This window comes from Engraulis encrasicolus, chromosome 11, assembly GCF_034702125.1.
Source record: "Engraulis encrasicolus isolate BLACKSEA-1 chromosome 11, IST_EnEncr_1.0, whole genome shotgun sequence".
Classification (NCBI taxonomy): Eukaryota; Metazoa; Chordata; class Actinopteri; order Clupeiformes; family Engraulidae; genus Engraulis; species Engraulis encrasicolus.
In genome coordinates this window covers 26,291,369-26,363,457 of record NC_085867.1, presented here as the reverse complement: position 1 = coordinate 26,363,457, position 72,089 = coordinate 26,291,369, and the positions used below count along the sequence as shown (strand labels likewise).

Sequence of the window (72,089 nt, the reverse complement as noted above, 5' to 3'; positions counted from 1 at the left end):
GTCCTTTATTTAACGACAGAAGACCAGCAGCGGCTCTGTACTGGTGTTTACCAGTATTTACCATGAACAGTTGAGGGGGGCAACTGAGGGCCAATTTGTGTAGCCAGGTCGTGCCCTGCTGGTGACGCAACAGCTTCAGCATTGCAACCAATCAGGTCAAGAGCAAAGTACTTTCTGAGCTCCCGCAGAATCGGGAACTCCTCCCACTTTGTTGGGAAGCAAACAATCATTAGCAAATTAAGGGAGGCCGTCTTGGTCAGACCAAGTCTCGAAGAGATTTGAAAGTCGATGATAATCAGGCTACAATTTGTGGGCTCCTTGGTAATTGCCTAGTTTGCCTATTGGTAAAACCAGCTCTGCATAAGACTCATAGCCTATGGATTTGATTTGCACCAAACTCCTGCAATGTATTTCCAATAGTATTATTGCTTCATACTACAGTATTACATTTGGAAATGAAAAAAAAAACAAAAAAACAACAACATTGCACTACTCTGTACTGCGCAGTGCAATATATTGAGTATACGCCGTGCAATATATTGAGTATACGCCGTACAATATTCCAGTAACTACTTCGGGGGGGAAAACGGCAGTTCTCCTGTCATACACTGCAATTTTCTTTTAAAAAGATAGCCGATAATTAGTGACAGATTCAGGTCCGGTAACTGACAGGTGCAACTGACTGAGCACCACCATCTTCCAACTTGTGTCTGAGCACCCAAAACTGATTCTGGAAACAATGTCATAGCTGCACACTACTCACATGTGTGATAGGCGGAATAAAACACTTTTTGAATCTTTATTCATTATTTCATATAACAATAAAGGTCACATAAAAATGCAGTATTACAAACAGTCATGTGTCTGTCTTGATACAATAGTGCTTACAGTGAAGTGCACATAGGCTGATAAGTAACATGGTAAGTGCTGCAGGTAAAACTGCTGTTCCTCTGACGAGATAAAATAACCCAAATAGTGAGGACACTGAAAACAGGGGCAGCCACCAGGGGCAGGCTACTTCGGTCAGCCAGCAATGGGATGTTTAGTGTGAATGTAATCTGAGTAGGATGCTGTGTGGCGCTACCTGGTGGCTCATGGAGACATTGTTTGTGTGTACATTGTGCAATTGAATACTGTATTTTATCCCCAGACAGGTGTGGGCAAATGGTGACTTTCTTCACAGTCATCTCTAAATTAATGTATTCTTTAGGCTATAAAGAACGCGTACGACTGCGCCTAGGCCTATATCGTTTATGCGTAAGGACTCCTTTTAAGTGCCTGAATCAGATTGCTTCCTCCAACTCTGTAGGCCTATCTCAGATTGCTGCAGAAATGCGAAAAATGCAGTTGTCAGGAAACACTTTCACCGCACAGGGTAGCCTACAGATCAGATGTGCCTTTTTCTTCCCTAGGCCTAGGCTATATGCAACTTCTCTACACGCTGAACAGGTTTGGCGCAAAACAGTGATAAGACAATGAAGGCAACATGGCAAAGAACGAGGAAACATACTTCATTATAACTCTTGGACATATTTTTGCATGTTTCTCGGGGCTTGTGCAATAGGCCTAGGAAACCAGTAGCCGACTTGAGGAGTGCGATAGAGGCAAATCTCTTCTGAGTCAACTCCACTGAGTTATAAAATGTGGATGCCATTCTACGTTATAGCGTAAGCGAAACCATCGCGGACAAGTCGACGATGAACGATATTGAAGATAACTGTCAGTAGACTACATCTTTCATCTACAATCATTCACCTGGGCATCTCACCAGAACGGTAAGCTGAAGCAGCCCACGGTGGTTTCCAAAGCATACCTATTTTGCATAACCGAGGCTATTTGAATGCATCCTCTGTGAATGCTTCTGTAAACAGTTAATGCATGCTGAGATAGGAAAGATACTCCAGTTTTTACGAATTGATTAACTTTTCTCTGATTTAAATTTTACAGTACTCTAAATTTGTAAGGCGCGCTGGACAAGGTCAATAGTGGCACGCACAAAATCAGCCAGGTGAGTGAAGGAATGCAGCCTGGAAAACCATTAGCCATGAGGATAAACACAAAAGTCGCACTCCAAAATAGAACTACTTACCTAATAGCAAGAGTTTGACTTCCCTCTGCGAGTCCCTTTTGGCACGATTGAGTTGTCTCTCTATAGCTTTGTGGATTCGGATGCGTTCCCTGTCATCGGCCGATAAGCAACACTCAAACTCATCCATCTGAACAAATTCCACCTGTTCAGTTATTAGTCGTAGCCTTTGAAGATGAACTTCCAACCTCCAAAATATTACATAAAATCTGAACACAAAAATGGTCTCCGAGATGGAACTCCTCGTCTACCAAAGTTAATTCAAATGGACGGCGAAACGCAATACTTATGAATAATCTTACGCGTAAAAATTCCCGAGACGAGGAGTTTCCAGAGCGTCTGCGCTCAAGTAAAATACTGCATTCTTCCGCTTCCTACGTGGAATGACACGGAGTAACAGGGCGGGTTGCATTTCAGGTGTTCCTAGTGAAACGTGAGCCCCGAGGTGGATTGTTCAGTAGAGATTTTGCACTGAATAAACTACCTGTGATTGCAAAGGCAGTGGTGATATTGAGTAGTGAATGTAAACCTGAGGTGGAAAGAGAAAAGAAAATGGTACTCAAGTTAAAGTATCTTTGCTAATTGCATTCTACTCAAGTAAAAGTAGGCCTACCCATCTAATACTCTATTCAAGGAACAGTAAAAAGTACTTCACCAAAATGTAATTGGAGCAGTTTTTCAGTAACTTTTAATTAGCTTTCCTCTCGAGAATTCCTCTTGTTTTATTATTGTGCATGCCATTTTGTCTCGATCAGCCTTTTTTTCTTTACGCCAGGATCTAGTGCAGCCTAATTGAGTAACGTGCTTGGGTCAAAATGTAGGCCTACCCAAGTACAAGTAAAAGTAACATTTTTTTAAAAACTACTTAAAAATGGCAGAGTACTCATAGAAGCTACTCAATTACATGTACATGTAGCCTAATTTAGTTACTTTCCCCTGGTAAACTGTTGCTTGACTTACTGAAAACTTTCATAGGCCTAATGTAAACAAGCGCACAAACGCACGCACACACGCACACGCACACACACACAAAGTGATACAAAGATACAAGCTTGGCTTTTATAAACTGGAATAATTTATTCCATAACATTTAATTAGAAAGCATTTTAGAAGACTGTTCTAATGACAATGCTTTGAGAAAAAAAAGAAAAGATCTAGGGAATACAAAGACATTTGAGAGTGAGAAGCAGCACATTGCGACTGGGAAGCCTTGTGCTGTGAATAAGAGATTTTTTTAGGGTGCCATTTCTTCTGTATACGAAATGGTAGCGCAAATCATTAGCATCCAAAATCCACTTTTTAACTCGTCGAAACCCCTGCCGGTTGTTCTGTGATATGGGGACAGTACTGACAGCATCATCACCATCATCATCATGGTTGTTGTTTTCGAAAGCACTGCTGCTGCTGCTCTGGTGCCAGGCATCAGTCGAAGATGCCCAAAGCCGCCCGCCCCAAATAAACACCCATTGGCCGACTAGAGTCCAGTGCTCCGCACAAGGGTGTGTGAGGGTGTATGTTTATGTGTGCGTGAGTGCCCGAGAGGTTAACTTGCAGTCCATTGTGTCCACACACCCGAGTGACCTCCACCCCAAGCGGGCAGGGAGAGCCACAATAAGTCCCGTACCGGCGACCTGGTCCCTGTGAGGGCGTGTCACCGTGGGTGGGCGGGCGTGGCTGGGCAGAGCTAAGCTGGCCATCAGCACGTCAGTCACAGGTGTTGTACACAATGTACACAGGAGTCCCAACACAAATAAAAAAAGGCTTCAGAATTAGCAAACACAGAGACTTCACATGCTAGCCGCTTCAGTAGTCCAGAGTTCAGGGGGTGACTGTGTGAGAGAGAGAGAGAGAGAGAGAGAGAGAGAGAGAGAGAGAGAGAGAGAGAGAGAGAGAGAGAGCGAGAGAGAGTGATGGGACTTCTGGCCAGCATTAGAGTACTGTACAGGACAGGAATGTTCTTTACATTCAGAAAAAAGGAGGGAAAACTCGTGTTCCAGAACTAAATTTTAAAAAGTTGCATTTCCACAGACACCATTCCATCTTCATCATCTATATATATATAATTGCAATTCAATAGTCTGGTCTGTAAACGTTTCAAAAGAAAACAACCAAACAAAGAACGTAAATTAAAAAAGGCCAATGTTTCACTCAGTAAGACAAAGCATTGTACACAGGTGCTTGTAGGGCCCTGGTGGGACCAGGAGGCGGGGAGAGGAGAGAAGCAGAGGCGAGCAGGTCGGCTGGGAATGCAAGAAGGAAATCTGAGCATCCCGCCTCACTGCATACCCGCACAATGTGCTGCTTTGATAAAAAAGAGCCCCACAAGGAAGTGTGAAGAGAAAGACTAGACTGTGCCAGTAAGCTTCCGCACTTCCAGTCAAGCTTCCCCGATGCAATATCGCAACATTTTTTCTTTGTTTTTCGAATACAGAAAGAAAAAGAGCATTTCTCTCTCAGTGAAATACTAGTACCATGGTTTTTGGACTGGACGGTCTTATTTTTCCGGTCTTCATTAAAAATTAGCTTCATTTCTTCAAGAATTAACCCCCCCGCACCCACCCACCCACCCTTGCACACCTTTCCAAAAGTCTCACCCCCTGCACAATTTCAACGGTACAGAAACTAGCAGACAGCTCAACAATACAAAACTTCAAAAAATGACACTCCTTGTTTCAGTCGTCTCCAGAAGCAAAATCTGAGCGCATGATTGGGGGGCTGAGTGGTCCCCGTAAGAGGCTCCTTAAAAAGAGTACGGTCCTCCTCAGCGCCTCTCTTATGGGAACTGCTCCAATATCCTCTCCAAAACTTATAGGGTGTATTCAGGTAAATTGGGTCACTTTTTTCCATTAACTTCTATGCAAAAAAGTGGCCCAATTTACCTGAATTCACCCCTGTACCACAAGCCCTTGTAGAGTCTCAACGTCCACTAATATTTCTCAAGATAGTCTTAATGCAAAACACCTTTATATTAACCATACCAGCAAAAAAACAAATAACAACCAACAAAAAAAACTGTTAAAAAGCCCTTTTGCAAGGAATAATTATTCTTTTTTTTTTTTCGAAAGGAAAACAAGAGGAACTTGCTCGAATGTGAGAAATGAACTGGAGAGCGTGACCCCAGGCTGAGGGCCTTGGAGGTCCAGAGACTTGGCAAATGTGGGTGTGGCAGCTCACATGTCGGCCGTCCTCCACGCCCATTTTGATTGGTCGAGAGGAAAGCGCTCATCAAACAGACCATCATAACGTCGTGAAATCAAAATAGAAGGGGGGGAGGAGAGTGTGAGAAGTGGGTGGCGACATAAAAAGCACAGTTCCTTCCACAATTACTTGATTGTACACAAGAGTGAAATTGTGACTTTAAAAACAAAGTGAGTAAATTTAAAAATCAAGAATTCACAAAACACTCCTCCCTCACTCCCTCCCTCTGAGGTGCAATATTGCACTGACAAAAAAAACAAACAAAACATGGCTACTCGACTTAACGGGCCAGAAATTGATTTGGCAAAAAAAAGGCGGAATGGTTGAAAGCATCACTTTAACACACAAGTGCAGCAGTGGAAACCACAGATCCTTATGAGGGAAGCCAGTATGTAACTAGCGCCTTTAATCGCCCCAGACGAGGGCAGAAGATGCGCTTGAGAAGTGGCCATACTGAGATCATAACACTTTGAACCTTATAGTGTGGCTAAGGGACACCAGACGTCTGACACTGCTGTAGAGACATGATTGTGACTTTGTATATGTTTAGGGAGTGGTATATGTTTTAATAAGTGTGTGTGTGTATTAGTGTGCACGTCTGTGAGGGTAGGGGAAGGGTGGTGGTGGTGGTTTTAGTGGTGCTATATGCATTTGGCAATATATTTATATATGACAAGCATATCTGAGAACAATAAAATAGCAACAACAAAAAATGTGGCACATAATTCGATTCAACTCCATAGCATAATACCACAACAACCATACAATATACACTCATTCTCATGTCAAAAAGTGTGTGTGAGAGAGAGAGAGAGAGAGAGAGAGAGAGAGAGAGAGAGAGAGAGAGAGAGAGAGAAAAAGAAAGAGAGAGAAGAGTGCCAAGCCAAGACCTGCCTACCGCATGTGTTAGCCTCCCCTTCAGGCGAGTGACTGAATGCTTAATTAGTTGCAGTAATTAAATATACAAACAGAAGTTTAAAAAAAAAAAAAAAAAAAAACAGACATCAGGTAGTCCATCTTGAAGGTTGGTAATAAATGAATATTTTGTGCCCAGAAACAAAAACGAGTCAGCCAGACAGTCGCAGTCTGTAGTATTAAAAGTGTTTGTGTACATTCTTCAAATTTCATCCTGGAGATGGGATGGGGGTAGTAGTTTGGATAAGGAAAGAAATAAAGTCGTTTTGGAACATAAAACAAGTTCCTCCAAAAAACAAAAGAAAAACAAAAAAAAACTTTGTGGTCAGGATAGGGGTGTGGTCATGGCAGACTACGTTTGTTAGAGCAACTCTCTCAAAAAGAAAAACACATTTGCGTTTCTTCTTCTGCACAGTAAACACTCACTGACAAGTGATTATTAAAATGGAATAATAACAATAATAATAATTATAATAATAATTCAACAATATTCAAGATGGACCCTGTGACCAAGCGCCAAGGTGCAAATAAATAAGTACACAGCAGTGGACAGTCTGGGTAAGTATTGATATCGTAGCCCGTGTTCAGGAGAAGGCGTCTTTAAAAAAACATCAGCCACCACGGCTGTGATGTAAGCGCAAGAGAAAAAAATGAAGGATGTTCGCACATCGCACACTCGCCTTTTCAACCAGGTCTGGGGTGGGGGTGGCGATGGCGATGGGGTGTGGATTTGGTCTAGAGCACGGGAGGGGAGAGAAGAGAGGAGGAATGAGGATGTGGTGAGGGTGCTCACTAAAACAAAAAAATCACAGCGACCGGCTTCAACCCATCTCCTGAGTGAGTAGATGAGTCTGTGTAGTAGAAGCGTGTTTGCGTTCTCTTAAGTGAATGAATCTATAGGCGGGTGGGGGGAGGGGGGTTTCGAGACGACAACCTTTCCGGTCATGGGACAGATGCTGGGGTCTAGACCAGGGTGTAGGTATCTAAAGAGGTGGATGGGACGAAGTGTCGTTGGGCTTTAGATGAGACTGGAGACTGAGGATGGATAGATGAAAGAGCCCTAGGGAAGCTGTAGGCATCTTGAAGTGTTGCTGGGCTCTAAACCAGGTTGTAGGCTAGGGGGGTGTCTTGAAGTGTCGCCAGGCCTAGACAAGATTGTAGGCGGAGGCGGAGGAGGAGGAGGAGGAGGAGGAGAAATAGGAACAGGTGAACTGGCCTAAGACAGGCTGTTGGCATGGTCGGTTGTAGGCCGAGCAGGGATACTGTAGGTGAATGGGCCCCCTGGGTGAGGCCGTAGGCATCTTGAAGTGTGGCCTAGACTGTAGACCAGGTTGTAGGCGGAGGAGACGGGAGTGGTGAATGGGCCCTAGACAGGCTGTAGGCGTGGAGGCCCTGGGAGAGGCCGTAGGCATCTTGAAGTGAGTGAGTGTGTGCTGTGCTGGGCTCTAGACCAGGTTGTAGGCATCTTGAAGTGAGTGAAGTGTGTGCTGGGGGGCTCTAGACCAGGTTATACTCCTTGAGGTTGAGCTGCAAGATGGTGTCCTTGACGGCGGCGAATACGAAGCGGATGTTCTCGGTGTCGGTGGCGCAGGTGAAGTGCGAGTAGATGATCTTGTCGCTGTCCGGGTTCAGGTCCACGAACATCTTCAGGATGAACTCCCGGCCCGCCTGGGCATCCCTCTGGGGACCTGACAAGCAATCATAACACGACCAGTCAGTTGGCAACCATATCAATCATGCCCTGTCAGTTTCGACCGTAACATGGCCAGTCAAGCTCATTTCAACACTGCACTGCACAATAATTAAAAATAATGGTATAAGCTTTTAGTCTAAGCCATTATCAATGAGAAGCACTGTATGATGACTAGTGTAGTACGTATTTATTACAGTACAATCAAAGTGCATAACATAAGACTACACTACACTAGATACTAGGGCTGTAACGATACACTCAATTCACGATTCGGTTTGTATCACGATTCATGACCTACGGTTCAATACACCCCTCGATTTTACATTTGCCAACATTATAATCTTTATGAATAAAAACTATGATAGTTCAAAGGTAGAATAGGTTACAAGAGGCTACAAATATTTTTTTTAAAGTTTCTATATAATAATGATGATGCTTGGAAGCACCATCACTTCATATCATGTGGTTGTTTTCTGGGCAGATGGGTATCAAAACGTTAAAAGGGCGCATCACGATACTGCCTCTTTGTATCACGATACAGTATCGTGACTCTGTGTATCACGATTTCTCGGTTCGATACAATATTGTTACAGCCCTACTAGATACACAATTACTTAATATAGTATTGGATAATCCTTCAATAAGTGAAAGGTTGTAACTGAATAATAAATTAATGTCCAATTGGAGCGCTACCTGGCCTTCATCAAAGCTTTTAGCCGATATGCACCTAAGTGCTTTAATCACGCTATGCCCATAATAAAGACATTTTAAGTTTACAGAAGATGAGTGTCTTGGCGTCGTACTATTTTTGAAATGATATTTATGTACATGTATATATTTGCAGACATCTCTCCTACCCACCATCGTATTCTGGGAAGTAGTCTACCAGATGGGAGTAGGTGATCTTCTCCTCCAGAAGATCCTTCTTGTTGAGGAAGAGGATGACTGACGAGTTCTGGAACCAGGGGTAGGTGATTATCGTGCGGAACAGCGCTTTACTCTCCTCCATGCGGTTCTGGCAGGAAGAGAAGAGCGTAAAAAACATAAGAAAAAAAAACAAATTTGGCAAGGTTATTCTTATTATTTACATTTATTAATAAACCGTGTGTCCATGTTTCAGCCTAACCGTGCAAACATACTGAACGCGACAAAAGCGACAACGGTGGCAGAAGTAACTGACTTTGTATAAAGGAGCTGGCGGCAAAACAGACAAAGCGATTTGTGCAACAAGAGGCGATTTGAGCAACAGTTTGTAGGTGAACCTTTTAGCGAATATTATGGCAATGAGCTACCAAGCGGTTCGGCGACTGCTACCGCAGCCAATTGGAATGTCACTGTGCTTTAAACGGTCATACTCTGTCACTTTTATCGCTCGTATCACTCTTGCTATGTAAACAGTCCAGTGACACTTTGTAGCTTTCGTCTCCTCTGGTGTCTTCATGCGGTAAGCCACCTCACTACCCAGCAGTGAAGGGGGGACAAACAGTCAGTTATCCCAGAGTTAGCGATAGACTGGGCCCCAAATGGAGTCCCAATTAAATTGTATATATTGGGTGGGGGGTGGAGGTCCTTTCACATGATGACCTTTCCTGAGACCTAGCAAAGTTGTCAGTAGCCCTGCCTCACAGTGCCACTAATGTAATGACCTTCTGTAACACCGTCCTGGCTGATATGTTAGAAAAAAAAATAATAATAATAAAAAAATACTGGAGTTCTTCGCAGGCATTCAAAGCAAGTAACTTCAGATTTGCCTCCATCTAGTGGTGGATCACAATTAAAATAAAAAAAACAGTATTCCCCATCCTCCAGCTCATTTCCTCCCAGGCTAGTCAACACATATGAACAAATGGTCCTTCAACCTCTTCCAGCATTCTTTCATGCCACTATTAGACATATTTTGGTTGAAGTTTAAAAACTCAAACAAAATCACATCAAAATCGACAAAATGTAATGGTTGTGCAGTTGCAGTTTTGTAACACAGGAGGGCGCTACGCTGAACCTGACAGGCCTGGTACAGTATTAGTGGCTTGTCAAGCAGCAGCACAGACAGATTAGCCGTTCATACAATTATGAAAGCAACTGTTGAAATAATGGCTAAACCCCTACTGCTCATACCGTATGCTCTTCTAAAATGTCCTGAGTGAGCAAACACTGCCACCTGCTGGACATATGCTGAACTGCAGCCTGTTGAGCCCACAGTGATGCATTACCTCAGCGATTCTCAAACGTTGGGCCCTGAAGGTATTCCAAGTGGGCCTTGAAATCGTTTTCTAAAAATCAAAATAAAATTTGTGCGTATGTTGCTATTGACTATTTGCTTGAGTTTTATGTTTTATTAAGTCAGAGGTGGGCCCGGAGCGTTTCTGAAAACTTCAAGTAATCCCCAAGTTGGAAGAGTTTTGGAATCTCCTGCATTACCTCATAACAACCACATCACTGCTTCACAGAAGCAACTCTTTCAAAACACAGACAGTGACCCGTTCTGCCCTCACCACACATAAGATTTACTTTTAAGACTTAATCTACATCTACATATTTTTTAAATAATTTTACATAAAATTAAAAGATGGCACGCACACACATCCGTGCAAACACACAACAAGAACATACACAAATGCAAGCGATGGTGTTCAATGGAATACTGAGCAGAAAAAAATAATTAAAACTTAATTACTGCTTTACAATAACATGTCGTGAGCAAATATTATTAAAAATATTATGGTGCAAGCACTAATACCTGTTGAGCCTTTAATTACAACAGTATAGCAGGAACGCCCATGGAAAACACAACACATGTCTGCAGCTACGGAAAGGTGTGTGTGTGTGTGTGTGTGTGTGTGTGTGTGTGTGTGTGTGTGTGTGTGTGTGTGTGTGTGTGTGTGTGTGTGTGTGTGTGTGTGTGTGTGTGTGTGTGTGTATGCGCAAGCGTAGCATAGCAGACATGGATGGAGAGAATAGGCAAACACAGGTATTATTAGGTAAAGGAGAGAATTCACACACCGTCAATCAGATTAAAACCCGGATGAAAATTTGAAAGAGAATGAGAGTGAGGGAGAGGTGGAGAGAAAAGCAGAGGGACAAACTGTACAGTAAATAAAGACAGACAGAAACCCTAAGCATCACTCCCCCTGCTGGTGGCTGGCAGGCGTTGCACTGAGGACATCCCTCCTTGAGTTCTTCCCATTATCCTAACTCCTATCCTCCCTTGACATCATTGACGACAGAAGTTTAATTTAAAGTGTCAAAAAAGCACATTCCAAGGTCATTTTCTCAATTGCAATCAGGATGTTGGAAGGGGACATAATATCCCTCAAAAGTTGGGAGTGCCTTGGCTGACAGCGGCTGACAAACTGAATGCGTTCCAATATGCGCCTTTGCTTCCTCCACTTGTGCTTGTGGCCTGACCCCGCCTCCTGGCCCCTCCTCCGTGGAGAAAACAATAAAGTTTCCCAGCTGTCAGCCTAGCCACAACAACTTTTGGGGGACTGTTTTTCATTCATCATCCCAATTGCAAATGAGAACAAGACTGAACAATTAAGCTTTTGCAAGATATTGAAATATAATGCTGATGTCAATGATGTCATCATGACATATTACTTCCTGGTACGAGGCCACAATCACAGGTGGACAAAGCAAGGTCACATATTGGAACGCAACCACTTTGCTGTTTTCTCCACGGAGGCACGACGTCCGCAAAGCATGACTCCACAAGTCACATATGACGGCACGCAAGTGGAGGACAGGAGTTTGGATATCGGAAGGCGCATCTAGTCACTTTAGACTCCCTCATTGACTCACCTCGTTGTCCGATTCCACCAGCACCTGGTCGTACTCGCTCAGCGCCACCAGGAACATGATGGACGTCACGTTCTCGAAGCAGTGGATCCACTTCCTCCTCTCTGACCTCTGACCCCCCACGTCCACCATCCTGCCGGGACAGACAGACCAATCAGAAGACGACCATGAGATCATCAGGAGGGGAGAGCACAAGGAAGGTACTATCAGGCCGGCAGAGAGCCTGATTATCATCAACATCAGCACTGTAGCCAGGCCGTGCCCTCCTAGTGACGCAACAGCTTCAGTGTTGCTACCAGCCAGGTCAAGAGTCAATGCAAGTACTTTCTGAGTTCCCGCAAATATGGGAACTCCTCCCACTTTGTTGGGAAGCAAACAATCATTAGCAAACCAAGGGAGGCCATTTGGGAAAAGCTGTTTGGGAAATGTTAATTGTTATGCTCTTGGTCAGACCAAGTCTCGAAGAGATTTGAAAGTCGATGATAATCAGGCTACCAGCAACGGCCTGGCTGGCCTGAACACAGTAAAGCAGCGAGCAGAGCCAAGGGGTAAAGGTTAATCTCCAGAGAGAGAGAGAGAGAGAGAGAGAGAGAGAGAGAGAGAGAGAGAGAGACGGACAGAGAGAGAGAGAGAGAGAGAGAGAGAGAGAGAGAGAGAGACAGAGACGGACAGAGAGAGAGAGAGAGAGAGAGAGAGAGAGAGAGAGAGAGAGAGACAGAGAGAGACGGACAGAGAGAGACGGACAGAGAGACAGAGAACAGAGAGAGAGAGAGAGACGGACAGAGAGAGAGAGAGAGAGAGAGGTGTTTATGACCCACGACATTCGCTACGACTGCAGAGAACTTAAGAGAGACTAACAGCAAGAGCAAGTGTCCTGGGACATAAAATGGCTTTTTTACAAGAGTGTGCACGAGGGCGCACATGTGAGGCTGTGAGAGTGTGTGTATACCACCGTCTGTCCCCACCTAAAAGCAAAACCTCACAAACGACATTAACCGCAAGACAGACATAAAGATAAAAGGAAGAAAGACTCAAGACTCTCCATGACTGAGAGGACGAGGGCCACATGTTACCATCCCTCCCCCTTCCTCACTCACCACACGTCTTTGGTGGGTCTCGTTCTGCAATTTCACGGCATGTCCCATTCTGCCCATTACCTCTATATATGTGAGGAATAAACGAAAGACGTGGGTGGTCTACTACTACAGCACCCTCATCCATGGCTAAAGTGCCCTTGAGCGAGGCATCTAACCCTACGTTGATCCAGGGGCAAGCTCTTTTCCCTAACCAGCCATAACACATTGAGCATAGTGTAGTGCGAGTGGAAGTTCATTTGGAAGACACTGGATTTGCTTGTGGAACTTGGCTTCCTCAGTTCTGGTCTTACATTAGGGAAACCAATTGCAAGACTCTGCCGATCACAACTAAAGTATATGATGACATAACCCAAGTATTGATCTGGATACATTTTTATAATAACGTGATGCCATAACCTGGATATAACACGATATAATGACCTGGACGACAATTGTTGTTACATTACAAAATAACATTTAAAGTAATGACTATTAATGTTAAGTAATGCAGCATTATTTTACGCAATGCAGCGTCATGTAAAGTAATGTTAACTTAAGAATTTCCAAAAATTGACATTTTTAGCTGCAAAATATACTGTTCTTTGGTCATACATACTACTAAATATTAGTTTATTACTCAGTAAATATTCATGAAAAGATCAAATTTGGCAATAGCAGCATCATTGCAATATACCTACTCTGGTCACCATCCTACAAAGGGCACCTTTAAGTAAAACAACGTAATGTAAAGCAACATTATGTGAAGTAGTGTAATGTTATGTAGAGTAATGCTGTGACATGCAGACTAATGCAGCTTGATGTAAAGTGATTAGGGCTGTAACAATATTGTATCGAACCGAGAACTCGTGATACACAGAGTCATGATACTGTATCGTGATGCAAGGACACTGTATCGGCATATGCCTTTTCAAAGTTTGTTAGCAGTCCAGGAAACAACCACATGATATGAAGTGATGATGCTTCCAAGCTTCAAATCATCATTATTATATTTAAACTTTTAAAAGTTATTAGTAACCTCTTGTAACCAGGCTTTTAGGCAGGATTTTTTTTAGGGTATCTAACTTTCTTTAACCTGTCATTGTGCGTGGCGCCGCACGGCTTTACCGCACGCCGTCGCAGGTGCCCCGCGGCGCCTCGACCCGCAGGCACAAGTAGGGCCCTATGAAATCCGTTTTAATTTTTCTCAAATTCCGTTTTATTTTTTCTTTTGAACTTTTTGAACCAAAAAATCTTATTTCTTAGTTATTTAGTTCAAACTGGTGGGTGGACAGAGCCAATCACTCATGGTTGAATGGTAGGTAGAGAAAAGAAGATTCAATTACCTAATAGTTTTTCTGCCCTCCAAAATATTTCAGGTAATACGGTAGCTGAAATTTACATGCGCATATATTCTATTATGTACACGTGACGCACCCAACAAGAAGGCGAATTCACTTCTGATGCATTCAATTTGGACTCGGGCTGCATCAGGTTTTCTCGAATAAGTTTGGCCATATTGCAAGTGCAGCTACATTAGAGACATTTTTGTTCACGTAATATGTAGGCATTAAATAGCGTCGCAAAGTCCCTACCTACCTTTTCACACAAGCACATGTTTTACAAGACGGCCGTTTTCTTCTGATGATGACTTGACCATTTTTCAAAGTTGCTGCTAAGTTTTGGTCACTATGCTTCGTGGCCAACAAAGTTAACAAGACATGATCAAAGCATTGCCTGTTAAGTTTTTATTTTACAGCGGTCACGTCTGTTGTAACAAACTCCAAACTCGTGCCTCGCATCGGATGATTCCATTGTTTATTAAAGTGTTTTAGGGCGATCTTGGGGTATTCTCCCCCGCAAAATTTGTACACTTCTAATGTTCTCAAACGCAATTTCCTACAATTTGAGGAGCAAATTTTGTTGCTTAAAATGACCACACCATAACATTCTCGAGCTTACATTAGTATGACGTTTCCACATGGTTTTTCTGCCCAACATAGCTTCAAAACTTTTAATGAAGAATCATTGCGACGTTAAGCGACTCGAGGGACAGACTCGCAGAAGCGCGAGGGGAGGGGGAAGGGGGGGACGAGCAGAATGCGCTGCGCTGCGCTGCGCAGCGCAGCGTAGGACAGACCTGGAGGATGGAGCCGGTTAGGTGTATTTTATATTTTATCTTCTAAAACTTCCAAAATGGCGGTGTAAATAAAAATCGTCCATCGTGGGAAAGCTCGGACTCGGCGAATTTTGAACATCAGCATGGTTAACGCAGACAAAGTGGAAAAAATAGGACGTCTTTAGGGAGTCCTACTAAAAAAGTAGGGCGTCCAATTTTTTGTTATTTTCAAAATAGGGCGTCGAAAAGACGCCCAGACGCCCCCCTAGCTAAAAGCCTGCTTGTAACCTATTCTACCTATAAACTACCATCACTTTTATTTATAATTTTATTTTATAACGATAGCAAATGTGAAATCGTGGGGTGTATCGAACCGTAGCAAATTGTGAGTTGAGTGTATCGTTACAGCCCTAAAAGTCCTAGTGAGCGCTGTGGGTGGTTACCTGAAGATGACGCTCTGCAGGTCGAAGGGGTACTCGATGATGCCCGTGGTGGGCACCCTCACCCTCAGCACGTCCTGCTGAGTGGGCACGTAGCCCGTCTCGGAGATGCGGTCCAGTGCATTAAGGTAGCTGAGGAGAGAGAGAGAGAGAGAGAGAGGGAGACAGAGAGAGAGAGAGGAGAGAGAGAGAGAGAGAGAGAGGGAGACAGAGAGAGAGAGAGATAGATTTTTTTTATTTGAATTTTAAAGCGCTTTATTTTGAATCAAAAAGTATGAACACTAACAGAAACCACCTACCCTAAACAAAATCAAAGACAATCATTCAGTTAAAAGGTGGGAAAAAAAAATATCATCTTGATCTGTCACAGAGCAGAAGCAATCAAAACTACACCATTTGTCTTTAAAATAGTCCATTGCCCCAGTAAGTTTAAGAGAGAGAGAGAGAGAGAGAGAGAGAGAGAGAGAGAGAGAGAGAGAGAGAAGAGGAAGACTCAGAGCATGCACTACATCCAATCACTTTAAGAGATTGTGTGAGGAGTCCACAGTATGTCGATATTTTTTGTTATACACATCTCACATGTTCCACTGGAAAGTACAGAACATTAATAACTGCAGATAGAATTAAAAATCATTTGGGTTTTGTTTTGCGAATAGAGGGAGATGATTTTAAAGTGTACGACTTGTCCCTCTACTCATCCCCATCACCACATGACTTAACAAAAACAGAGGTAGAAGTGAAGCTGGACTTTTACAATAGACTGAAACACCAGGCCCGACGACCTCCACAAACAAACTAACTAATGCTCATCCCCCTTCCAAAGATTAAATCTTGATCTTGACTTCTGCTCAGACTGGCCAGTGGTTCATACATACACACACACACACACACACACACACACACACACGCACGCACGCACACGCACACGCACACGCACACAAAGGCAACTCCAACCCTGTATGATGCCAACTTCATGTACTACTTTGGGCATACCATGCCCTGATATCACACACACACAAGTTAACATGCTGCTCCACAGGTAATTCATGCACTGGAGTTCAGGACCAAGACATGGGCCCAAGATTTAATAAAGCAGTTTTTGCTGCCAAATTCGATTGCTACTCAAAGGCACAGGCCAACTAAATGACTTAATTGAATCACCGTGGAGGAAGAGACGGGGAAGAGAAGAGAAGAGAAGAGAAGAGAAGAGAAGAGAAGAGAAGAGAAGAGAAGAGAAGAGAAGAGAAGAGAAGAGAAGAGAAGAGAAGAGAAGAGAAGAGAAGGGAAACGGCCGAGAAGTGAAGACAGAAACAGAGAAGAGGTTTAGGGTGAAAAGAAAAAGAGAAAAGAAGAGAGTTGAAGAGAAAATGAGAGAGCAGAAGAGACAGAGGAGAGGGGACGCAGTTGAGAAGAGGATGAGGACAAACTAATAGAAAAAGTTGAAGGGAAAAAAAGATGGGAGAGAGGTTGAGAAGAGAGGGAACGGGAGGAGGGCAGGAAAAGAGACTAGATTCAGAAGAGAAAAAAAAAAGAACAAGTCAAAGACAAAAGAAGATCAGAGAAAAGAGGAGGTCAAGAAAAGAGAATAAAAGAGAAAGAAGAGAGGAACTGACTATTTGGTGGAGTCTGATAAAGACAAACAAAGAAAAAGAGTTGAAGAGAAGAGAGGATGAGAGGAGAGGAAAACAGAAAACAAGTCAACGAGAGGAATTCGCGAAAAGATATGAAGAGAAGAGAAGAAGAGGTCTAGAGAAGAGAAAACAATTCAAAGCGAAGAGAAGATCAGAGCAGAGAAAACAAGTCAAAGAGAGGAGGGGATCAGAGAAAAGATGCGAAGAGAAGAGAAGAGAAGAGAAGAGAAGAGAAGAGAAGAGAAGAGAAGAGAAGAGAAGAAGAGGTCTAGAAAAGAGAGGAGAAGAGAAGAGAAGAGAAGAGAAGAGAAGAAGAGGTCTAGAAAAGAGAGGAGAAGAGAAGAGAAGAGAAAAGAAAAGAAGAAGAGGTCTAGGAAAGAGAAGAGAAGAGAAAAGAAGAAGAGGTCTAGAAAAGAGAAAACAATTCAAAGCGAAGAGAACATCAGAGCAGAGAAAACAAGTCAAAGAGAGGAGGGGATCAGAGAAAAGAAGAGAAGAGAAAAAGATGTCTAGAGAAGAGAAGAGAAGAGAAGAGAAGAGAAGAGAAGAGAAGAGAAGAGAAAACAATTCAAAGCGAAGAGAAGATCAGAGCAGAGAAAACAAGTCAAAGAGAGGAGGGGATCAGAGAAAAGATGCGAAGAGAAGAGAAGAGAAGAGAAGAGAAGAGAAGAGAAGAGAAGAGAAGAGAAGAGAAGAGAAGAGAAGAGAAGAGAAGAGAAGAGAAGAGAAGAGAAGAGTCACTGACTATTTGGTGGAGTCGGAGAGCTGGTACTCCCTCCGGCGGTCGTAGCACTCCTGGATGCCGGGGTCGATCCACAGGCTCTTGATGGCCTCCACGTACGGGTTGGAGAAGGAGGACACCTTCTCCACGTCCACCTCGCGAACCACGTTGGCCATGCCCTGATCACATGCACACACACACACACAGACACACAGAGGGAAGAGCACACAGTGAACACCTTCTCAACGTCCACCTCATGAAACCTCAGAAAAGATCAGGCAATGTGCATGTGCACGCGCACACACACACAGACACAGACACACACAGACACACACACAGACAACCTCATGCACCATTTTGGCCATGCCCTGATCACACACGCACATACGCACATGCACACACACACACACACACCACACACACACACACACACACCACACACACACACACACACAGAAGAGCAAACTGTGAACTCCAACTCTGCATGATTTCCACCTAGCACACCACAATGCCCATGCACTGATCACACACATGCACACAGGAGGTCGAGATGTCGAGACAATTGTTGCTCTGCGTAACCAGAGGGGAAAAACACAAAGAGCGCCTTTCAGTCATGTGTTGCCTGATTGATGCCACCAGAGACAGCAGTGGGGGCAAATGAGTTGAAGATTAAGAGGGTACAGAGATAATAAAGAAGCCTTTCATACGCTGGCACTCATCTACTATGGCTGCTGCCATGACTGCTACCACTCCGGCGCTTCCTACTACTATACAGCATGTATATGAAGAGCTCTTTTCCAAAACGCTATATCCACCATTTTTGACTTTTTGCATTTTAATATTGGAATTGACTGTTAAGAAGTCCTATCATCTATGTGTGAATTCTTGCCATTCAAATGTTTTGAGAAAATACTTTTTAAACCTCTATAAAAATCATTTTGCAATGCAATTCAATGGAATGCCCAATACAAAAATGTCAATTCCCCAACATTCTATAAAATGGATAGATCTCATTTTGGAAAAGAGCTCATCATATATATATATATATACTACTAATAGTATGCTACTACTAATACTACCAAGTGTTACGACTACTACTACCACTCCTGCACTTCCTACTATATGTATATGTATAGAAGTGCTACTACGAATACTACCAAGTGTTCCGACTACTACTACTGCTGCTGTTGTTGCTGTTGCTACTACTACATCAAAGGCTACTACTAATAGTACTAAGTGTTAAATGTTCTTATAAGTACACTACCACTACGATAGTGATTGCAAATACTGCTAATACTACTACTATATTAAGTGGTGCAACTACTACTACTATAGTAAGTGGTGCAACTACTACTACTTTAAGTGGTACTACTAATACTACATTATTAAGTGGTACTACTACTACTACTACATTAAGTGGTACTACTACTGCTACATTAAGTGGTACTACTACTACTACTAATACATTAAGTGGTACTACTACTACTAAATGTTAGGCTACTGTTCTTACAAGTAGCACTACGAGTTTTATTACCAATACTTCTTGTCCAAATGTAGTAAGTACTACAACTACTATTACTCAGACTACTATTACTTGTTGTTTTAATAAGTCATAATACTGCTACTGCAACATCATCATGAAGCTTAGGCCTACTATTACTCCATACACTTCTCGTCTCAATACGCCTCATACGCAGCTGTCTGTCTGGCCCAATTATGTCTGCGTTCCCAGTTCAAACGAAACCAGGTTTCGCTTTCACTTCTTCAATATAACACTAACACACACACACGCACACACACACACACACACTGTGACCCACAAACGAGTAACTTTTGTGAGACTTTGGCGACACACCGTAACACTTTTTACAACACACACACACACACACACACACACACCAAGATAGCAGAACTAGGCCTCGCTTCAGGCTCTAACTGGAAATGGAAAAGAGGTGACGGCACAATTTTCTGTAAGGCAGTGAAATTGTATAATTAATTTCATAGCTTGTGGAGGTGAGGGGGGGGGTGCGTGTGTGTGCGTGTGTTATGTGTGAGTGTGTGTGTGCGTTTTGGGTAAATCTCGTTAGGCCAAGCTGCATGATTAACCAAAGTGATTCTGTCCCCCGACACCCCCCCCCCCCCCTCTCTCTCTCTAGTGGCTTCGGTCTCATGAGCTGCCTGGCTGGCCTACTTGGTGTAAAGGTGGAGTGGCAATGGGGAGTGCCGTGCTCTCTCTGGAGAACATGAATGGGAGCGCGAGACACAAGACAGACTCAAGGCGGCTCAAGACGCAGCTGAATACACTGGATGATATTAGGGCTGTAACAACACACTCAATTCGGATCCTATCCGGATTTATCACCTACGGTTCGATACACCCCCATGATTTTTCAAAATGTATCTTTTTGATGACTGTTTATAAGTAGAATAGGTTACAAGATGTTGCTAATAATGTAAAAAAAAGTTTAAACATAATTGATTGATTTGATTGATTGATTGATTTGAAGCTGGAAGCACCATCACATCATATCAAGGGGTTGTGTTCTGGAATGAAGGGTAAACAGAAATTTGAAAGAGGATATCACTACACTGCCTTCTTGCATCACGATACAGTATCGAGACTCTGTCTGCATATCACAAGTTCTTGAATTGATACAGTATTGTGACAGCCCTACAGGATATTACAACTACTACTGAGCAAAGGTGAAGTCATGGGGAGTACTGTGCTCCCTCTGCTAATATGAATGGGAGCTCAGTTGGGACACAGCTGAGTACACAGCCTATGCCCCCCCTCCCCCCGTCCCCCTTGTGACCAAACTTCACTTCCTCTAAATGACAACAATAATGTGTAATAACTTCTCATCAAGACTCATCTGAGTCACAATATTACCAAAGATAGTACATGACAGTATATTCTTTCCTGAATTATCTCTGATAGTACATCACATTGCAATAATGACTGCCTCCCCCATGCATGTAATGTGCAACTGCTTTCTATGACAGTAAGCTACTATTACACATCACTGTTCACTTGCATTAGACCCAAAACAGAACACACGACTCCAACTTAGCTTTCTGAAAAGCCCGAATAAAAAGTTGATATAGCGTGCAAACAACTGAGAAACATGAACGCTGATAATGAAGACAAAAATCACAACAGAATTAACTAATATAATAACTTGTAACAGACTGATGTTCAATACCTTTTTTTTTTACCCTTTTTTAACTTTTGAGTCTCATTACCATGTAACAGCCACTGTGACATCTGACTTGACTTCTACTAGTCACTACTACTACTACACTACTACTGTGTGTTATGCAAGTAATGGGGGCGCCTCTTTGAAATGATCTGTGAGGGACGATTCTGACTTGAACATGTAGGGCTACTTAATCTTTGTGTCCGAAATGTTCAATCGTTCACTCAACATTGGGTTAATGACATTGCTTTACATTGTTGTTACAGTGTTGTTTACATCGTTTTAACCCTTGTGCACTAGGTAGTTCGGATTCTGCCTGTTCGTAGCTGCCAATACTTGGATTTCCTGGATTTCAGAGCCATCTTCCACCTGATTCCCAGCGCTCTCCTAATACAGTCCAGGTAATCTCCCATAATTTCTGACCCCTGACCCGACAGCCATTCGTTTTTTTGCTGCCACCAATCATAAAAATCTCCCGGATTTTGCTACTTGAATGTTGACAGGTATAGCATTGCTTTAGGGTGCGTTCCAATATGCGACCATGCGTCCTCCACTTGTGCTTGTGGCCTCATACCAGGAAGTAATACGTCATGATGACATCACTGATAATAGCATTATATTTCAATATCTCGCAAAAGCTCAATTGTAAAGTCATTTTCTCATTTGCAAACTGGATGGTGAATGAAAAACAGTCCCCCAAAAGTTGTTGTGGCTGGGCTGACAGCTGGGAAACTTAATTGTTTTCTCCAAGGAGGAGGGGCCAGGAGGCGGGGTGAGGCCACAAGCACAAGTGGAGGACGAAAGGTTGCATATTGGAATGCACCCTTAGTGATGCTGTGTAAACCCCTTGCAGGTTCAGCAGGCTTGCTGGTGAGGGGAGTGGAGATATCTGAACACACCCTTCTGATGCCAGACACCTCTGTCAGGCCAGGTCAGTGCCAAGCCAATCCACACTGTCTGGAACTTCCTGTTGGGACAGACTGTGCCTGTAATCCCAAATCTATTCTAACGCAGAATACTAAACGGGGCCCACTTGGGGTTAACTTAACCCCCTGGTTCTCGTCTCAGATAAAACCACACGCTCTGGCTGTGTGTGTGTGTGTGTGTGTGTGTGTGTGTGTTTGCATTCAATGCCTTTCAAACAGTACACATTGTACACTTTTTCTAAAACAGGCATAAATAAGGTGAAAGAAAGAGAAAGCAGAGCGAGCGAGGGAGGGAGGTATCCCAGTATCCGTACCGTGTTGTGCTCATACTTGTAGGGGATCTGCAGGGTTTCCATGGCTCGGATCATGGACTGCATGGAGGTGAAAATGTTCTGGTACACCAGCTTGGTGAAGCCGCGCTTGTCGTCCTCCGAGTAGCCCGTGCCATGGATGATACGCATCTGCTTGATGAAGGTGCTCTTCCCGCTCTCGCCAGTGCCTACCGAGTAGAGTACAGAGGGGGCAAGGTGCAAAGGTCAGGGCTGGTTTGGGAGAGGCAGCGCCAGAGAGAGTAGAGAGAGAGAGGTTCCATTGGCCCATTGTTTCCTGGTTATATTATGGCCCCCCTTAGGCAGACCTAGGCAGACCTAAGGACTGTTCTATTCATTGTAGGAGCATTATGACACGCCCCTTTAGGCAGACCGGAACCTGGTCGCGTTAGGTGCCCATAGCAACCTATTATGTTGGCATATCTCTATAGAATATCTCTGGCAGCGCACAACAAAACACAGCAAGTGGTGGCCATAAATGGTGGAATCTGGCCTGTGTGTAGGCCTTAAAGCATAAACAAACCTACAGTCCAGCATTCTCTCACATCTCTTTACTTTGTTACTTTGACAGCTGAACTGGGCCGGGATGCGCCATCCAGATTACTAGAGAACTTGTGGCGGTTTTGCTGATTAAAACTGATGGCATGAAGCCTATGAGAAGCGTCAATGGGTTCAGCAGAGGGGGCAGAGGCTACTGTCAATAACAGTGACCCCGCAGCGCCTGCTTTTACTACAGCATGGAACATAGTCATGGGGCCTTTGTTGATAGCCATGTGGTTACAGTGAGTTACAGCAAAAGAAATTGTGTTTAATTCGTAGGAGAGAGGGGATGCAATGATGGTTCATATAGCCAAGGCGTGTGTGTGGTGGTGGTGTGTGTGTGTGTGTGTGTGTGGAGGGGGGGGGGGGTGTAATACGCCCATTACAGTTCAAGGAAACAGTAGACAGTAGGCTACTGCATTCTGATGGACGTGAAGTACTAAACCTAATGTATGGCTTTAAAACAAACAGCTCTGACATGATGATAGCTGCCCGTGACATAGGTGTCAGTAATCTGTAGTGTAGCTCTACATCTGGAGACTACAGAGCTGCAAAGGTTTGTGAACACCCACACGTTTACAAATAACGAGTGAATGGCAATGTCGCCTACCACGCTACAAGATTTAAAAGATTATCATTCACACAAATTCGTGTCTTTATCGGTGAAATGTGGGTTAAACCGCACCAGCCATGCCCATAATTACATTTATGCCGCTGTCTCGTCTACCGCCTTATTTACATACACAAAAGTTTTGCATAAATGACAGCAATCACGGCAAACATGTCTAGGAAGAGGAACGTCTGTGTGAACAAGGGAGGTTTCGCCCTTTCTTACCGAGTAGCAGGAGCTTGAGCTCGCGACGGGCGTCTTTCTTGTCCCGGCGGAGCTGCCTCTCGATTTCGTCGTTGATCCGCCTGGCTTCTTTTGCCTCCTCGCTGAGGCAACACGCCATTATGGAGTCCAGAGTCATGATTCTCCGAAAGAAAACGCCGTGGGTGACTGTGATGTTTATTCAAGACTTTACAAAAGATCCATCGAGGGAAACCATAAACCGATGCATGGGTGTACCTATTGCCACGCACGAAGATGGTGTGTTTTCCAGCCCAAAGAAAACAGATGTAAAATTCGATTCATGAAATTGTCCGCGGAAATCATACAAAACCACCTATTTTGTGGCGTGGATCACCCCGAACATAAGAATACCTTCTAAACAGTATCTCACACAAACCAAGAGTGCAATCCAAGCCCTGTTGATGTCCTTTTAATTCTTACTTGAGCAACAGATCCTTTTGGAATACTGTCTCCATAGTCATCCGTTCTTATTAGCTGTGGTCTTTCAATCTTATCAGGTATTTCTTCCTAACAAAATCAAATGCTTCATCGGACGAAAAAACGGGGAAGTCCTGCTGCTATTTTGCGTTTGACAATCCCGAAAAATAGAGTCAAACGCTTCAAAATAATGTTTTATATTCAAGTCTTTTCCCCCAATAGCTCGACTCCGGGCGTGGTAAAGCTGAATATGGCGGACTTTCACTCCAATTCCCTTCGAACCACCAGACTGGAATACAGTTATCTATTGGAAAATCCTATGAACACAATATCAAAGCTTGTAGAAAACAAAATTGAGCACGATGCACGCTATTTTGACCGCATACCTGAAAAATAAGCTGTGGCATTTTGCACCCGGTTAATTCCTGTTGAAGTACCTTCGATTCCCACTTTCGGCTATTCCATATGTAATTTCATTACAGGCACCATCCACTCCCCTGCCATGTGACGTTTTGAACTGAGGAGGGGTGTGTTAGGCTGGGAGGGCGCTGTGTTGGCTGCCTGGCTGAGGAAGCAGTTTCACCCAATGTGTGTGTGTGTGTGTGTGTGAGTGAGTGAGTGAGTGTGTGTGTGTGTGTGTGTGTGTGTGTGTGTGTGTGTGTGTGTGTGTGTGTGTGTGAGTGAGTGAGTGAGTGTGTGAAACACGACACATCCACAACTTCTTAAACAGTCACAAAGTAGTAATACGATGCATCCACTAGCACATCCGCTATTTGTTTTGTGATCCAATTGATATAGGCACGTGCCATATTCTGTTTTATTTTGTTTGTTTCACCATCGAGCAACACCCCAACTCCCGTCGCAAACATCATGGTTTAGGCTACTATTGCGTTAATTTGGATATGTTACTTTTACTTTAAAATACAGTTAGTTTATTTCGTGTTTAGCTGTTATTTTCCATTGTTGAACCGAAATGTAGCCTACTTGTTTTGAGCGACCACCTCCCAGTCGACAAACCCTCTCCACGCCTCAACAAGTCCAGTTGGATGTCATGGGACGGAAGAGGAGTCCTTCTACGCCCATAGGAGAGGCTTGTCATGTCCTCAGAATGTCTTCTTCCCACCGTCGCTAAGACATAAACCAAGCTGACCCTATGGCCCTTCACTGGGAAGTTGGGGGAGGGAAGATGTACTCCCTACTCGCGATGCACAATAAAGCCAAGTGATACAATGTTGCAAACCATTCTCGCTGCAGTCAGAGTCGTAGAACTAGACAGGCCTGGCAGATAATAGATGGCTCTGGCTGCAGTCATCAGCTGAAACAATGTATCAATGCAACAATTAATTCTAAGACCTTCCGTGAGTAGAGAGCATTGAGAACTAACAGTGGATGGGAGGTGGAATTCCTACCACGGGCTGGTGTAGTAAACCCTTAATAAACATCAACGTGACTTGTCTCTCCACTTAATGTAAAACGACTTACCATTTTTAACCCTAAAGGAGCAAGGATTTTACCCCAGTTCTAGAATTTTACCTGAGTATTCTATAGCTCCCATAGAACTCTGTGTTAAAAATCCTGCAGAGGGTCTGTGACATCATAGTGACAACTCAAAATTCTAAACAAACACATGTGATGGTACTCCTCAAAGGGTTAACTTCAAACTGAAACTTATGAGGACACAGGAATCATTTGGGAATCATCGCCTACAGTAGTTTCAAATAGAAAGCCATTGTTTGATTGGGAGAAGAGCATGCAACAGTGATTGGATGATTTCTAAAGTCTGCTTGCATTGCATGCACTATAATGACCATAACAGAAGACAGGCTTTGGTGTCCACTGGTCTACTGTCTGCTCTGCACTGAGGCACACAGTGTGCGTTCCAATATGCGACCTTGCTTCCTTCCTCCACTTGTGCTTGTGGCCTCATACCAGGAAGTAATGTCATGACATTTGACATCACTGACAATAGCATTATATTTCAATATCTTGCAAAGGCTCAATTGTAAAGTCTTTCTCATTTGCAATTGGGATGGTGAATGAAAAACAATCCCACAAAAGTTGTTGTGGCTAGGCTGACAGCTGAGAAACTTTATTGTTTTCGGACCAGGAGGCGGGGCAAGGCCACAAGCATAAGTTGAGGAAGCAAGGTCGCATATTGGAATGCACTCAAAGCCAAACAGAGCTGCAAGCAGCAGCCACAGCCACTCCTGTGTGACAACACTGCCATCTGTTGTCTTTAACTGAGGGCTGCAAAACAAGCCTGTTCATTCAAGGAAAAAGTACATCCGGGAGAGCAAGCTGTTTCAGGAAGCAGTGTTGAATGATGACGGCAGGCAGAACCACAGTCGTATCCTACACATAGAACCTCAGGACACACACACACACACACACACACACACACACACACACACACACACACACACACACACACACACACACACACACACACACACACACACACACACACACACACACACACAGCTTATTAGTTAGCTTATGCTGTTTATCAGTGGGGAATTATAGTGGACAACTGGGATGTGTATATATATATATATACAGTGAGGAGAATAAGTATTTGATCCCTTGCTGATTTTGTTGGTTTGCCCACTAATAAAGGCATGATCAGTCTTTAATGTTAATGATAATATGTATTCTAATATGGAGAGACAGAATATCAAAAAGAAAATCCAGAAATTAACTCTAAAGAATATATAATAATTTATTTATATTTAATTGAGGGAAATAAGTATTTGATCCCCTGCCAACCATTAAGAGTTCTGATCCCGCAGATCAAATGGCACTTCCAATCAACTTGTTATCTGAATTGAACACACCTGTTAATAGTAACCTGCACAAAAGACACATTGAATCTGCAGAATCAGTCCATAGAATCAGTCAATCAATCAAACTAAACTCGCCAACATGGGACAGACCAAAAAGCTGTCAAAGGATGTCAGGGACAAGATTTTAGAACTCAACAAGGCTGAAATGGGCTCCTGGATATTAAAGAGCAAACTGTTGGTGCATTTCTTCCCAATTTTAGGACATACAAAATGATCATCAATCATCAATCTGAGGCCTGTCTCTGGTTCCATACAAGATTTGACCTTGTGGGAATTTAATAACCAGAAAAAAGGAGATAAAACACCTTAAAACTGTATGGGAGGAGCTAGGAAATGATCTCAAGGCAGCTGGGACCTCAATCACTAAGAAAACTATTGGAAACACTTGATACCACAGCGGATTAAAATCTTGCAGTGCATGTATGGTACCCCGGCTTCAGAAGGAACCTGTTCAGGATCACCTGGGGTTTGCCAATGAACATCAAACTGGATTAGGATATGATTGGGAGGTGCTGGAATCAGATGACACCAAAATCAAACTGTTTGGCATTAACACAACTCTATGTGTTTGGAGGAAGAGAAATGCTGCCTATGATCCCAAGAACAACACCTTCTCCAACATCATAAATGAAAGTGGTAACATTATGTTTTGAGGTTGTTTGTCTGGCCAAGACACAGGACAACTTCACATCATCAAGAAATGGATGGAAGGAGACATGTAAACGTACAATGCTGCATGCCAACCTCTTTCCCACCACCACTAGACTGAAGGTGGGTCATGGATTGGCCTCCCAATATGATAATAATCCATAACATACAGCCCAAGCAACGAAGGAGTAGCTCAAGCAGAAGCATATTAAGGTCATGAAGTGGCCTAGACCGTTTCCAAACATTAACCATATACTAATCATGTGAAGGGAACAGAAGCTCCCATTTGGCAAGCTACAGTCATACAACTTAAGTGATTTAGAGATGATCTGCAAAGAAAAGCAGACAAAAATCCTTTCTAATATATCCACAAACATTGTCATTAACTGAAAGAAACATCTGACCTCTGTATGAGAAAACAAGGGCTTTGCCACCAAGTAATTTTGTCTTCTTTGACTAGAGGGGTCAAATACTTATTTTCCTCAATGGAATACAAATCAATTAAAATATATTCTTTAAAGTAATTTTCTGGATTTTCTTTTTGATATTCTGTCTCTCTATATTAGAATACATTTTATCATTAATATTATATAATGATCATGTCCTTATTAGTGGGCAAACCAACAAAATCAGCAAGGGATCAAATACTTATTCTCCTCACTGTATATATATATACAGTGAGTCCAATATGTATTTGATCCCTTGCTGATTTTGTTGGTTTGCCTACTAACAAAGACATGATCAGTCAATAAATGTTATGATAATATGTATTCTAATATGGAGAGACAGAATATCAAAAAGAAAATCCAGAAATTAACTGAAGAGAATATATATTAATTTATTTCCATTTCATCGAGCAAAATAAGTATTTGATCCCCTGCCAACTGATTACAGTTCCGGGCCCACAGACCAGATGGGCACTTCCGATCAACTTGTCATCTGAATTAAAGACACCTGTACATACTAACATGCATAAAAGACACATTGAATCAGCAGAATCAGTCCATAGTATGAGTGAATCAGTCACACTCCAACCTCACCAGCATGGGAAAGACCAAAGAGTGGTCAAATGATATCAGGGACACGATTTTAGACCTAAACAAAGATTAACTGGGCTGCAAAACCACAAGAAAGAGACTGGGTATTAATGACCCAGCTGTTGATGCATTTCTTCCAAAATGTGAGGAATACAAAATGACTATCCATCAGCCTGTCTGGGGTTCTATACAAGATTTGACCTTTTGTAGGGATTTGATAATCATGAGAACAGAAATAAATCACCCTAGAGCTATACGGGATGAACTAGGCAATGATATCAAAGCTACTGGGACCAAAATCACTGAGAAAACTACTGGTAGCACTTAATGCCACAGAGGTTTAAAATCCTGTAGTGCACACATGGTACCTCTACTTCAGAAGGAACCTGCGCAGTCCCACTTGAGGTTTGCCAACGGACATCAGACTGGTTTAGGATATGATAAGGAGGTGCTGTAGTCAGATGAAACCAAAATCAAGCTGTTTGGCCTTATCACAATTCAATGTGTTTTGAGAAAGAGTACTGCTGTCTATGATCCCAAGAACACCCTCCTCACCATCATGCATGAGAGTGGTATCATTATGGTTTGAGGGTGTTTGTCTGGCCAAGGCACAGGACAACTTCACATCGTCAATAAATGGATGGAGGGAGACATGTAATGTGCAGTCCTGAGTGCAAACGTCCTTCCCTCCACCACTACACTGATGGGTGGGCCATTGTTGGATCTCCCAACATGACAATAATACACAACATACAGTCAAAGCAACGAAGGAGTGGCTCAATAAGAAGCATATTAAAGTCGTGAAGTGGCCTAGACAGTCTCCAAATATTAACCCTATAGTAATTCTATGGAGAGAACTGAACCTCCCATTTGCCAAGCTACAGCCACAAACTATTAATGTTTTAGAGATAATGTGCAAAGAGAAATGGGCAAAAATAGTTTCTACTATATGCACAAACATTGTCATTAACTAAAAGAAGCATCTAACCTCAGTGCTAGAAAACTAGGGCTTTGCCACAAAGCACTTTATCTTCTTTAGCTAGAGGGGTCAAATACTTATTACCCTAAATTAAATACAAATAAATTAAAATATATTATTTTAAGTTATTTTCTGGAATTTCTTTTTGATATTCTGTCTCTCCATGTTTGAATACATATTATCATAAATTTATAGACTGATCATGTCTTTATTAGTGGGCAAACGGGCAAAATCAGCAAGGGATCAAATACATATTGGACTCACTGTATATATATAGGTTTTTGCTTTCGAAATGTGATTCAACATTCTCTTACACGCCATATCTTAACTTATTTATTAATACTTTGACAGACCAAAATTTGTTTACAAGAGGGTCTAGCCAAAACAAAAAAATAGAGATAAATACGTCTATAAAAGACATCCCTGGGATCAATACTGATAGTACACACAACAGCATATTAATATAACCAACATCTATGTATTGTCTTGTTATAGTTATATCTCAGACATGCTCTCTTTTTATGCCCCTGCTCGAGCTCTCAGGTCCACTGATGCCAAGCTGCTAAGGACCCCTACCCCCCCGCAGAAGAAGATCGGCGACGCCGCGTTTGCCTGCTATGCGCCCAAGAGATGGAACGCCCTCCCCATCGAGATCCGATCAGCCACCTCCGTCGACTCCTTCAAGAAGCAGCTGAAGACCCACCTCTTCATCCTTGCCAACTCCTAGCTGCCAAGGCGTCATAGTGTCCCAGCTGCCGCAGCGCCCTTACTACTCGCAACCAGCCCTGGCAGGGGGCTCCCCTAGGTGGCCGCTGGTCTCTGCCTGAGGTTTCTTCCTGACTATAGGGGGTCTTTTTTCTCAGACTTCACTGAGCTTTTTTTCACCCCCCTTACAAACTATGATTCAAGCGAAAGGGAGTTTTTCCTCACCCCTGATGCCACCAGGGGCCGCACCTGAGCGCCCAATCTCTGTGTGACTATCTATGACTTATGATAGGCCCAGCCACTATAGACCTTACACATCTAAGAATCCTGGTCCTAACCTACGTTGACCTTATGACTCTACATTCTCTGTCTATCTCTTCTTCCTCTGCCTTCCTGCTTTTTCTGCCTCTCCTCTATACCTCTCCTTTTAAATCTATCTCTAACAATGTTTTTTTTTTCCATTTGTTAAGCACTTTGAGTTACATGCCTTGTATGACACAGTGCTATACAAATACAATTATTATTATTATTATTATTGTTTAATTGCTGAGTGAATGGCAGTTTATCATCGGAGCCACATCAAATTTTTCTGTGATAGGCCTATATCACAGGCAGTTTTCTTCTCTTAATATACACCTACCTATTTATAACATATATATGAATCATTTGCAGTCTCATTGGGCATATGACAAAATGATTTATGGTGACATGCCATCCTGAAGTGCGTACATTTGTACAATAAACAGAGATCCTAAAAAGTACACTTGTTCTGCTATTCCTGGAAGGAATAGGCTGTTCCAGAAGCATAGCAGATGTTTGTGGTTACAAGAAATTAAACGTACTGGACTCAGGACACCATCATGAGTGCCTGTGTCAGTGGCGCCCACTTCATATCTGAAGTTACAGTTTTCAAACGTGTGGTACAGTACATGGTCGATTCTGCTCCAACAACACGCGCGCAGCCCGAATACGCCACATCTGTGTACAAACCACAAAGGGGTACTGTTTGTACACAAGGTGTGAAGTAATTTGGCTGTGTGCGCATTGTTGGAGCAGAATCAACCATGTTCCACACATTTGTCAAGAAACTAGCCTTGTGTTTTGTCCCAAAATAAGAAAATGGATGGTCACGATAACCTCAGAGATGAAATGGGCACAGCAGACACAGGCATTCCAGTCTGTACGTTTAATTTCTTGTAACCACAAATATCTCCTATGTTTCTGGAACAGCCTATTCCCTCTCGGAATAGCGTAACAAGTGTACTTTTAGGAGCTCCACATGCTTTAGTATGGCATGTCTTCTCTCTTCAGGATCTGAACTGACTGTGTATTTGACACAACAATGCGCGCACAGTCAGTGATGACGTAACTTCTAAATGGGTTTATAGTTTAGATGACATGGGCAACCATTTAATATGAGGGTGTACTGTGGCATTAAATCAAAAGTAATACCATGGTAAATAGAAAGAAATACAGCACCATCAGTGTACACCCGTCTCCAAAACAGTTGTCGCCTATCCATCTGTTTGGAATAACAGTAACCTGACTTTCAATTAATCACTTGGCTTCAGAAGTCACTCATATGAAAGCTACAACCCTCCCGAATGAAAATGTATGTACAAAAATAAATTTCATGCACCAAAGAAAGATTGACCCTTTATTGAACACAGACAGGGCAGATTTTCACAAGACAAAAGTTTTGTCGCCTATCGAACATAATGTGAAAATGAGCAGATAAGTCACTTCAAAACACTTCAAACACGCAGATCGGGTGTCATACTTAACCACTGATTCACTCACACCTCTCCAGAAAATCAACTTTGGCCTTAGGTGTATGTTTAGGGTCATTGTAATCATGGAAAGCAACACAATGAAAATCAATGGAGTTCAATGAGAGATGGTGACATATTGGCTATTCGTAGAGCAATACATAGAGCAATAACTTCATGATGTAATCAATGATAAAAGCCCTCACACACCAGCAGCATGCATGCAGCTCCACATAAGAGCTGTATCCCTCCCATGTTTGACTTTAGGCACCATGTATTTTTTCCAAATTCTTCACCTTTAACACCAAAGAAGTCTCTCCCACTGTCCTGTCTCAAAAAGCCAGCCAAGAGTATTGTCGCCTTCACCAGCTCGGGACCTCTCAAGCCAGCTGACGACACAGCTCACATCACAATCGAGTTCTGGAGTTTGGCACATGAACGCAACAGACCCCGGAACCATCGGGATTCATGCGTGTCTTGTTTTGGTTCTCTTTTCTTTTTTTCACCTCACCTTGAGCCTCCAAACCCACGACATATCATTTTAGCTTAAGTAGGCTAAATCAAACAGGCAGAGACCAGCATTACTGACATATGTACATCTGCAATTGAATGACATCAACTGGTGTTGTTGATAGTGATTACAAGATGATATTTTAGCATTTATGATACTGTTTACATGCTAGTTCCATGCATGGGCGCCATGCTGATGATGCGTGTGTCGTCATACAAAACACAAGCTCGGGAACTCGTTGTTCTATACTTCCGCCTGAGATCAACCTCGATATTTATCGATCTCACACTGCGTCACCAAATCTTCACGCCCACTTTCCCGAGGTTTTACGTCGGCTTTCTTGGGATTCTCGACTTTTTGAACGAGGTATATGTCAGGCCTAATTCTGACAAAAATGAAGGCTAATGGGACTCGTACTCTGAAGTCAAGATCCCAAGATCAACCATTTTAGAACTGATAGCATCAAAACTGTATGGTGTTGGAGATGAAGAAAGAGAAAAAAGAGAAATGGTGCCTATAGTGAAACATGGTACGGATACAGCTCTTATGAGGAGCTGCATGCATGCTGCTAGTGTGTGAGGGCTTTTATCATTAATTAAATCATGAAGTTAAACATGTATTGCTCTACGAATAGCGAATATGTCACCATCTCTCATTGATCTTCATTGTTTTTCATTGTGTTGCTTTCCATGATTACAATGACCCTGAACATACACCTAAGGCCAAAGTTGATTTTCTGGAGAGGTGAGTGATTCAGTGATTAAGTATGACACCCGATCTGCGTATTTGAAGTGTTCTGAAGTGACTTATCTGCTCATTTTCACATTATGTTCGATAGGCGACAAAACTTTTGTCTTGTGAAAATCTGCCCTGTCTGTGTTCAATAAAGGGTCAATCTTTCTTTGGTGCATGACATTTATTTTTGTACATACATTTTCATTCGGGAGGGTTGTAGCTTTCATATGAGTGACTTCTGAAGCCAAGTGATTAATTGAAAGTCAGGTTATTAGCCGTTATTCCAAACAGATGGATAGGCGACAATTCTTTTGGAGACGGGTGTACAAGAAAAAATACGGGACACAGTCAGCTTCAAAGTTAAAAAAAGTTGATATACTAGTTTAAAAATCACAGGACACAGTCGTGTACTAGTAAAAGGTGGCACAGACTTTATTACTTGATACTGGCAGCACATTCTACACAGAGCGGAGCGGAACATCCGAGAGAGCCAATAGGAGTGGGGCACAGACAGAGAGAGAGAGAGAGAGAGAGAGAGAGAGAGAGAGAGAGAGAGAGAGAGAGAGAGAGAGAGAGAGATGATGCGATTTCATGGAGGAGGAAAGAACATGCTACGCCACTATGTTAATACAAAACAACCTTGGCCTTCTTGTGTCTGTCTTTTTATTTCAGTTTCAACCCTTCTCCCCCATCCCCATTCTTGACAGGTGCTCACAAAGATCCCCATCTAAAATGTTAAAAATGTTTAAGAACAAGACGTACAAAAAAAACACAGAGCATCGTCAAGGCTAGAGGGTGGGGATCTTGAACCCTCCTAGACATCCCTGTCCTTGCAGTGCACATGTTGTAGTGAACCAGGAGGGATGTTGCAGTTGTTGGAAAATGACAGAGGACAAAAGTGCACCCCATTCAATCCTACAGCTCCCGCTTCACCCAATTATAGATGAAAATTTCTTAAAATCAAAGAATATGGAGTGATATTTTAAACTCACCAAACAATCCATGTATATTTACATTTTACGTATAATTTTTTTAAAAAGAAAAACAAAAAACAAGTCTTTTACCCTTTCCAACAAGTGAAGAAAGCAAAATAACATGGCAAAATAAGTGAACAATTTCTTTTTTTTTTTCATTTATTTGTCTTTAAAATAAAAACGTTACAAAACAAGGATTACATTCTGCATGGTTGCAACCAAGAGTGCATGCAGCTCCGATAAGGCCAAAACAAACTGGGACAAACAGATGAGCTCCCTCCACACCCTCAGCAGACAGACACAGAAAACCAGAAGGAAAAACAAGAGTAGAGAAGAGAATAGAAATTCATACTAGATAGAAAGGATAAACAACCCAACTCTTTCTGCTGCACTTAAAAGATATCCAGACATTTTACACTTACCAGTTTCTTTTTTTTTGTTTGTTGGTTTCTTTTTTTAATGTTATAATATTTTGTTTCTTTATTAAAAACAACAGGATTACGGTGTGAATGAATGAGACAGTGGAGTGAAGTGGAGTGTGGGGGGAGCAGGTCTACCCAGAGAAGCAGAGAGGAATGTCGGCTTTGAGAAGATGTGGCTTTGAAACAGGAGAGACTGGGGTGGGGTGAAGTGAAGTGGGACAAGGAGATACAGCTCTGAGGCAGGAGAGACTGGGGTGGGGTGAAGTGAAGTGGGACAAGGAGATACAGCTCTGAGGCAGGAGAGACTTGAGAGGTGGGGCAAGGGTCCCGTTTTGGGCTGGGCTGGGCTGGGCTGGGCTGGGCAGGGCAGGAAGTCCAGTTTGTAGAGGAGTGGGGTTTCAGGACAGGGTCCTCTGGGGTATAGGGCCGTGTGTGTTTGGGGCTCATGGCAGTTTGGCTGGGGGGGTTTGTGGTTGTGTCGTCGTCGTCTAGAAGAAGCGGCCAGAATACTGCTTCACACTGCAAACAGGAGACGAGGGAAGCGGAATAAGAGATGGTGATGAGGAGACAGACCTGAGCCAAACAGGACTCAGCTCTTCACGTCTCCCACTTACAAAACAAACAGAGACACAAATGTTTGCACCACAATAAAATAACTGAAAAGTATCTGAGTGCTCCAGTCATCCCTGGCCTAGTCTTTCTGAAGTGGACCAGTTTGCTTTCCAAATAAATAAATAAATAATTATGTCTGAAAAAGACTGATGTGGATGGATCATGGATGGATGGTGTGTGGGTGTGTGTGTGTGTGTGTGTGTGTGTGTGTGTGTGTGTGGGTGGGGGGGGCTGGCTGCAGGTGTGGGGTAAATTGTGTTTGTGGCAGGCACACAGGCAAGCCTCACCCGTCCCAGGTAAGTGTACGCATAGAGCAGATAGACAGGGGACTCTGCCCTGCCTCTCCTGGATAAGAGGACAGTGTTGCCAGATCGGGCGGTTTCCTGCCAAGTCTGCTTAGGGTGGCCGTCTGCAGGTAAAAATGGCACTTGGGCGGGTTTTCTGCCAAATTATGGCCATTGAAATCTATAGAATTTAGTGCAAATTGGGCGGCATTTGCCTCCAGGCTGGGTTTGAGCATAATTTGGGTTGGAAATCATCAGTCTCATCTGGCAACCTTGAAGGACTGCATATCAACATGCCCAGATATATTCTGACCAACAAACATGACCTTTGTATATTGCCATTAACACATTCATTATGACACAAATACAGCCATGTTTAATGGACAAGGGGAAATAAAGTATGTGTGTGAGATATCATCAACAGGTAGGTGTGTGTGTGTGTGTAAGAGATTAGCAAAGTTGTGAAGAGAGGGAAATTGTTCATACGAAGGTGGTCAGACAGACACAATGGTGATCAGACAGGCAGAGGGTTAAACATGCTACATACTTAGGTCTCCATATTGTGCCCCTTATCATTTGAATGCATGAGACTTTTTTACCCTCTCACCTCTCCCTGTGTTGTTATTATGTTTCCTTAATGCAGCCCATCTACCTGCCTGGTCCAGATCTTGCCACCCCACACCATTACCTTACTGTATTGTGTATATATGCAATGTACAGGTGGGTTGAAGGTGTTCTTCTAGCTAGGCACTGCTCTGCAGCGACTTCACTCCTGTGGTGAGCGTGAGAACCAATTTCCCCTGGGGGACAATAAAGGCTATCCATCTACCTACAGTAGTCATACAGAGCAGTGATCATTAAGACACAATCAGACTAGGTCTCCAGACCTTATCTCACTTATCATCGACTTTCAAATCTCTTCGAGACTTGGTCTGACCAAGAGCATAACAATTAACATTTCCCAAATGGCCTCACTTGGTTTGCTAATGATTGTTTGCTTTCCAACAAAGTGGGAGGGGTTCCAGTATTTGCAGGAACTCAGAAAGTACTTGCATTGCTCTTGACCTGACTGGTAGCAACGCTGAAGCTGTTGAGTCACTAGGAGGGCACGGTCTGCCTACTAGAGACCTGCCTACTGTAAATCCTGTAGTGGGTTTGTGGTGGCCAACACAGGGCAAGAGACCACAAGCAACAAGAAAGGAAGGGAGAAATGACTTTGAAGTAAATGGGATGAAGGCAGAATTAGATGGCTGTGCATGCTTATATTCCCCACTAGGCATACATTAGTAAGGGCATAGGGAAGAGGCATCAGTAGGAAACAGGCAGAAATCACTAGTACGCAATACAGTAGTCATCCCTACACACACAAAAACAAAACGCTCTCTGTCTCTGACACACGCACGCGCACACACACACACACACACACACACACACACACACACACACACACACACACACACACAATTATTTACAGCCCTAATCATGAACAGAGGGTTACGCATGCTTCTCCAGGACGCTCACTCGGCATACAAGCATCATCACTAGGGCTACAGGATTCAGACAGGATTCAGGCAGGAGGGTATAGGATAAGGACAGGCATCACATGGCGTAAATGCATCAGTAGACAGACAAGAAGACAGGCAGGCAGGCATCATAACTAGGCCACGCATACCCCAGCCTGCACTGGGATGCTGGAGAGCTTTAATGCCCTCCAGCACACCCAGGCAGGAGAGAGGGCGTGGAGAGGAGGAGGTGGATGTTAGGAAAAGAGAGATGCAGACACACATGTTAATCCCCAGTAACATGTCTAGAGGAGGGTGAAGGTTCGAGAATCCAAGCGTAGGAGTCGGAGCGAGTGATTGAGGAAAGTGGAGTTAGGGGGAAGGGGGACGAGAGAGAGAAAGAGACATGGAGTGGCAACTGGCAAATTGGAGTGAGTGGGTTTGGGGGGTAGGCTGAGAGTTGGAATGAGTGGGTGTCTGTGGGGATTGGTGGAGAGAGGAAGGGAGTGAGTGAATGAGTGTGAGTAGGAAGAGAGAAGAGGGGGATGCAGAGAAAAAAAAGAGGGAGGAGGAGAAAAGAGAGGGAGGAGGAGGAGAGAAGAGGGCAGGAGGCTTGCGAGGGCGTGCGTGACTGTGTGACATGCTGATAGCAGTGTAGACGCAGGGCCGGGGCCGGGCCGGGCCAGGCGACGGGGCAGGCTTGTGCTGTAGGGTAGACTGCGATTTGTTGTCACCTCATCTAACTAACAACAACAAAATCACAAGTCTTCCACACAGAAGCAAGCAAGCTTTTTTGTTTTTGTTTTTTAGTTGTTGTTGTTGTTGTTGTTTTTTTTAAACACACAAGAAAAACAAAAATCCAAGTCCCAAAGACGGAGAAATGGCATTCCAGCAATCTTTTCCCCCCCCACTTCAGCCAAGCGTTCCCTCCGCAATTTCAGCAGGCGGGCACAGGAAAGTGTATTGGGTGGGGTTAGGTTACAGGTTAGTCGGGGCGGGGGTGGGGGGCAAGGATAGGCGAGATCAAGGCATATTAGAGTCGATTGAACATTCCACAGTGTAACAATATTCAAGCAATTCACGTTTCACATGCATTAATATACTTTTGCATTTTTACACACAAATGCAAATCAGGGTTATTGGATAAAACAAAAATAAGAGTGAAGATAAATCGTCCTGCAGTAATGACTGTGCCAAGTTGAAGATATACAGTACATGGACATTAACATTCTTAGGGCTTAAAACTGGATCTTAGTTATACAACTGTGTCAACTGTGCGTAACTCAGGAGGGAAACTAAAAAGGCAGAGATGAAAAGTAAGGGCAAGGCCGAGACAGACAGGAGACAGAGACTAAAGACAATGGGAGGCCACAGGGTCAGTAGCAATCAGGGAGCATGTGCTAAAGCTGGACAGTGAATGGCCAATGACACTGGTGTGTGTGTGTGTGTGTGTGTGTGTGTGTGTGTGTGTGTGTGTGTGTGTGTGTGTGTGTGTGTGTGTGTGTGTGTGTGTGTGTGTGTGTGTGTGTGTGTGTGCACCTATTCTGCAGGAAGTACTGTGTGTTCTGGATCTAGCTGATTGTGATGATGCTGGTGTTTGTGTGCAGGTGTGTGTGTGCAGAGGTGTGTGCATGCAAGTGTGTGTGTACCTGTACCTGTTCTGCAGCAGGTATTGTGCGTTCTGGATCTGGTCCTGTGTTCCGGTGATGGTGATGATTCGGTCCTCTGAGCCCTCCAGAGGCTCGTCTATCTTGATGGAGGCTCCCGACTCATGACGGATCTGCTTGATGCGCTGACCGCCCTTACCGATGATGGAACCGGCCAGCTGCACGCGTGCACAAACACAGTTTAGTCATTTACAAGTCTTAAAAACAGTCAATTCCAAAGAAATCTTATTCTAAAAGAGTCTAGTTGCACACTAAAGTGTGTGTGTGTGTGTGTGTGTGTGTCACTCACGTCTTTAGGGATGGTGACTTGCGTCGTGATGACTGGTCCTCCAATGTCGCTGTATGACCCGCGGCCACCTAAGACAAAGACACATGACATTCACACCAATGTCATCCAACACATCTCACAGACAGGGCCGTAACGAGACATTCCAAATACTGAGGTCAAATACTGTGTGCTGTACTGCCCTACAAAACAAGAACGCAGTAACTCTGAGAACTGCAAACTGAGAAAAAAGGCTTCAAAGTTTCCTATATGGTGCGACAACTGTGTGTGTTGTCGGTAAAGTGGTGGTGACACTTCCTGGTAACGCTATTTTAAGATAGAAATTCAATGCACACAAAAACCCCGAAAAAACAACATTTATGTGTCTTTTTGCCACAAAAAAACAGAGTTACTGCGTTCTTGGCTGGTATTACTACCACAAAATGGAGTTACTGCAGGAGTTGCTGCGTTCTTGGCTAGTATTACTGTCTACTCCCAAACCATTCCCATTGGAAAGTGCAGCAGTAACTCACCGACTTACTGCGTTTTTGTTTTGCACGACGTAACCTTTAATCCAACACCGCAGTAACTTTTTTTGGTCATTTTTGCACTTTCAAAATGAATTTTCTCTAAAACGGGACGGTGTTGGACCACCATTTTTTGACACAAGACAAATGAGGTAGTTTAAAGCCCATTTCCGATATAATTTTTTTTTCCGACCATTTTGAGTTACTGCTAGAGGTGCTCCGATCACCATTTTTTGGCCCGATCACCGATACCGATCACCAAAAATCTTTATCTGCCGATCACCGATCATTGCCGATCACAGAAATTATTTCCTATTTTTTTAATAGCCTATTAATTATCCTTATTGAATATTTCTGCCCATAAACCAATCAATCTTAATTTGCACATGTCGCTTTCACAATGTAGGCCTATTATTAGGCTATTACTATTATGATTATTATTATTATTGTTATTATTATTATTATTATTATTATTATTATTAGGCTATTATTATTATTATTATTATTATTATCTTTCAGCTCTTTCAGACTAGTGTTGGTAATATAGCCTACAAGTAAGTCTACAGTATTAATCAATTTATAAGTTATTGCATATAATTACTAAACTATTTAAGATTGAATTGAAACTGAAACATTACATCAATTTATAAGTTATTGCATATAATTACTTAACTATTTGAGATTGAATTGAAGCTCAGACACCTGGATCTCAGTCTCTCGTCTTCTGCATACGAGAAAAAACCCTGTCGCCCAGCCTCGTGAGGAGAGCCCCTCCCCTCTCTGTCACTCACTGTCCACAGCTGCAGTGCTCCGCGACCGTTCTGCTCTCTCCCTCTCACTTCTGTCGCCGTTTGGCGTTTCAGCGACTATCAAACTAATCGACTGACTGTCAATTACAACTTTGAAAACAATAACGTTGGCATGCTTGTGCGGACAACGTGAACTTGTCGCGTGCTGACCGAGGCAACTACACAGGTTATAACGTAAAATGGCTAACGGGCGAGAAGTAGTCTATCGCAAATTACATTGTGACTGAAACACTTGAGATTCTACATACACAAAACAAGAAAAAAAAACTTCACTTGAAAGAACAGGGAACACGCACAACACAGCGTGTCTGCGAGGAAAGCTCTTTCTCTGTAACACTGTCATAGAATGTAGAATTCCCTGCACAGACTCATTGAGTTTCACCCACTGACTTGTTATAATAGAAGTCTGTGGTTTCACCGTCCATTCTCCCTAGTTGCTGTTTGGTGTTGCAGCGACTACAAAACTAATGACCTGGCTGTCCATTAGGCTACAACTTTAAAAACAATACAGTTGATGATTGTTTTGGAAACGTTTAGTTGTTGCGTGCTGACAGGCTGTAACTCAAAATAGTGAACATGGCGAGACTGACACGTCATTCACAAATTACAAGCGTCATGTAAACTGCGCATGGATCGGAAAATAGGATCATTGTTGATGCAGATATGATTATAAATGGTGAAAATGAAGGAGGGAATTCCAAAAAGTTAAAGACAAGTAAAGATGCCTTATTTTGGTGCAGCAGCTGTGCAGAGCCAGCACCTAGGCTACATGCAGGCAGCGCCAGGTGTAAAGGCGAAATGGTTGCGTGAGGAATTTAATATCTCTGGATCGGTTTTTTGATCGGCATGTTTTTCCGATCACTGATCAGGCTATTTTTGGCCATTATCAGCCGATCATGATCGGCTGCCGAGCAATCGGAGCACCTCTAGTTACTGCGTTCTTGTTTTGCACGGCAGTGTACTGCATACTGTACATTTAGAATGTTTCAAACTCTTCAGTCAAACTCTTAAGTTTGTTTTCATTAGTCACTGCCGTGAGGATAAATGGGGGTGCCGTATACAGACTGAATTTATCATTGTTTGATCATAGAGTGATTTTCATCATAGATAAATTCCACATTTCTGAAAACAATACCGAGGACATAACCTCTGTGTCCTGAATGGTAGTTACGGCCATGCTCACAGAACAAGAAGTAGTTACTGCCATCAGACATACTGTAGTTGGAGGGGTTTAAGGCCCACTGAGTAATTATTATTTTTACTTATTTATTTCTAGAATGCATGCTGCCCATGATGAACAAACTTCATCTTTTTCATAAATATTTACTACCATCATCAATTTATAAGTTTTCATTATGACTTGGAAATGTACACTTCATAGATGAACAGGTGGACCCTCTTTGTAAATATCCGCCATTTTGAATTACCAAGTCATAGACATCGTGGGCTGCAAAAGCTTCTCTGGACAGACCAGCCAAATATTACTAGGCCCCATAATTTGTAAATATTAATGAAAAATATCAACCTTGTGAATGGCTGGAATATTTAAAAAAAAAAAAAAAAACATTTTAGCATTTACTACTAAAATTTTAAATAATAATTTTAAAAAGTAATGAACGCTCACCTGACTGGAAGGGCTCCCAAGAAGAGTTATTGTCTTGGATTTAGAAGAGTAGAGGAGAAGAGAGAAGGAAAGAGAATAAGAAATGTTAGAAAAAAAGTCTGTAAGAGCGAGAGAGAGATCCTATATATTGAGTCCAAATCCAAAACGGGTCACTGATACACTACAGTGTGTAATGTAGGCAACTAAACAATGCTAAATGAAACCAAAACTCCCACCCCATGTACTGGTGCGCCATGGAGGGGATATAATAACTGAAGGTTTTAGATATGAGCAGAAGGTTTCGAAAGCAGCAGCAGAGCTGGGGTGCATTTCTCAAAAGTGTAGTTGTTAGTCGGTTAGCAACTTGGTTGTTTGCAATGCAATCTCCCATTGGTAACTAGCCAAGTCACTAACGTAGTTGGCAACTATTGTTTCGAGAAATTCACCCCTGAAGTGTGCTGTGCTGAGCGGTCAGACTAGACAGACAAAAATGAGGGACATGACAGCAGGAAGGCCTTGGAGCTGATATGAACGTAAACCTACAGTAGGACACCACACCACACACATATAATCATTAAATACTCACCGTAGCCTCCGCTCTATAGACAAGCGACACAAGAGGGAGAGAAAGAGACAAAAGAGATGGGAGAGAGAACAAGGGAAGTCAGATGGGTAAAAAAAAATATCCATGACAAATACAAAGACAAAAAATGACTTGGTTTCCATCAATAAGACGACAATAATATGCACTAGCATCATTTGTATGAATAGGCAGTGAAGGACGGCATTGGCACACACGCACGAGCGCATTCGCGCGCACACACACACACACGCGCGCGCACACACACACGAGCGCTCTGATTCCGCTCGGCTCTGGCTCCGCGCCCGCCTGGAGTGCGCGCTGGCTTTCACCTACGTATTTAACTGCTCCTTGGTAACCTAGGCAACAAGTAATTCAAAAATCTGTTGCCTAGCAACAGCAGCAGGCCAAACCGGTGCGTGCAGGCAGGCAGGCAGGGCAGGAGGAGATGAGTGCTGTGCTCCACATATGCATCCATATCACCATGGCCATTTCAGACACACACTACAGCTAGCAGCCTCCTCTTGCCGCTCTCAGAAAATACTACCATTTACTTACATATGCAAATATAAAACTGAAATCAGCCACAGGACAGTAAATGTTGCCCTCTTTCATGGCAAATACGAATAAGATTTTTTTTCACTTCTCCATGTTTATTTTTGCACATCTAAATTAAATATAATGGTTGGAGTGCCATTGTATGGCATGTTTGACACTACCAAGATTTCATACAGGAGGACCTTCATTTGAAGAGGAGGAGTAGTATTAGTAGTAGCTTTTATTTGTCCCAGTAAGGACACCTGTTTTGCAGTAGTAGTACACCCCTCAAACAAACACACCCACACTTTCACAAAACATCACAAAAAAGAACACATTTTAAAAATAATAAAATTAAATTAATAAAAGGTGCTGGCTTACCATGCTGTCATAGCGATCTGGGCGTCCTCTTCTGTCACTGGGGACACAAATCAAAGATTAGGATTAGAAATGTGAAAACTGTCACATTAGCACACACGCACACACACACACAGTGTGACTGTTTGCATCATGAATACATTTTCAGGGTAATATTTTACCATGTTGCAACATTATGCAGACATGCTAGAGCAGAAAAAAATGATTTGTGTGCACATATTGAGCTCCCACAATAATTCCCCATTTCCTGCCTGTGGTGAGGTATCAGAAGCACTCTGGTTTCCTGTGGCCTTCAGCACAAATGCACAAGGGCTTGCAGTCCTCTTACAGTCAGACACAGAGTGTGTGTGTGTACACACCGGTATGTGTGTGGATTTGCTTAGTCAGTTCTCTAGGTGGAACAATTCAGTGTTGGGGTAGCACAGTGCCATGAAAAAAGCCTAAATGCCAAAATACCTTCCATATATGATCCACCTTAAAAGTCGGATCCTGTGTGTGTGTGTGTGTGTTACTTTGCTCCACCTTAAGAGCAGGGCTGTTAAACTCGTTTAACCTGAGCGAGATCAAGTCTGGTTCTTGTCACGAGACGAGAGGTAGGTTTGCAAAATGGCTACTCTACATAGCCTTAACGTTTGTCCCGGTAGCATATGAATGTGAATGTAATGGTGACTAGGGCATGCGTAAAAGTCACCGAATCACCAAATTATTATTTCACTGTCATACTACCAGCTCATTACCTCGGACAAAAGGATTTTTGTTTTACCTTCATTGTTTGTTTTGTTCATTTCTCAGCCGCACAACTAAATGAGGCTTTCAGGACGGCTGACTTACTAAGAACTTTTTTTTTGGCCAAGAGCCATGGGGAACTGAGCTGCCATGGTGGCGTGCTGTGCTCTCAAGGAGCGTTCAGGCCGTGAGAGAACAGTGCCGGTGTCCCTTCTCACACCTAACCTCGAACCAGCTGCCAAGTCTGAACATTCAGGAACCGGAAAGTTGGTTCGTGATGCAAACTAGGGCTGTAACGATTAGTCAACTAAACGACTATAAAAATTTGTCGACAAGAGTTTTCATTGTCGACTAATCGTTTCATTTAATTCAATGTTTTTTTTTTAACTTACTTTACTTTTTTACTTACTTAATTCAACCTAAAATTGTCCAGCACATATGAATTGGACGTTGTATCTTGGAGTAAATAAGCTACCATCATGATTTAAAGCTCAATGTAAGCTGTAAGATTTTTTTCACTTCCCTGCGCTAGAGGCCGGGTTTTGTCAGAGGTTGGAGTAAGTCTTTTTTTTTCCATGACTAATCGTGATTAATTGTGACTAAATCTATCGATTAATCGACTATCAAAATAATTGTTAGCTGCAGCCCTAATGCAAACCAAAAAATATTGGGGGGGTTTTCACTGCAAACCGTGACAACAATGTAGATGTCAGCAGGTTCATCCGGGAAACAAATGGTCACATACAGAAAAGTTCAGAGCCCTGTATGAAGGCGGGTAGTTCGCAGATAAGCAATTGACTTCCAAACATACTGTAACTGGTGCAGGCATGGGCATCATTCTGGTTGGCCTGAAAACCGTATCGGAGTTCCCTTGTTGCTTAGTGTGCCCTGCTTGTGCTCGGACCACCTAATAGAAAACTACTCTTGATTAGAGGATGACGTTTAACAGAAATTCCTGCAGGTCCTGTGTGATTCCCGTGGGATTTAGGAGTGAAAATGTCATCAATTAACAAGATCAGGGATAAATATCACAAGCGAGTGGGCAGGAGCAGCCATGTAACCAACAATCAAAAGGACTGGGATCTGGATGGGATAGGGAGGGATTTTACAGGAGGATGATGAGACAGGACTGAAAATCCAAGCCCAGTTTCACAGCCTACTTTTGCCATCCGTAACTCACTTTGGTCGGTCATCCATGCTCCCGTGGTAGCTCTGGTGTGAGAACCGGTCACCCCTGAAGAGCGGAGGGAAGGAGAACAAACACAAACACAAAACCCATCATAATAAGGAAAAACCTGTTGGGGCAGCTCCTGCTACTTAATATGCGTCAGTCAGAGGCATTACATCGAGGGCAACGTGACTATAGTAGCGTTTTGGAGAGCGCGCACATCCAGATAAAACAGGTGCCGGACTTAAACACGATGAAGCAAGAAAAGAAAGAAGGTCCGCACACTGTTGCTGCTCCCAATTTATTAAACACAACGTTTCGACTAGTCTGGTCTTCGTCAGATGTAGGTCTGGTGTACACCTACACCTGACAAAGACCAGACTGGTCGAAACGTTGTGTTTAATAAACGTTGTGTTTAATCTTGACATGAATCATTTGGCATGAAGAGGTCTGATCCATTGACAGTAAATAGAATGGACGCCAAATCAACGCTATTTGCCATTCAACGCTTTGAAGCCAGATTTGGGAACATTCCAACGTACATTCCACCTTAGCAACGCCAAACGCAGGTGCTGATTGGACAACAACAAGACTTCTAACGGTCAATCAAACCATGTTCTGATGCTCATTGGTCAATTTAACTTTTAATATCTCTCTAAAATAAAACATCACCACAAAAAATCACCACCCTGGTAAGTTGGAGAGCAGGGGGACCTACTAGTTGAGCGAAAAATGATCCCCCTGGAGTGGCATTTAAGGGAGATACAGGGTTTTATGTCTCTCATAGGAATGAATGGGATTTGGCCATTTTTTTGTCTTTTTGGGTCCAACCTTGGCTCCAACTTGGCTTCAACAATGAAATAGAATTTTGGCCTCCATTCTATTTACTCTCAATGGGTCTGATCAGTCGAATGCGCTCCAGATCGGATTCTAACAACTATTACATTACAGTAGGCCACACTTAGCTGATGCGTTTCCCCAAGGTAACTTAGTTACTCGGGTAGAGGTATTGGTTGTGTGCAGGGCCATAAATTCGCTTTTTTTCATCACCAGCCAAAATGGCTAGTAGATATTAATCTTACTAGCCAAACACACACTCACTAATGGGTCAGAGTGGCTAATAAGCTGCTCCTTTCTACCAGCCAAACTGAAATTTCACCAGCATATGGCCGGTTGGCTGGTGTTAATTTAGAGCCCTGGTTGTGTGTAAGGTGCCTTACTAAAGAGCACTGAAGCCGTGGACTGAGCCTTACCCTCCTCTTGGTGGTGGTGGGGGTGGCAGGGGCAGGTTCCGCGCCCTGCTGCCCCCGCGTCCCCCCCGTCCGGGTGGGGGAGGGGGCGGCCCGCGGCGAGGGCTCATGTCGTCGTAATCCCTCCTGGAGGGGGGCATGGGGCGGCCGCCGCGAGCCCCCGGGGGCATGCGCTCGAAGCCCCCGCGGCCCCGCATGGGGAACCCCCCCATGGGCCGCCGACCGCGCTCCTCGAACATCATGGTGAAGCCTCCATAGTCATACGTCTCGTCGTAGAAGTTGGGGTCGTAGGGCTGCGCTCGGCCCTTAATAGGAGCCTGGAAAGACAGGGATGTTAAATTAAAATGAGACATTCCACCAATTGATTTATTTAACACCAATTGATTTATTTAACAATGTATATCTACTGTATAACCTATGTAAGCTAATGTTATATGCATTCAATGCTTCTATGCATACAACTCAATAGCCAAATAGCCAAAAAATGCTACACAAAGGGATTCTGTCTGTGTGTGTCCTGTAGCACCAGTCAAAATGACTGACGCCAGCTGGTTCAGTGGGAGCGCTCACTACAAAAGGTGAGCTAAAGGATAGTGTGTGTATATGTCACCTTGAATATGAACTCCAGGATCCCCCTGTGTGTGTGTGTGTGTGTGTGTGTGTGTGTGTGTGTATGTGTATGTGTGTGTGTGTGTGTGTGTGTGTGTGTGTGTGTATGTGTATGTGTATGTGTGCACCCTTATCTCACCTCAAAGGTGAGCTGCAGGATCGGGAGTTGAGCGTGTGTGTGTGTGTGTGTGTGTGTGTGAGTGTTTCTGTTGTGTGGTGCATTTGTGTGCACATGCACGTGCATCTCACCTCAGAGGTCAGCTCCAGGATGACCTTGATGCACTCCACGACCCTCTCCGGTTTGCCCCCGACCAGCACCACGCGGTCTGTGGAGTGGGGGCAGCATTCCTGGAAGAGCTTGATGGTGGTCTGGGTGTTCTGGGAGGTGAACAGAACAGAGCAGAACAGAGGTGTGAGAACCGGCCAGTTCCTACCAGCGACTCCGGGATGGACTTCCAAACACAAGGACTTCCAACGGAGGACGATGAAAGAGTGAATGTCTACATAGATCAAATCCATGCAGCTTCAATGAAGAATAACCTGCCTCGTTGAGCTTTATGACAGAATTATGACGCCTTGAGTGTAGTCATCTGCGTTGCAGTATACTTTCTAGTCACCGGTGAAGGTATGTGACTACAAGTTGCTAGGCTGGCCACATTAATACCAGTACTGAAGATGGTGGTGGTGTTGGCCAACAGGGTTCCAGGTTCTCCATGTCCTTCCCACGTCTTACCTCTCTGAGCTCCTTGATCTTGGCTCCCTTGACCCCAATGATGCCTCCAGCCAAGCTCTGGTGGATCAGGAGACGCAGCTCACAGTCAAAGTCAATGCCGTTATAGTGCTGGTACTGCAGCAGAAGGAGAGAGAAGAAGGAGAGCAGAACAAAACAGATAAGGCTTGTTGCATACAAGGCGTGATGTGTGCATAATGTTCATTGGATAATCGGATCAGGCCAAGCAGAGAGGTCATGGGGATGGTCGCCCCAGACCAGAGGCCCACTTGACCAAATCAGGGATGCATTTCTCGAAAGGGTAGTTGCTAACTATGTTAGCTACTTTTCTACGTGCAATGCAATTTCCCATTGCTAACTAATGAAGTTGCTAACTACTACGCTTTTGAGAAACGCACCCCAGACTTTAGGAATTATTCAAACAAATGATTTGGGGATGAACACCGACATGTATAGGGCTCAACTACAAGACGTTGCACCCTGCACAGTGAAGCACAAGGTCTGCCCCCTGGCTTAATGGCTAGCCAATCACCACCTTGTTCGCTTTTTAGCAGCGTTTCGGGAGGGAGGGAGTCATTCTTTCCACATGAGGTGTACTGCCTGACTGGCGTTCCCCATGCCATGAACTAGTGCGTGGCAATTTTTCTGCTGAATCATTCAAAACAGCTCTTCTTTGTCACTTGCAGTCATGCAAAAAACAATGCTTGTGGTTGTTTACGGACACAGCCACGAGCCCTGAAGCCTACAGTACACTCAGTTTCATGGCTCCACAGCCCATTCAACCACCCCTTAAAGTGATACTGTCCCATTTTTGGAAATAAGCTTATTTTACCTCCAGGCTCGCAGTTAACATTGAGTCCTATGAGACCAGTTAGCCGCCAGATGGTCTCGTAGGACTCAATGTTAACTGCTAGCTTGGAGGTAAAATTTGCACGGCCATACCCAGAGAACGGTTGACGTATAGGAGAATGGTAAAACCCTATTATTTAACTCAAGGGGAAGTGTAAAATAAGCTCATTTCCAAAAAGGGGACAGTATCACTTCAAACACCACTGACAGTGTCAAATGCTCTCAACATTCTCACTCCTTCACTACCATGTAGGAAACAAAACATTAGGTGCAGTTACATGCATGGAGTATTCAGTTAAAAAGTTCAGGAATATTCTGTTAAAACTTGTTGATGCACATCGCACATTGTGCTACCAGAATAAGGCCACATTCGGAATATAGAATTTACGTGACGCATAAGCAAACCGTATACTGCCACCATTCCGTTTAAAATCAGAATGTGCAGAATCGCATGCAACTGCGGTCAATACAACTTACACCCTTATGCCGTTAACAAGCGACTTTAAATTTCGACAATATTTAGGTTCTCCTTCACTCACCTCCTCCAAGGTAGGGATGATCTTGAGCAGGATTTCCCCGATGGTATCGATGTCGGCACTGACGCTGAGGATGCTGAAGACGTTAAGCCAGAGTAGAGATCAAGCACAGCGCCACAACAACAGCAAACGCGGAAGGAGAGGAGGAGGAGAGCAGACAACAACCTCTTTAGAACAAGCATTTCACTGCACCGTGAACACAAAATGACCACAACAACAAAAAAACAAAGAGCAGATTCAAGAAAGGAAGAAAGGAAGGAACAAACAAACAAAACAACAACAAAAAACTAATGAAAAAAAACAGGACTGTTGAACACATGTTTCAAATTTTCCCCAACACTTTGACTGAATTAACGAGCAACTGACATGCAACTGACTCACTGATCGCAAACATTCAACACAGAAGAGGAGACAAAAGAGCTGGAGGAATGGGCAGCTTTCTTGGAAGGGCTCAGATTGGAGGGGTGGTGGGGGGGCTCAACATGGCCGCAAAAGTAACGCAATGCGTGAGCATCAGAGAGGGGCACAGACACAGACAGAAAATGGTTGCTAAGAGATTGCTTTTTTAAAATATTTATAATAGTATAGTATGCATTTTTGGTGCACCATACCCACCACCAGCAAAGCGAAAATCTGGCAGTAAGGAATTTTATTTGATTTTAAAATAAGCACAAATAAATAGGCAGGAATTTCATTATGTATGGGGAAATAGAGCTATGCAGAACAGCAAGATTGGCCATCGCAACACCGTGCTATAGGCACACCTTCTCACAGTGTCAAAAGAGGAACTGAATGGGGAGGGGGGTCAGGAGAGGAGGAGGAGGAGGGGTGGGGTGGAGTTGAAAAGAGGGAGGGGGGGGGGCGGTAGAACTACAAGCAAAAACAAAACAAAACCAAAGAAAGCGGGGGGGGGGGGGGGGGTCAGATGCGTGTGGTGGCCAGTAAAAGGAGGCGGCGGCGGACAGGAGCGAGGGGGGGTGGCAGATGAAAAGGTCTGGCAGCTCAACAATCTCGACTGATGGGGGGGGGGGGGGAGTAAGGGGCCGGACACAAACATCAGAGGGGGTAAAAAGACAGACAGAGCGAGAAAGACAGAGTGAGCGAGAGGAAGAAAAAAAGAAGTGGGGCTGGAAGGAGGGGGCACAAATAGATGCAGCATCAGGAGGAAGTAAAATAAAGGAGTAAAGGAGACGGCAGTGATGGAAGTGACAGTGAATACTCTGGAAGGCACAGCACTCAGCGCTCAAATCATGGACAGCAATGTCAAGAACAGTGAGGTGGGGGTTTGGGGGGGGAGGGGGGGGGCAGAGGCAGAGAGGGGGGAGGGGGGGGAGCAAGGTGGGCCACTAGGGCAGAGCGAAAGGTTGTCTTTTTGGTCTTTCATTATTATTTCCATAATTGGCCAATCTAAGAAATGATAAAGAGGTAATTGGAAATCTGGCATTCTGAATGAAGCAAGGGGAACAAGTAACATTTAAGAAAATGTACAGGAAAAAAATGTTATGTTTTCCAAAATCCTGAAGCTGTGCTCCTTCCATTTGACATTAGCTAAAGAGTATGGCATCATTTATTTACTTAAGTGTGGGGACATGTCTATAAAAACAGGTTCATGTATGTATGTATGCGACACTGAAGTGACAAAGTAAAAAGGACCATATTTAAAATGAAATACTGGATGGGGGGGTAGGGGGATGGGGTGGGGTGGGGTGGGAGAGAAAGACAGAGAAAAAAAATAAAATAAATAAATGAATGATTGGAATAGTACACGTTTCTTAAAAAAGGGGGGGGGGGGGGGGGGGGGGGGGAATATATATATATATATAGATATACACTTCATGTGTAAAAAATGTTAAAATGAAACAGAAGGTTATCAAAAGACATGTGTTCTCTGTTCTAATCAGGCAGTGAGGGAACAACTTGGTGGGACATACCGCTCGGGGCCACTGCTGTCGGGGACAGATACACTGGCATTGTACTGCATGGGCCGTGGTGGTGGTTGGAGGTTGGCATTGGGCAGGGGCGGGCATTCAATCACGAGTTGGCAAGTAAAGGTGCCCGTTTGGGTGGCAGAAGGGGCACATTTATGGGCGGGGCCGGGCCAACCAGGCCAGGGTGTCAGGTGGGCGGGCGGGCGTTCAGGGGCGGGCGGGCGGTTCAGGTTGGGCCAGCGTCAAGGTGGGCAATGCAGGAGGGGCATGTCGATCCAGAACATGGGCAACGGAGGGCGGTGGCCAAAAGTAAAAAGGAGAAGGGGGAGAAGGGGGAGAAGGAATACAGTTTTAATTGCATACAGGCTGCAGTGGCACTCATCACTCTACTGTCCTTAAAAGGAACAAAAAGTAGAAAACAAAAACAAAAAACTAAATTGTGAAAAAAAGGTAACTGAAAGCTAAAAAAAAAAAAAGAAAAAGATGAAGAGACTGGTAAGTGAGTGCAGAAGAGCTCAGCGAGAGAGAGAGAGACCTCGTACGGCTCACAGCAAATCGTCATCACATCTCACTGACACGGAGCCGCGTCTGCCTCTTCCACTCACTCACTCACTCAGAAACTATTGGTCAGCTCAAGAGTCGAGACAACTGCCAAAAGGGGTTGGTTGGTTGGTCGGGTTTGCTTTTCGTTTTGTTTGGTTTGGGTTTCGTCTCATTGGCCTTGTGATTTGGTTGTGGACCAGGGCATCGTCTGGCACAAGTACTGTAGAGCTTCTTCGGAGCAGCTGGTGGCTACTGAGAGGTGGGGGTGTGTATGCGTGTGGGGGTGTGTGTGTGTAGGGGGGGTGTCCACCCTCGACACCACTTTCCAAAAGATGTTATCACACCACAATGGGACACCTGCGTCCCAAACCCCCACCCACCCATCCATCCATCCATTCCCCCGCAAAATATGGACCCATTCACTGTGTCTGTCCGCATGAGCCAACCCATAGGTGCATAGGTACAGAGTTCTTCGCATGGAAAGACTATGGAAATACATGACTTAGGTCTTAATTATTGGGGAACAATAGCCGACAATGGACATGCAGTAAGTGTCTTTCCCTTTCTCCAGACATTAAGTGCAACTGACTCACTGGCTTTTTATTCATGGGATTTTATAAGAAATGGTTTAATTTATGGCTGTTAGGTTTTGACATTTAGGTTTTTTTAAGAGTATACAAATTAAACAGTAGACACACGGTTATTCTAGCATGAGGAACCATCAAGATCGATACAGTTACAGTTAAGCAATGGGACAAGAGGACGTCAAGACTGTCAGCAAAGACTGGGACAACTCCAAAAAGACAGAACGCAGAGCGCACATCAGCAATACAGGTGCTGGACCAAACAGAGGAGAACTGAAGAGAAATATTAAAGGTCCTCAACACTGACCTATGCTCCCAAAAGTTTAACAGGGCGTTTTTTAGACGCTCAGTCATTTATCAAAGTGCAAGGACTGAGCGTCTGAAGTGTTGTGCTATTTATTTTTGGGGAGCATAGAGCAGTGCTGCGGATCTGTCTTATTCCTTTTCTCGAGATGCATCAATCAATCGGCCACCGATCATGATCGACCAATATTGCCTAAAAAAGCTTGATCAGTAATATAGCGGCATAAAGCGCTGATCAAAAAGCTGATCACGATATATTAAATTCCTCACGCAATTTTTTTTGTTTTGCTTAAGGTCTACATCGGCCACAGCGCATAGTAGCCTGGCAGGCGCTGGCTCAGGGCATAATTGAAAAATCAGCAGCAAAATAATGCATTTTTACTTGCTTACAACTTCTGCGCATCTACCTTTATATTCACCATTCATATCTGCATCAATATGGTCTGATTTCGCCGAGCCCCACGTATAGCCAAGTATACCCGATGTTTGTATGCAACAACCTCACGTGGTCAGCGTTAACGTTTAGTTACACCTGAAAGAATGGCTACAGAGGGGTGGGGAAGATAGAGTAAACGGTAACTCCACACTCTTGGACAGAGAGTGAAGAAACGGCTTTTCTCACAGACACAAGCTGTTTTTAAGGTACCTGTCTGTTGCCTGTTCATTTCAAGTGGCACGTTTTGGTTTCTTGTACGTAGATTACACCAATTTGAGTTTTTAATATTTCAGTTTCAGTTCAATCTTAAATAGTACATTATGGCGAAAAAAACAATATAGTTAGATTGCTAATAGATTCAGATTCCAGGTCTTTAAGTGATGGGCAAATCATGATTTTGATGATCGGTAATTAGTGATCGGTGCATCTCTATTATTTTAAAGACTGGGACAATTAGCAGCAATGCTACAAGCCCACAAGTCGAGAACTGCTGCTAACGCTTGTAATTAGCATCTTTTCACTGCCCCACCCTCTTAAAAAAAATAAACAAACAAATTAATGGTCAAAATGGAAAAAGTGTCCTGCCGCTGGGCCCTGCAGGGGATACTCACGTCTGTACGCAAGGCTTTTATGTTCTTGCCACCTTTGCCGATAACAGCTCCGGCATTCTGAAGAGAGGCAGAAAAACATGTGATGGAAATGCAATAACAACAATAACAGACCTCATATTAGAAGAACATCCTGAGAATAGACCTTTTAACAAATTCTGAAAAAAGAAGAACCTAACGACTACATTTTATTCTTGCGCCTCAAATCAGGCACTGAGCCTAAATACTATCAGCCCGTGCAAATGACACTGAGATAGCTTAGAAGTAAACATATGGATAGAGATGGACTACACTGAGGGGGCTCCTAAATTAGCTCACGTGGTTGGCTGCCAGTGTCATACCCCTCCTCACAACATCATGTGTTTTAACATGGTGAACCCATGTATACACGGTACTTTGTAGCGTCCATTTGGCTCATCTCATTTTGGTGAGAAGGCCACCGGTTTCAAGGCTCTGTTCCTGGATTCATGGCCATTGAGTTGGCGTCAAGGTACAGACACACCAAAACTGATAAAACTGCAGGAAGTAATGGACCATTCAAAAGCGTTTTGGGTGATAAGAGCGGAATTTATGGTGATGTGCTATGATGTGTTTTGGCTACAACTGTGGCAGCCAAGTGGAAGTGTCCGAATGTTTGGATGCAGCTTTCAATCTGACCTACTTTGACGTTTGTTTGTTTTCGTTAAGAGCCAGTTAAGCGGTTGTGGCTATTTCATGGCTAATACAGGTAATACATAGGACTTGCCAGATGAAGATCCAGGGTGATCGAAACGTTGCTTTTTAAATAATGAAGTTTATTTTTTTGGAGCTTATCGGCAGTGTGCAGACCTACCTTTTTCAACTGTCTGACTTTGTCTGGCACCTGCAACAAGTGTTTTTGGATGTGCGCACCCTACCCAAAACCAATACATAGGACTTGACATTAAAAACCAATAATGACCTAGTTTGACGTCATTGCTGCTCTAGTCACTGTCCAGTAACAGGAGCAACAGCAATGACATGAATTAACACTATGGGCTTCATGTAGCTTTTGTCGCCTTCCTTGTTAAGGTCACTCAGAGGTGCAATGTCATTGGTCAACCGCACGGCCGTTATCCGTCATCACCTCAGTGGACTCACCTTGCTTTGCAGCAGCACGCGGAGCTCCACCATCTCGTCTGTGTTGCGAGAGCGCTTGAAGGCCTGTTCTTCATCCATGTCCTCAGCAGGGCGTTTACCTGCCGGGGAGAAAGCAGGGACACCCTTCAGTCACACACAACAAATAATAACGACCACAACAGGTGGATGCCCTCTCCCACGTCCGTGTATCCCCCTCTATAAGCAAAGGTACTGAAAAGCAACAGCAAGCATCCACCTTTCCCTAACAGAGTAAATCTGTAAATCAAAAACCCACACACCAACATTTTGGTGTGCGCGCCATGAAAAGAACGTGTAACAACCATTTCACAACAATAACAAGCAGCCAGTGCAAACACTAGCTGACTTCGGCTACAGCTTTATCGGTTCCCCCGTGTAGCAAAGTCCGTATCTATTGAGTCCACCACAACTCTTTGACATTTGCTCGCTTGTCAAATATGATCCCGTGCTAAAATAAACGTGGACTGCTTCACGGCTGTGTGTGCGTGCCCTTACCGTTAGTGTCTGTGTTGCTGAACGTAGTGTCTCCCTCCTGCTGCTCAATTTCTGTCTCCATTGTTTTCTACCAACGGCGAAATGCGAACGGGCTCCTCTCTCTCTCCGGGAATCTGCGCCAGGGAGTATCCAAATAATCATGACAAACAGCACTCGTCTCCAAGCCTGCACAGGCGCTCAGTGACTGGGCTATTTGGCACACAAAAAACCTAAACCAACATGGAGTGCGCGGGCGATTGCTGTTCGTTTTCGGTGACTTGACAGTGGCCACTTCTGCACACCCCGTTTTGAGGAAATGATTATAGAGCTATCTATCTGCCTCCATATCACACCTGATTAGTAGTAGCTGACGAGTACAGCCGCCGACTGACGGATAGCCACTCTACATTCTCTACCAATAATGCCTTCAGGTAACTCGCTTTCCAAACAGCAACGTAATAAAAAAAATCCACAAAACACCAGGCACCATTTTACGGAACATTGCACGAATTCCATTTTCTTCATGATGCCAGAAAAACACTTTTCTGTCTCTTAACATTTCTGCATTTATGTACAGTAACAAACAAAAAAACAATAGACTATCGTATGGCAATACAGTCAATGGAACAATCTGAATGTTTTTAATATACTGCTACCTCACAACAAGGTAAATATCTGGATCAGTGAGTCTGACTCCGAGTCCGGGGAACATGGCTAGACTAGACGAGAAGCCATGTCCGATGCCTCGCACACTAGAGCTCTACCACTCTCTCTACATCTCAAGGTCCAGAATCCATGTGTAAAATGTAGGGAAGCCATGCAACGACACGACGCCTGCATTTGAGGCAAATGCCAGTACAGCAGGTGTCACTGTGTATACAAATAAATGTAGCACTTAGACAAATGTTATAACTACATAGTACACTCTCCAGACAACGACGGCAGACATATCAGAGGCTAACTGACTAGCTCGACTGATGATCAGTTTTCCGGTTATTCTGTAAAACGTTGCCTTGCCTTCACAGGCCAGGCGAAGTTCGCTTAGCAACAATGCCCCTTCGTGAAACAGGCAGAAAATTAAGATGATGAAAATCGTTTAGAATGAAAACGCTAGCTATATATCGTTATTTGGCACGGCATTGACGCTTGTGCAAGATTTGTCAAGACTCAAACCTATTTACTTACCTTGCTAGTTTGTTAGCTGATTAGCTTAGAATCTAGCTAGCCAACGAGAGCTCGAGCTGCTACCTAATGTTAGCTTATTAACGTTACACACCTTTTACACCGAGTGTCGCCCGAGGCACGTTTTGTGAAACTAGTTATTTATCTGGCGGAAAGTCAGAGAGTATGGGCGGCATATTAACGCACAAACCACCTATAAGCAATCAAAGGGATTGCTTAAAATAACACCAAAATGTGCAACAAACCTGAAAACGCCCCCGTCCGCCACTCCAAATATGTGTCGTAAAAGATGTGCGCATTCACCCTTGATTCTGAAAGCTCATTTGACTATCAAGATATATTGTTTTGCTATTGGTGGAATGAACTGAGGGGCGGTGTCGTCTCTGAAAAACTATTGGCTAATTTCCACATCGTTCAAAATCGTTCATGAATACATCAACATGAGTGGGTAACATTCTTGTCACTCATTCCAAAGACTTGCCTCTACTGACATTTCACTGGTTACTGTGAAACAAAAATGAAGCATTGATATGCCCATCATTGCTGTATTTTACATCGATGAGTTGATTGAATCTTCCTATACTTCTGTTCTGAGTGAGATCAAATAACGTTATACATTACATTGTAGACAACATGCATTTGTTAGCAATGTGAGCAAACGAAAACCTTAGTGCCACAAGAGATAAACGACCGTCTTCCTCCTTGCCACTCTTCTAACTCCCTCAAACGCCCTACTCCTAGCTGTTATGTAACGATGAGTGTTACAATGTATTTAGCTAGGTTCAGATTGGCTGCACAACATGGACGCAGTTACCAGCGTGATAACAATAGATTAGTCATCATTCCAAACATCTATCTATCTATCTATCTATCTATCTATCTATCTATCTATCTATCTATCTATCTATCTATCTATCTATCTATCTATCTATCTATCTATCTATCTATCTATCTATCTATCTATCTATGTCTGTCTATCTATGTCTGTCTGTCTGTCTGTCTGCCTGTCTGTCTGACTGACTGACTGACTGACTGACTGACTGATTGGCGGGCTGGCTTTTGGTCTGGTACCTTTTCAAACTGATCCAAGGGGCTCTAATCTATTCCGTCTCAGTCAGCCAGCCTCGCCTCTTCCAAAAGCATTTTCCCTCCCCTCAGCTCTCCTGTCTGATGTAGCCTATAGGCCTATCTTTATGATGGATGTTTGTGTGTGTGTGTGTGTGTGTGTGTGTGTGTGTGTGTGTGTGTGTGTGTGTGTGTGTGTGTGTGTGTGTGTGTGTGTGTGTGTGTGTGTGTGTGTGTGTGTGTGTGTGTGTGTGTGTGTGCTAAATAAGTGAAGGTTACTAATTGCGTTACAATTGTTTTCTTGATTGAGATTAAATTACATTTTAGAGGTCCTATGGCATGAAAAATTCACTTTCTGGGGTTCTTCAACCTTAAAATGAGTTCCTCTGGCCTCTTTGGAGATTCAAATATAGCTATAGCCTACAGACAGCTGAGCCTACTAAATTTATCGATAATGCATAATGTGTCTAGCCTAACTCTCTTAATTTGGGGATCATTTGTTTTTGATTTGGCCTAATTACATTGTTCACAAGCAGATTTTTTTTATCACAACCTCAATGCCGACAATTCTGTGGACCCCCTGTCTCTGGTGGTCCCAGGCTTGTGTCTGAAATGTGCTAGCCTGAATAAACTTGACTTGACTTGACTTGACTGTACCCCAGCATAATCATAAAAATACACAGTAGCACTAAAAACCAAACCAACTAGGCTTTGTCAGAGAGGATGCAGGGTTATATTTCCACAAATTCTTGTGTGCCGTGAGATCGCATTTGGATAGACAAGTCAGTGGCACTTGCAAAATACAGCTCACATCGCTCAAAGTGAAATGTTGCCATGGAGACTGTTATACATCAAGTCTTGGTGTTTCTATTGGAGTCTGCATTAACATGTTTTCACAATTTTGTGGTCCATTTGCATCCTTTTCCCACTGTTTGTATTGTTCAATCTCTGTGTGTTGCCAGCGACCACATTTAATGGGAGGATGCCTTATAAAAGGCTATTCAGTCATAATAATCACATAGCTTGGTGGCAGGTTGGATGTTGCAATTCAACACTTGTTCAGATAGATGGTGCCCTAAAAAAAAAAAATCTGTTGGCTTTTTTTTGCTCAACAGTCAAATATAAAACATCTCGAATATCTGTTCAGTCTTCAAAAACGTGATTTGGCTGTTAACCCTGCATGGGTTTCCTGATTATGGTGACCATCTTGGACTAGATATCCATGTGGCATATGTATGAATGCATGCCAGTCCAAGTCTCCATGCAGGAGCTCACATGGAGCCCTGCCTGGACTAAGCCCATCTGTTCCTCCTCCTTCTCCTGCTCTCCTGAGCACCACACGAGTCACTCACAACATCAAATAGATTATTAACCCTTTGAGGAGAAAGGGATTTTTTCCCAGTTCTTCTAGAATTTTACTGGAACACTCTACAGCTCCCATAGAAGTCTGTGTTAAAAAATCTCGCAAAGTCCTTATGACATCATAATGAGAACTCAACATTTTGTCAAAATTCTAATCACATATTTCTGATGGTACTCCTCAAAGCGTTTTAAATCTTTACATCCCATCACTGTATTTTTCACATGTTACATGACAATGACAATGCAACCATATGCTAGTATTGTGTACACCATTTTGACCCTATTTATATATATATATATATATATATATATATATATATACTAAGAGGGAATACATCAATAAATGTAATAGACATAAAATGTTATAAATTACAAATACAATTTCTGCATTGTGTTGCTTAATTGATTTACATGGATTATTATTATAAGTTCTCACATGGTTGCAAAAACTGATTTAGAAGAATGGCTTTATCATTCTCTATCACAACACAATAATCTCTTTTATGTTCTATGTTTATTATTTGAAGAATTCTTGCCAAGAATTCTTGCATACTGGCAGATTGTGCTAGCAATAATTTTTGCCTAATATTTAGAAATTTCTCCATAGTTTTAAACATTCTTGGTATTAAAAAATGCTTATCCATTTCATTACATTACATCACATTACGTTGCATTTGGCAGACGCTTTATAACCAAAGCGACTTTCAAAAGAGGACATAATCAAGCCAACATCACAAGTAAATACAAAGTGCACAGGAATATACACACACAAACTAAACTAAACTAAACTAAACTAAACATCATGTCAAGAGTCTGCCCTTATCCAATTGGGAGGCCTATTTGTTTTTTACTTGAAATGATAGGCCTATGTGAGAAATGATAACGAACAATCAAACTCATTATGAGGAATTTCTCAAGTACATATTTTCATTGCATACAGCACTGTGATAGTATTGCAAAAAAATGAATATTTTAACATAATTTATCATCTTTACAGTGCCTGCCGTGCCTTATAGCATGTTATCACATTGTAATTATACCACAATGCAATATTGCAACAAATTATAGCATGTTACTACATTGTAATTATAACGCAATGCAATATTGAAACAAATTATGGTGTGCTACATTGTAATTATACGCCAATGCATTATTGCAACAATGTATAGTATATTCGTAATTACTACTACCACTCTGCACAGCATCTCACTGTTGTAGCAGTCAGGAAGACACAGGAAGCATTTCAACACTGCGCTGTCATATGGCATTTTTCAGCTGACTGACGCTGTGATTTCATTCAATGATGATGAACTTCCACAATGTGGGAGCCTTTGACAGCAGGCTATACTTTTCCGCACCTGGACTCACTTGTTTCTCTGCTCTCGCACAGTCTTTGTGACCTTGGTTACCATGACAAACGTGTTTTCCTTTCAGTGATTCTGTTGAGAAAGAAATAAAACTGAAATTACTTGCCATATCTCTCGCTCTCTCTCTCTCTCTCTCTCTCTTTGCATTTCAGTTCAGCACCAACAGCCACAGTCACACACACACACACACACACACACACACACACACACACACACACACACACACACACACACACACACACACACACACACACACACACACAATCTTGTTCTTAACAAAGTAAAGACCTCTTACTTTTCTTTATCTTCCAACAAAATGACAGATAAATGTTGTTTATTCATATAAGGGTGATAAGGGTCACAAAAACTTTCTCTAAAAAACACTGAACTACAATGACTTGATATAAGAGAACCATTTCAACAAATTGTTATCCACTAGAACACAGAAAAACTGTAACTGTTTTTAAACATCAGTTTTTTGATAATGCACATGACCTTTGCTTTGCATGTTTCACGATTTGTTATTGTCTTTCCACTCCTCGAGCAAGCAAGTTTTGCACAAATCCTCAGTGACACTTACACTTACCCCCGTGCAAAATGTTCCATTATTTTCCATTATTAAAGGAGTGTGCACCATAAAACTAAATTCTACCAACAAGAAGTGTAGGAGAGAACAGATTTTCCCTGTTCATTTGGTCAAGGGTTCCAAACTTGGGGCCGACTTGAATTTTTCACAAATGTTTGGGGCCCAACTCTGCCCAATAAATAGTACTCAAATAAATACTCAACAGCAACACAGCTTATTATTTAGATTTGTAGAAAATTATTTCAGGGCCCACTTGGAATACCTTCACAGACCACCAGTGGGCCTCGGCCCGTTGGAGAATCACTGGTCCAGGTGTCAGGGTTAGAATGAAGGGTTTTCAGGGGGTGAGTTTTCAGTTGTTTATTTTTTGACTGACCCCACCACCCAGGGGCGGATTAGGGCCCCCTGGGCCAGACATTGTCTTGGCCCCCCAACCCCACCAAAACCGCACCTCTACTCTGCTCATGGGACATGTTAAGAGAACTGTACATGGTGCGCACAGCAGATAATTGGACATGTACAATATACACCAGTCCCCCATGCTATATGGGACAGAACTGTATACATAGTGTGTGCACAGAGGCACAAGAACACAAATTCGGCAGGGATGCTGTTGGAGGATGGACACTTTCTGTATGGGGGGATTTTTTTATTGTTTGGATGTAATTTCCTGCATTCTAATCAAATTTAGAGGAAGGATTAGCAAATCCCTCAGATTTGAGATGTTGAAATGACATAGCATCTTGGAAAGATTGTTATAGCAAAGGTGGTTTTAAAGGCCTGTTTGGGCCGTGGCTGCAGGGCCAAGTTGGACTGGCCCCTTGGGGCCTCTGGCCCCCTGGGCCTGGGCCTGGTAGGCCCGTTCATTAATCCACCACTGCCACCACCTAATTACAAGACAAACTCCTCATGGCCATGTAATGTCTCCCAGTTCTTTCAACCAAATCATTGTCTCCCTCTGCTGGACACATTAGGCCTATGCTACTGTCTAATTTATTTGTCATTCTAGTGGACCTAGTCCTAAATTAGTTATATTTCTTTCTTTCTTTCTTTCTTTCTTTCTTTCTTTCTTTCTTTCTTTCTTTCTTTCTTTCTTTCTTTCGTAACATTACAATGGCACAGTTGGTCATGAGGTAGGCTATCTTCTATGAATTAAAAAAAAAAACATCAAATAACTTTGGTTGTGTGTTGTCTATAAGCACTGGCCCATTTGGACATGCTGCTTAAAGTAGCCTATGTCCCTGATGTAGGCCTAATAGTTGTAGACTGCACAGGCACAGCCCTAACAGATCTGTTTTCCTGCCGTTGTTCCGTCTTCCGTCTGGAATGCAAGGTTCTCTTTATGCTAAGGGTCAGGCGTATTTTGTTTAGTAATTATTTTTCTTCGATGCAGCCCATCTTGTGCGTCAAAGCGCACGTCACACTCCGGTAATGGCCATCCATGAAAAAGTGGTATTGCCGAGCGCGCGCGCACCCCGTGCGCATGCATGCTATATTCAGAGCGCACCTATGGGTTGTTGGTATGTATAATTTAGTTACAAGAATGTCACCCACAGGAAATGTTGGAATTTTCGAAAAAAAAAAACAATGTGATCTAGTCATTCCCGTAGGCAGCTACCCTGCCACGCAGTTAAAGGTTTTGTCCCATCTTCATTTTGTTTCAATATGCAGCCTGTCTTTGAAACAGCATCTTCCCATGTAGAAATTGGTCGATAAGGTTTTTTTTCGCCATGTTGTTGACACATTGCCGGCAGCATGGGACAGCACACGTCTTCAGACATTCTTGGGCAAATGCAATGTTGAGGATGGCTGGAGGAGACGCGCTCGTCCGCGGCAGTAATCAATAGACGCCTGCAGGTGTACGCTGCCTGCTCCCTCTCTCGCGCTGTACACGCACTCTGTGCTACATCACCACGCACGCACTCCACTCATCTTGCTTGTTTTCTTCCACGGCGCTGGATGTAGCGTCAGCACCGTAGATATCGCACAGTGCCTGCGGCGCCACGTTTTTGCCACTCTGTGCCAGTTCCACGGAGACGGGCGGCTTACTGCCACAGGACGCGGGATTTTGGCAGCCTCGTTCGCGGCGTCGACATGTAATGGTGTGATAGCACCATTCTGCGGAGACAGAGGGGAAGGCCATTCCATGACAGTCGCGCCTCACACCGAACAGCTTTGCGCCTCTCTCATCCGCGGCGTCCGTGCCCACGCCGCTACACATCACCGCTGAGATTACATCAACAATTGACCAGCAAAAATAGCCATTTGATCGAATATTGGCGGACTATTCTGGGACCCACCATGGTCGGAGGGGGGTGTGGAATGGTTCGTTTGGGATTGTATGGGGTTTTGATGGGGCTCTGGGGCTTCGGCGCCGCTTCTTGCCCTACATCCTGCACTTGCAGCACCTCGCGGATAGTATGTATCGACCAAGACCCCGGGATCAAGGAATTCCCCGTCTTGGCGGAGGAGTCTGACATGGAAAACATCACAGACATGTAAGTGTGACTTACGAACGCGATGAGTGACTGATCTTAGTGACGTGTCAGATGAACCGTGCTTACAATAACGCACAATGCCAAAATGCCTTGCTCAGCGTAGGCTACCATATTCTAACGGACAGCACAATATGTCGTGTCATGGAGGAATGTAATAAATAAGCAGATAAATCAGTCCGTGGGGGGGGGGGGTGTAGCATGACATTCGTAACCTTCCCTTCCCTGTCCCCCATCGTTCTGAGAAGGGTATCGAGCCCTGCACTCGCGGCAGAGGACCTTGACACAGGCTACAAATTCAGAATCCGAATGTAGGTGAACATTCTGAATCTTCGTCTTCAACGAAGGCGTGTGAGCGTGAGTCCCGATTATTCTGTGTGTGTGTGTGTGTGTGTGTGTGTGTGTGTGTGTGTGTGTGTGTGTGTGTGTGTGTGTGTGTGTGTGTGTGTGTGTGTGTGTGTGCTTGCGCGCGCGTATGTGTATCTTTTATGGTGTTGGTGATGGTGCATGAGTGTGAGCGCGCGCGTCTGTGTGTATAGTTAGGACATGTATTGAATGGTCGTAACAAAGCCGTGTTCACATAAACACATGTAGGCTAATAGAGACAGGCTGACTTCAGAACTTAACGGGGGGATGTGGCTTCTGGAGACATGGGTACCGAAGCCAGACCCGTGAGGGATAGACAGGGAGATGAGGGGAGGCGTTCAACCCAAATGCCTGATAGATTTTTCAGGCGCCCTCCCTAAAAGCTTTATATTCACCATGGTGGACCACAGATGGTTAAGATCGACGGTAGGCCAAGGTGCTTCGGGTTCATGGTGAAACTGTATACAGCCTAGCATCTTGCTCCAAAGATGACAAAGCCTGCCTGCGTGTGATTATGATTTGGAGCCAGAGATGACTTGGGCTGATGCCCCGATATTCCGGTCTTGAAGACTCGGTTTTCAATACAAATTTGACCTCCGTATGTGTCTGAAAGAACGCTCTAAGACGAAACCGTACCCCCTTATTATTAAGGAGTAGTCCAGTGACAACTCAGCGTGTCCACAAAGCAACAACCATCGGCGCCTACGCAAACATGTCGCTCCGTTTCCAGGACAACGACTCCACCACTGATGCTCTTTGGGCATGTAGCCTGTGATAACATACCAGCATCACCCAATATTTTGACCTAGGCCTACCTTTATTTCAAGCTAACGGCACATGATGTAGCAAACGGCACGTATCGTGGCAAATGCCCAAACCATGTGTATGCGTCTGCTATCTTGCCTTTCTTTTCCAGTGATGAGGAATGTCTGGCTAAACTAGGCCTGTGTAGGCCTAGGCCTGTCTGTAAGCTAGCCCACTGAATGGGATGTTGATGGGGACAGGGTCTAATCAAAAGCTTAATTAATGTTTCTTCCCTGAACAGATTCATTTCAAATCAGAACAACTTATTTCTTATCAACGATGATCACTTGAAGTCCTACTTCAACCTCAGGAATTTGTAAGTAGCCTAGTCTTTTGTCTGTTTTGACCCCCTTGACTCTTATAACAGATAACCATGTAATGTCTCTATTACCTTTCTTTGCCTCTCTACGTCCACAGAACTGTGACAAATTCTGGGCTGTTGTCAATATACCCGACAGCCTTTCTCTACAATGCCAGGCTTCAGTATCTGTGCGTAAACATATTTTCCTTCTACCACCACCACCACCACCACCACCACCTTTCTCCCTTCATCATTGCTTAATTGTTTTCCCTTCATTCGCCACATCCTGCTCAAATCAATTTTGTGTGCAAGCGTGGGTTTGTTGTAGGTCAGTCTGAAAACAGGCATAGAGCATGAGCATAAATTGTTGAGACTTTCGAGAAGTCTTACCCCCTGGTCTGTACGGGCTGTTGTCATTACATTATATTGCATTACATTACACACAGCTGACAGTGGTATAGCCTACAAAGTGACTTACAGTATAGTACAGGGTATTAGTGACGGTCCCTGGAGCAGTGTGGAGTTAGGTGCTTTGCTCAAGGGCAATTAACTCAGCCTTGGAGTGAGATAGGGAGTGGAAGGGTCAGGGTGGGATTTGAACCTGCAACGCTCTGATCTAAAACCCATCCCCTTAACTACTTCAGGTAGGCCACGGCTGTCACACGGCTGTAATACTGTGAGTTCCATAGGGCAGTCATGGGTAAGCGGTTAGGGTGTCAGACTTGTAGCCCAAAGGTTGCCGGTTCGACTCCTGACCCGCCAGGTTGGTGGGGGGAGTAATTAACCAGTGCTCTCCCCCATCCTCCTCCATGACTGAGGTACTCTGAGCATGGTACCGTTTCACCACACTGCTCCCCAGGGGCGCCATTGGGGGCTGCCCCCTTGCACGGGTGAGGCATAAATGCAATTTCGTTGTGTGCAGTGAGTAGTGAACACTTGCATGCTGTAGAGTGCTGTGTCACAATGACAATGGGAGTTGGAGTTTCCCAGTTGGACTTTCATAACTTAGGGCTCTCTATTTCACAGGAATTCTCTTATCAATATTCACATTTCATACATACACACTTAGGTTACGATAGTTCTGTAGGCTTATTGGAAGATTAGCTGGTTAAAGGTTGTGCGTTTTCTGGCGTCTCATCTGTAAACAGCAAATTATTGCTAATCCTAGTCCATATCAGACCTGTCAGCTTCATTGTCAGTTCATCAATATTGTATATTTCTATAATAAGCATGCAGTAACATATCCCCAGTGGCAAGGTTTTATTGCCCTGTTTGTAAATAATTAATTGCAGGAATTTTAACGTTTTATTGATTTCATGGAGTGTTTGTTTTGTTAATAGTAAGTGTGTAAATTGTTAGCAAGAAAATTAACTTACTGGCCACTTTCCAACTATTACTCCTACTAGTACTATTCTTGTATGGGTTCTAAATTTTTGTTTTCTCCTGACTGCGCGAAACCTCTGATTGACGGAAACCGCTGTTGGTCAAAAAATTAGCTCATGTGGTTGGCTGCCAGTGTCTTGCCCCTCCTCACAACACCGTGTTGATAAACAAAACAAAAAAACACAAAAGCAATAGAATAAGAATAACTTTATATTCGTTAGCGTTGAATCAATTTACCATACTGTATATTGTGGTCTCATTGTATTCCTTAGTCATACATGATGACTTTAACTGCTAATATCTCAGCGTTGTATGGCTCAAATAATTGTCTTTGTCTTGTCTGGCATGGTTATACAACACTGAAATTTACAAGACATGGTATATTATTCAATGACACTTGAGGCCACGCCTGCAACATTGGGTCCTATCAGGCAGTATAACAGATACCTCTGTGCTTCAGGTTCATTTAGGACCCTGACATAAGAGAAACTTAGTGCCATATGCGTCGTTCCGCCAGTGGAACACTGTATGTTGTCATTGAGAAGACTTTACAACCATTGTATTACACTACTGCTTCATTGCATTGAGTACTTAGTAATACATTATGACTTGGTCATTGCCATTCTTGTATCACCAATTGTGTAACAGGGGCCTTATCTTAAAGGTTTAGCCATAGCTATAAAGAAACGGATCACAGCACACATGTAACCCCATACATTTTTTTCAGGGACACACAGTAATATGATTATTTTTCTTATTTTTCCTATAGAAACCTCAAAGACAATAACTTGTCAACATTATCATGGAAAGCGGTTCGATACTCAAATATGTCATACTTGTAAGTCTCATGATCTATTCTTTTTTAACTCTCAATTTGTGTGCAGTGTGTGTAACCAATATTCGATAGTGGAACTACAGTAAGTTCCTCAAGTTTGCATGCAGTGTGTGTAACTAATACTTGATAGTGGAACTACACTAAGTTCCGTACCAGACCAATATACAGGCATCGGTGTCACGCTCTTGTGTTGTTTCTTCTGTAGGTACCTGTCAGGTAACCCCCTGCGGTGTTCTTGTGAGAACATGTGGATTAAGATGTTCCTGGGAACGGAGGAGACGGACAACCAGGAGCTCCAGTGCATGGGGGACGAGGCGGGCATCATGCCTCTCTCCAGATTGGCCCCCAAGTCATGTGGTAAGCTGTCCACACACACACACACACACACACACACACACACACACACACACACACACACACACACACACACACACACACACACACACACACACACACACACACACACACACACACACACACTGTGCCATGGAACACTAGCGTGGCTTGAGAGATCATCTGATGTGCCGTGGACATGGAATAGAATAACTGTAAACGGTTAATATTGGCAACGTAGTTTCATTTTCTGTCAACATTTTCATTTTGTGGTGTGCCTTTTGGTGGTGTGCCATTTAGCCATGGAAAAACAGTGTGCCCTGGCTCAACAAAAGCTTGAAAATTACTGTTCCATGTTAAGTCAGTGTACTTTTGATCTATGCTGCAAAGTGCCCAGGAAAACCATTACTTATCAAACTACAGAAGTATCCCTTGGGGTTATAGGGTAGGGTTTGGATTATGGCTATGTTTTTTTTTTTTTTTTTTAAATTTTGGGCTTCTTAGCCGTCAATGAGTCAGGAGTCAGGACTCAGGTGTCCAGTACTTTTGTCCTACATACAACACACTACAGAAGAGCCCCTTGTGGGTCTGGGTTAGGCCGATGTTGAAAGATATGTAGGATACTTTGCAGATGCAGGATGCATTGTATATGCAGGATGCCATTGGGTATGCCAAGGCTAATGCACACTGATCACTGGAGATGTCGTGCCAGGACAAGTCCGATAGAAATGATCACATTTATACAGAGTCAGAATCTGTCACATGATTTATTTGTTTGTTTTTGTTTGCAAGGATAGCCTGTGGAGATGAATTGTCTCATTCTCGATGGAGTCATATTCGATTACAATACAGAGTGAGAAAGAAGACAAGAAAAAGAAAAACAGGATTTAAAGCGTGTGTGTGTGTGCGTGTGTGTGTGTGTGTGTGTGTGTGTGTGTGTGTGTGTGTGTGTGTGTGTGTGTGTGTGTGTGTGTGTGTGTGTGTGTGTGTGTGTGTTTGTGCAGGTGTGAATAAAATAGAGAAAGCCATTCTGACACAAGATGATTAGCACTCCAAATTAGAGACGCACCAGATCCAAGATCCGGTTCCGGATCCGGCAGGATAATAGGGTTTTTCACAGGATCCGGATCCGGTTCCAGGATCCAGGATCCGGTAGCCGAGGCTTTTCAGTCAAAATAGTTTGAGCCAACGTGATAAAAAGGGCCCACGTGTGTGAGTAGGCTATGTGTTTCAACCCTTTCGTAGGATCCGGTATCCGGTTCCGGATCCGGCAGGATCTTAAGCAGTGGATCCGGTATCCGGTATCCGGCAGGATCCTAAAAATCAGGATCCGGTGCATCTCTACTCCAAATTTATATTTACATTTATATTACACAAACATGGTTCAAGAATAAAAATACTCAGTTAAAAAAACATGAAGACTGCGAGCGAAAGAGCCTCTTACAGTTACCGTAACTCTCACAGGGAGCAGAGAGGTGGAGGGTGCAGGGGGAGGAAGGTGGTGTGTGCATGTGTGTGTGTGTTGTAATGATGAAAAATGAACACGAAGTATTTTTCTTAATGCCTGACATTTTTAACATCTTGCTATACTGTAATTGCTAAATAACAGCCTGTTATGTATGAAGTTGTGATACATGCTATGCGTCATTGCATAGGCATGCAGGATGTATTGATGTTTGGGCCTTGGCTTGGAAGTTGCGAAGATCACTGTCTATTGTTATTTGATCCAATCAATGCTCAACAGAGCTCGTATGTCCAACAATTCAATTTGGGACCCCATATCCTCCATCATTCTCAGAACGCTTGATATAGTGTTCACCGAATCAAAGGAACGAACCTGACAATAGACTCATTTTAATTGAACTTTCAAAACAAAACAAGCAATTATTCCTATTAATCAAGATCAGTGAGGAAGTTGTTGTCGATGTCAAGGCAGTCCTTATTTCTTCCACGTGATGTTTTTAGTTCCTCACAAAGTTCATCAGAATATTATGGACACATTATGTGGGAAGCTCAGGATGCACGTTTCTCATTGATCAATATGTTAATTGTGTCTTTTTAATGTGCACTTATCTAAGAAGCCTGCACATGCATCTGCCATGAGCCTGTTTATGTTCACAGGGTATCCCGTAATAGCCACCCGAGATGTGGACTTATGACTTGTGACTTGTGACTTGTGACTTGTGACTTGGACTTGAGTCAGACTTGAGTCACTGACTTGACTTAAAACGTGACTTGGCAATATTAGGAATGACTTGTGACTTGACTTGTACGCTATTGACTCGAGACTTGACTTGACTTGACAGTTTTAGCTTGCAATGATTTGCAAATCGCAAATGTCTAGATATATTCCATTTTCTGCATTTGTATGTGACAATATTACATGAAAAAAAGAAAATGAAATCATATGCCCTTAACCTTTATCAATAGGCCTACATTTTTTGTTAAGAATGAGACTGGAAAAGGGGAGCATGCATAGAAGTGTGGAGAGGTAATGAATGTATAAACAAAAGTAGTTGTCAAGACTGTGCATAGAATATTGCATTACATTACATTTCATTACATTGCATTTGACAGATTCTTTATAACCAAAGCGGCTTACAGAGTACATAATCATAGCCAACATCACTAACAGATACAAGTACACAGGAAAACTTAGAATAGCAAGAATACATGGTGACTTGTTAGGGACTTGGGAAAATGAGAATTTGACTTGGATTTGACTTGGCTTTGGTACATCTTGGACTTGGTCAAATGTGTCTTAACTTGTGAGCTGACTCAGTCTTGATTGGAAGGACTTGAGACTTACTTATTAATTCCGCTTTGAAAATGTAATTTAAACACTTCACAATTCGGAATTAAATGAAAGATCAAAGTAAACTAGACAGAACTATTTAATTCTGAATTATTGCTTGGGAATTAAAAAGTCATGTAAAAGTAGACATAGGCAGCTTTCTTCTGTTTTTAACCCATTTTGTCCTAAGCCCTTTTTGGGAAAGGGTGGCCTCTTTCTATGAAATCCTAAATATCTCAGCTTCCAAAGCACATACAAACATGACATGAGTTGCATTTAAAAGCTAGGACCCTCGTTTTGCCTTACAATGTGTTCATTCAGCTCTAACGTACACACATTTTTAATACAATAGCTGACATCTTAAGAACCTGAATGCAGCGTATAATGGTCTCCAGGACACAATGGGTTAATACAATGTTTTTTATTTAGCGCTTTTCAAAGACGCTTTCTTAAACTTTAAAATGACTGATTAGCTGTTATTTGCTTCTTGCAGAACTTCCCAATGCCACTTTGTCGCCACCCATTCTGAACCAGATGGCCGGGACCAATGCCACGGTGGCCTGTGCGGTGACGGGACATCCTGACCCGGAGCTGACATGGAACTTCATGAGTCTGACCACCAGTGCTGAGGTGACGATGACAATACTTGTGTGTGTGTGTGACAATACTTGCATTTCTTTTGTGATCGGTATTACCCACCTCCACCTCAGGAAAAACAGAATCAGGGGTTCCCCAACACAAACACAAGCTCGGAGTAGTTCGGTGCTGACCAGGGGTGCATTTCTGGAAAACGTAGTTGTTAACAGTTAGCAACTTCGGTAGTTGCCAATGGGAAATTGCATTGCAACCAACAAAGTAGCTAACATAGTTAGCAACTACGCTTTCCAGAAATGCACCCCAGGTTTGGTAGGCATTAGTGCTTTCAGGCAATTGTGTTGTCCCCAACTGTTGCAAAACACACTTACAACTGATGTCAGGAGAACATTTAGGTTTAGCGTCCCTGAAGAGGTTCTAGAGCAGATTATATTGCTGTCAAAAATATTGATAAAAAAGGACAGTGAAGACGGCGACAGAAAGGTAGTGCTGGAGAGAGATGGGGAAGGGTTGAGAAACGACCCAGGATGGACTCTCAAACCTGGGTCCTCATGGGCGATATTGCATGTTCCGATCTGTAACCCTTGCTGAAATCTTCTCCTGAGTTTGGGCACCCAAACATAGAACGGGGAGGAAGTGCAAGACATATTAGACAAACGAAACCGCAGAGGTATTTTTTTACAGATCCATTGTTGAAATCTTCTCCTGAGTTTGGGAACCCAAACACAGAATGGGGAGGGAGAGCAAGACATATTATTAGACAAACGAAAGCACAGAGGTATTTTTTTTACAGATCCATCATGTCATGTCATTAGTCTAGTACATGGCACCAGATACAAAACTATCTCTCAATCAAAGTGTCGATGGTATTGTAATCAGTTCAGATCCGGCATCCCCTACAAGAAAATGAATAGACGGTTCCCAGACTATATCTCAAACCAGGCTCTCCCCCATATGTCTCATTCAACTTAGGCTCAGCCCCATATCCATCATGTAACCCATGGTCAGCATCATATGTGCAAGTACCCAGGGCCGCTGACAGCTTTGACTTGGCCCGGGACAGAGTCATCTGAAAGGGCCCCCCTACCCAATACATGACCCAATTCTGGGCCCCCTTCTCCCTGGGCCCGGGACAACTGACCCCCCCAGTTAGCCACCAGCTGGTCTCATAGGACTCAATGTTAACTGCTTTAGGAGAGGTATAAAATAAGCTTATTTCCAAAAATGGGACAGTATCCATCCAACCCAGGCTCAGCCAGCCACACATGCCTCCCGCCACAAGAGTAGCCATGGTTTGTCTCTGGGTAGACTCCCATGCGTTACCACAGAGGCATTTAGCCTCCCCTATTTACCACAGATGCATTTTAGCCGTCTAGCCACAGAGTTATGGAGCCACATAGTCTCCTGTCCTGGCTGCATTC

General features: G+C 43.4%; 4 protein-coding genes across 6 annotated transcripts in view; 1 reads left to right on the top strand and 3 right to left on the bottom strand.

Moving 5' to 3' along the window:
- LOC134458154 (guanine nucleotide-binding protein subunit alpha-11-like) overlaps positions 1-2,449 on the bottom strand; it is a 10,405-nt gene extending 7,956 nt beyond the window's left edge. The window contains exon 1 of the mRNA XM_063210307.1: positions 2,090-2,449. Within this exon, the coding sequence (XP_063066377.1) occupies positions 2,090-2,216 (127 nt within the window). The 5' untranslated portion in view covers positions 2,217-2,449. The remainder of the gene's footprint in view (positions 1-2,089) is intronic.
- A 695-nt stretch (positions 2,450-3,144) lies between these two features.
- On the bottom strand, positions 3,145-24,486 carry gnaq (guanine nucleotide binding protein (G protein), q polypeptide). Its single transcript, XM_063210306.1, has 7 exons — positions 23,499-24,486; positions 22,109-22,293; positions 17,696-17,850; positions 15,323-15,451; positions 11,691-11,820; positions 8,754-8,907; positions 3,145-7,887 (listed from the first exon to the last, which is right to left on the bottom strand). The coding sequence occupies exons 1-7, from the start codon at positions 23,632-23,634 to the stop codon at positions 7,697-7,699; spliced, it is 1,080 nt and encodes a 359-aa protein (XP_063066376.1). The 5' UTR covers positions 23,635-24,486; the 3' UTR covers positions 3,145-7,696.
- Positions 24,487-33,341: 8,855 nt separating this feature from the next.
- Positions 33,342-56,688, bottom strand: hnrpkl (heterogeneous nuclear ribonucleoprotein K, like). Of its 3 annotated transcripts, none has more exons than XM_063210303.1 (16): positions 56,629-56,688; positions 55,223-55,335; positions 54,710-54,807; positions 53,594-53,650; positions 51,120-51,163; positions 49,192-49,264; positions 47,807-47,920; positions 47,323-47,451; positions 46,468-46,781; positions 45,227-45,280; positions 43,324-43,360; positions 42,412-42,424; positions 41,847-41,879; positions 38,911-38,978; positions 38,610-38,779; positions 33,342-35,075 (listed from the first exon to the last, which is right to left on the bottom strand). In XM_063210303.1, the coding sequence occupies exons 2-16, from the start codon at positions 55,281-55,283 to the stop codon at positions 35,045-35,047; spliced, it is 1,296 nt and encodes a 431-aa protein (XP_063066373.1). In that variant the 5' UTR covers positions 55,284-55,335; positions 56,629-56,688; the 3' UTR covers positions 33,342-35,044. The 3 variants fall into 3 exon arrangements, with proteins under 3 accessions (XP_063066373.1, XP_063066375.1, XP_063066374.1); XM_063210305.1 differs by lacking the exon at positions 56,629-56,688 and adding an exon at positions 56,478-56,615; XM_063210304.1 differs by lacking the exon at positions 56,629-56,688 and adding an exon at positions 56,387-56,473.
- Positions 56,689-63,115: 6,427 nt separating this feature from the next.
- ntrk2b (neurotrophic tyrosine kinase, receptor, type 2b) overlaps positions 63,116-72,089 on the top strand; it is a 37,715-nt gene continuing 28,741 nt past the window's right edge. The window contains exons 1-6 of the mRNA XM_063209687.1: positions 63,116-63,261; positions 64,670-64,744; positions 64,846-64,917; positions 66,882-66,950; positions 67,153-67,304; positions 70,568-70,704. Coding sequence (XP_063065757.1) covers positions 63,116-63,261; positions 64,670-64,744; positions 64,846-64,917; positions 66,882-66,950; positions 67,153-67,304; positions 70,568-70,704 — 651 coding nt within the window. The remainder of the gene's footprint in view (positions 63,262-64,669; positions 64,745-64,845; positions 64,918-66,881; positions 66,951-67,152; positions 67,305-70,567; positions 70,705-72,089) is intronic.

What these genes read in the sequence shown, in the direction of transcription:
- gnaq (XM_063210306.1), bottom strand. Translation starts at nt 23,634, where the DNA reads ATGACTCTGGACTCCATAATGGCGTGTTGCCTCAGCGAGGAGGCAAAA. An exon ending in GCTCAAGCTCCTGCTACTCG is followed by an intron (nt 22,294 to 23,498) that starts GTAAGAAAGGGC and finishes TCTACTCGGTAG; the next exon opens with GCACTGGCGAGAGCGGGAAG. An exon ending in CTCTCCGACTCCACCAAATA is followed by an intron (nt 15,452 to 17,695) that starts GTCAGTGACTCT and finishes CTCTCTCCTCAG; the next exon opens with CTACCTTAATGCACTGGACC.
- hnrpkl (XM_063210303.1), bottom strand. Translation starts at nt 55,283, where the DNA reads ATGGAGACAGAAATTGAGCAGCAGGAGGGAGACACTACGTTCAGCAAC. An exon ending in AAGTCACCATCCCTAAAGAC is followed by an intron (nt 38,780 to 38,910) that starts GTGAGTGACACA and finishes GCACGCGTGCAG; the next exon opens with CTGGCCGGTTCCATCATCGG. An exon ending in CAATACCTGCTGCAGAACAG is followed by an intron (nt 35,076 to 38,609) that starts GTACAGGTACAC and finishes TCCTGTTTGCAG; the next exon opens with TGTGAAGCAGTATTCTGGCC.